This window comes from Humulus lupulus, chromosome 8 (assembly GCF_963169125.1).
Source record: "Humulus lupulus chromosome 8, drHumLupu1.1, whole genome shotgun sequence".
Lineage (NCBI taxonomy): Eukaryota > Viridiplantae > Streptophyta > Magnoliopsida > Rosales > Cannabaceae > Humulus > Humulus lupulus.
In genome coordinates, this window is record NC_084800.1 from 162540111 (window position 1) to 162612199 (window position 72089).

Sequence of the window (72089 nt, forward strand, 5' to 3'; positions counted from 1 at the left end):
AGAATTGAAGAAATTGGAGGTAGGCCGGGCTCAAAAAACTCATGCCGCGGCATTTTAAATGGAAATTTCACTTTCAGAATTTTTTCTTCCAGATAAGCCGCTACGCATAAAACTCAGGCTGCTGCCTGAGGGACAGATTTAGGCACAGTTTTTGTTCTAGGCCGCGGCTCGCATTTTTCAGGCCGCGACTTGCGACGTCGTTTTCAGATTTTTTATTACTTTTTAATTAGAATTTAATTGAGACTATAAAGGATGATTAGGGTTAATTTGAGAGGGATCTTTATTACGGTTTTAAGAGAGAAAAAGACTGAGAAAGGGCTGGAGAGAAGACTACAAGACTACATTACTTTTGGTCATCATTCTAGTTTCTTTTCTTCCCTTAATCTCTTTAATTTTAATTATAATTATGTTTGTGATTATGATTACTATTATGGAGTAGGTTCTTTTTAGGTTAAGGGTTAATTCAAAACCCAAGACATGAATTCTTGATTATTGATAATGAATATTGTTCTTTAATTTCTCTCAATATTAGATTGTTTCTATTTTTCCAATTGAATGTTATGAATCTTGTAATTTCATGTTAGGTGGCCAACTAATTAAGGTTTTAGATTGTTCAATTGTCATCTTAGAATTACTACTCATCTAATAGTTTAGGATTCTAAGTGTATGTGATAAATTACAATTGATAGTTATGTCAAAAGAATTGTTGATTGTGATGAAAAATAGAACCTAGGTTAAATGAATTATATGCTTCATTAATTTATTGCCTAGATTAACTTGTTTCCATAGGACTTAATGCTTTATCTAAGTTAAATAGATTGTATGCTTCATAGATTTATTGCTTAGATAAAAGAGTTAATTATTGAGCGCTTCGCCTTGATTACTTATAATAGGGAGACTGGGATAATTGACTGCTTCAGCGTTATCTGCGGGGTTAATAGTTTAATTGAGAAATTGAAATAATATTTATTATTAGTGATTAGGAATGATTGTCGAGGGTGGAGATTAACCTTTAACTGCTTCTTAATATCGTAATATCCATCTTTTATTGCTTTCTAGTTTGTGCTATTTAATTTTGAGTTAAAAAAAAAATCAAAATCCCCTTTTCAGTTTTAGTGTTAATTCTTGAATAATAAAGTGAACGATAGTCCTCGTGGGTTCGACCTGTGCTTGCTATTATACTAAAATAATTGGAAGTATTGAAAGAAAAATCATTGTTAAATTTGTGTGGTATACGACAGCCATCACCTACTATAACTTAAGTTCAATTATCTAAGCTTTAACCCCTCAAACTTCAGCAAAACAGAGGAAAATTATACAGAATTCAAGCTTAGATCCTTACCTCAAGAATGGTTTCGACCCTCAACTGGTTGTAATCTATTCCAAGCTTTGATTTCCCCAACTCTCAGCCTTAAACTCAAAGCTTTCTCCTCCAAAAATCCCAAAAACCTTCCAAGCCTCAAGAGAGTGAGAGAGAGAGAGAGAGAGAGTTACACGTGGGAGAGAAAGCGAGCTCCTTCTGATTATTCTAACCCCTCCTAGAAACACAGCTGCCTAAACATAAACCCATCCTTTAACCAAAATGTCCAAAACAGCCCTTTAGCTTGTCCCTAATCCTTTAGTAACCCAAGGGTATTTCAGTCATTTGCCATACCCCGCTAAGTCCTTGAGTAGTCTAATAAATCCTTATTAATCCCGACATATCCCAACCATTACTTAATTACTACCCACTATTAAATAATTCCCTAACACATTATAATATCCCCGAAATACCCCTAAGCTCCTCCCGAGCTGGGTATTTGACCTCGTTGTGACTTTCTAGCTAAATCACTCCCTAGGACTATCTCGGATTGTGCATCACAAATATATCACCAATATATCACATATATTGCATTTATGCCCTCAACGGGCTAAAATTACAAACATGCCCCTAATAACCAAACAAGGCCCACATGCATATTTAATTCACCTAAACATGCATTTCTAATCACATACTCATCAAATTCGCATATAATAATAAAAATCACTTATTGCCCTCCTGGCACGCTAATCAAGGCCCCAAGCCTTATTAGCAAATTTGGGATGCTACAACTATCCCCTCCTTACAGAAATTTCGTCCTCGAAATTACCTGAAGAACTCAGGATACCGCTCCCACATCTCTGATTCAAGTTCCCATGTCGCCTCCTCAACTTTGTTGTTCCTCCATAGCATTTTCACCAAGGCAATGGTCTTGCTCCGCAAGACTTTATCCTTCCAGTCAAGAATCTGAACCAGCTTCTCCTCATAAGACAAATCCTGATCCATCTCCAAATTCTCATAACTCAGTACATGCATTGAATCTGATACGTACTTCCGGAGCATGGATACATGGAAAACATTATGAACCTCTGATAAGGCTGGAGGCATCGCCAACCTGTAAGCTACCTCTCCAACCTGTTCCAGAATCTCGAAGGGGCCAACAAACCTAGGGCTGAGCTTGCCCCGAACACCAAACCGTTTCACTCCCCTCAAAGGTGAAACCCTAAGAAACACATGGTCACCGACCTGAAACTCTATGTTTCTGTGTCTTAAGTCTGAGTAACTCTTATGACGACCCTGGGAGGTGAGCATTCGAGCTCTAATCTTCTCAATCACCTCATTGGTCCTCTGAACCATCTCAGGACCCAAATAACTCCTCTCACCCGTCTCATCCCAATGGATAGGTGACCTGCACTTCCTCCCATAAAGCATCTCATACGGAGCCACTCCGATAGTCACCTGATAACTGTTGTTGTATGAGAACTCAATCAAAGGGATATACATACTCCAAGATCCCCCAAAATCTAACACACAGGCTCATAGTATGTCCTCCAATATCTGAATCATCCTCTCAAACTATCCATCTGTCTGAGGATGATAAGCAGTACTAAACCGTAACTGCGTGCCCATAACCCTCTACAGACTCTCCCAAAACTTGGAGGAGAAGGTGGGGTCTCTGTTGGATTCTATCAACCTCGGAGCCCCATGAAGTCGAACAATTTCCTTCACATATAATTCAGCATACTGCTCCATAGTATAAGTCATCCTAACAGGTAAGAAGTGAGCAGACTTGGTATACATATCCATAATCACCCACACCGAGTCATGTTGTCCCACGGTCTTCAGAAAACCAACCACGAAGTCCATGGTGATATCTTCCCACTTCCACTCTGGAATCCCTAGAGGCTGCAACAACCCTGCTGGCCTCTGATGTTCAGCCTTGACCTCCTGACAAGTTAAGCACTTGGCCACATAATCCACCACATCCCTCTTCATGCCCGACCACCAATACAAAGCTCTCAGATCCTGGTACATCTTCATCGTACCTGGATGTAAGGAATAGGGAGTGGTATGCGATTCATCCAAGATCTCTCGCCGGATATCAGAATCTATCGAAACACAGATCTGACCCTTGTACTTCAGTAACCCCATCTCTGAGATAGAGAAGTCTTTAGCCGCTCCGACTAAGACATTCTCCCTATAACCTCTCAACTGGGAATCCTTGACCTGCGCCTCCTTGATTCTCTCAAGAAGTGTAGACTGAAGAGTGATGTTGGCTAACCGACCAACCACCAACTCTATTCCCGCTCTGGTCATCACCTCCGCTAACTTATTGGACATCTGCCTCGAACTGAACAACTGTCATGGGCCCTTCCGAATCAATGCACCAGCCACTACATTAGCCTTCCCAGGATGGTATAGGATATCACAATCATAATCCTTAACCAACTCTAGCCACCGCCTATGGCGCATATTCAAATCCTTCTGAGTAAAGAAGTACTTCAAACTCTTATGGTCGGTGTATATCTCGCACTTCTCACCATATAGATAATGTTTCTAAATCTTAAGTGCGAATACCACCGCTGCTAACTCCAAATCATGCGTGGGATATCTCTGCTCATACTCCTTTAACTGTCTCGATGTGTAGGCTATCACCTTACCAGCTTGCATCAGCACACATTCTAAACCCTGTCTGGAAGCATCACAATAAACCACAAACTTCTCATTGTCTCTCGGCAGACTCAACACTGGCGTGGTGATCAATCTCCGCTTCAACTCCTTGAAACTGTTCTCACATCTATCTGTCCAAACATACTTCATCTTCGTCTTTGTCAATTCTGTCAACGGTGTAGCTATCCTGGAGAACCCCTCAACAAACCGCTCATAATATCCTGCCGATCCCAGAAAACTCCTCACTTCAGGAACATTTCTCGATCTAGGCCAATCTCTCACTGCCTCAATCTTACTTGGGTCAACCAAAATCCCCTCCTTACTAATGATATGGCCCAGAAATGTAACTTGCGGTAACCAGAACTCGCACTTGCTGAACTTAGCATATAACTTATGTTCCCTCAATCATTGCAATACCAATCGCAGATGCTGCTCATGCTCTGTCTCTGACTGAGAGTACACCAAAATGTCGTCGATGAACATAATCACAAACTTATCCAAATAGTCCTTGAAAACCCTATTCTTCATATCCATAAAAGTTGTTGGGTAATCCAAAGGACATAACCAGGAATTCGTAGTGTCCATACCTCATTCGAAAAGCAGTCTTTGGTATGTCCTCTTCTTTAATCCTTAACTGATGGTAACCTGATCAGAGATCAATCTTGGAAAACACTGTCCTTCCCTATAGTTGGTCGAATAAATCTTCGATCCTAGGCAGTGGATACTTGTTCTTAATGGTCAACTTGTTCGACTCCCTGTAATCAATACACATCCTAAAAGATCCATCCTTCTTCTTGACAAACAACACTGGAGCACCCCATAGCGAGAAACTCGGTCTGATGAACCCCAAATCCAGCAACTCCTGCAACTGAATCTTCAACTCCTTCAGCTCAGCTGGAGCCATTCTGTAAGGTGTCCTAGATACTGGCTCTGCCCCTGGAGCCAACTCTATAACAAAATCAATCTCCCACTGCGGCGGCAACCCCGGTAGATCCGCTGGAAATAAATCTGGAAACTCACACACCAATCTGGTTTCCCCCGATCCAACCGACACAACCTTAGAGGTATCCACAACATTCGCTAGGAATCCTATGCAACCTTCCTGCATCAATTCTCTAGCCTTCAGTGCTGAAATCATAGGTACTCGCGGTCCATTAACAATCCCCACAAATACAAAGGGTACCTCCCCTTCTGGTTCAAAAGTCACCATCCTGCGCTTGCAGCCAATCGTTGCCCCATACTTCGATAACCAATCCATCCCTAGGATCATATCGAAGTCATCCATCACTAGCTCAATCAGATCAATAGACAACTCCCTACCATCTAACTCAACTGGCAATGCTCCAATCCATCTCCTAGAGACTACCAGTTCCCCAGTCGGCAACAAAGTTTGAAAACCCCTAGCATACAAAACAGTAGGTCTACACAGCTGATCTATCACTCTAGTAGACAGAAATGAATGAGTAGCTCCCGAATCAATCAATGCAATATAAGAAAACCCAGCACTAGAAATTTGACCTGTCACAACCGAGGGGCTAGCCTCCGCCTCAGTCTGAGTCAAAGTGAACACCTTGGCAGGAGCGAGGTTGTCGCCCTGCTTCGGCTCCTCCTTCCTAGCTTGTGGGTAGTCCTTCTTCAGATGATTAGCACTCCCACAGATAAAGCAGGCCCTAATCCTGCACTCTCCCTGATGATGTCTTCAGCACCGAGGACACACTGGAAAACTCCTCCAGTTGTCACCTCCGCCCTGTCGGCCACGAAAAGCACCCCGCGCCCTCCTATCCGAGCTAGGAGGAACAGAAGAATCTGGGGACTTTCTCTTCTGCTCACTGGAGCCATTACCCCGACTAGATCCAATAAAAGGAGGCACCGTCCTCCTGGCATCGTGTCTAATAGCACTCTCTCTCCAAATCTGATCCTCGGCCCCCTCAGTTGTAAGGGCCTTGTCTACAACCTGAGCATAAGTAGTAGTCTCTGGATCTATGGTGATCTTTACATCACGGGCGATCATAACATTCAACCTCGTACAAATCTGTCTCTCCTTGCTGCATCAATCGGCACCAAATCCGGTACGAACTTTGCCAACCGGTCAAATTTCAAAGCATACTCAGTAATTGTCAACCGGTTCTAAGTCAGGTTGATGAACTCGTCAACCTTTGTAGCTCGGACTACTACACGGTAATACTTCTCGTTGAATATGTTTCTAAACTCTTCCCAAGACATAACTGCCACATTCCACCTATGAATCACTACATCCCACTAGATGCGGGCATCCTCTCTAAACATATAGCTGGCATAAGTTACCCTCTCATTCTCCTCAATCCTCATGAAATCCAGGATAGAGGAAACCATATTCATCCACTGCTCTGCCCGCAGTGGGTTTGGTCCACCCTCGAAGGTGGGAGGATATTGTTTGTTGAACCTCTCATACAAAGGTTCCCTCCTGTTCTCCATAACAGGCTGAATCGGCACTGGTGCCACAACTTGCTGAACTGGCAACCCAGTGACCTGTGGAGGGGCCTGTTGTCTCAACTGTCAAAGTTATTCCTCTGTTCGTTGCAGTCTTGCTTTCCTTTCGGCAAACATCTGTTTCCAATTCTGTGGGGCAGGTGGAGGGTCCTGACCCTGGTTGTCATCCTCAGCCCTACTGCCACGAAGTCTAGATGATTGTCGAGGCATCACAACAATATGCCTGCAATCAACGACGCCGCTCATCAGGCAAAATAACAACATCCAAAACCACCTCCCAATTCATATCAGTCAACCAAAAACAACAATTCACAGAACATACAAATAGCATGTAACACTCAACGAGCCATGCCCTAGCATCATGCATATGTTAACTCATTCATCATGCTCTATATAAAGTAAGCAGGCAAACAGGGCATTCAAGCACATATTCAAGCATAAAAGTCAATTATTACCAACCAAACCTGACTCAAGCTTGTCACTGACAGCGAGCGTACACGTTTGGTCATTCTCTAGAAACCATAAACCTTGGCTCACTCTGATACCAAGTTGTAATTCCCTAATTCCTTAGAGTTGTTACTTAAGTGAGTTTAAAACGTGCAATTAACTCATTAATTAAGGTTTTAAGGCAAAAGTGTAATTAAACCATAAACATAGTCTTATATTTTGAAAATAATTCCATTCATTGAAAAACATAAAGCATTTAACATTTGGGATCCCAAAATACTGTTTAGAAATATTTACAACTCAAAAATATAACTAAAGTCGACTAAACGTAAAATCTAGGTTTAGTACAACCATCTCCCAAAATACCCCTGGCCGTGGCAGCCAGGCAGGCCAAACATGTACGCGCCGCTTCACGCTCTCCGTACTCATGGTTGGTCAACTTTCCCCTTGCCCTTACCTGCACCATAGAGCACCCGTGAGGCGAAGCCCAACAAGAAAACCCTCACAAGCAGATAACATATACATATTTATCATTCAACATATATCCAAGCCACCAATAGGCCAAACACATACGGCCATGTCGTCCCAGGTGCTTTACCAAGCCCTGGGTTCGCGGCTACATTGTAAGGATATCCCAGATATCCTATAGGGTCTCTCCCTGGAAACTCCCACTCCACGTGCTAAACGTTGCCCCTGGCCCCTTGTCGTACTCAGCCTTGCCGTTCCCAGCTCATGTCATTCAATTACATATATGCAAATATAGCATAACTAAACAAATACTTAAATATGCATAAGCACAATCAATGGGGCTACGCCCTGTAACACAATCGAATAGGGTTGTGCCCCGCAGTGCAAACTATAGGGCCTTGCCCTGCTCTACGAGCACAACAGTTTTCTTACATGTGTCCCGAGCTATCCGTGCACCACGATCACGAGCACAGTCCTCTAACCCGAGCCTTGAAGAAATCCTAGTCACAACGCATGAACAATAATCAACCATCACGTTCTAATCCATTAAATAGTTTCGAGTCATAATTCTAACCTCCGAGACCTTGGTTTCCACCAAACTGGGTAGTAGAGACCTTCCCGAGCTTTAACGTTCTCGAGCTAAAAACCCTCATTTTTCCAAAAATCCACTTTTGGGCCGCAGTCCAACCTCCCTTAAGCACCATGGCGCGCCCCAAAATAGAGGCAAAATTTCCTCACATCTGCCAGCCTAGGGCCGTGGCGCCTGGAAAATTTCTCGAAGCCCCACTAGCCTATAAACTCAAGAGGGTCTCGGCGCTGATGAATAGGTTCGCGACTTAACCCCGAAACCCAGAAATTCCATGCAATTTTTACAAGCTAACTCCCCTGGAAATCATCCCAAATGCACCCCAACAATAGAATTGAGTCCCATAATCATCCTAATACACTTTAAGCAGCACATGAGCCCAGAGAAACCAACCAAAATCCTACTATAACTTAAGTTCAATTATCTAAGCTTTACCCCTCAAACTTCAGCAAAACAGAGGAAAATTAAACAGAATTCAAGCTTAGATCCTTACCTCAAGAATGGTTTCGACCCTCAACTGATTGTAGTCTATTCCAAGCTTTGATTTCACCAACTCTCAGCCTTAAATTCAAAGCTTTCTCCTCCAAAAATCCCAAAAACCTTCCAAGCCTTAAGAGAGTGAGAGAGAGAGAGACTTACACGTGGGAGAGAAAGAGAGCTCCTTCTAATTATTCTAACCCCTCCTAGAAACACAGCTGCCTAAACATAAACCCATCCTTTAACCAAAATGTCCAAAATAGCCCTTTTGCTTATCCCTAATCCTTTAGTAACCCAAGGGTATTTCAGTCATTTGCCATATCCCACTAAGTCCTCAAGTAGTCTAATAAATCCTTATTAATCCCGACATATCCCAACCATCACTTAATTACTACCCGCTATTAAATAATTCCCTAACACATTATAATATCCCCGAAATACCCCTAAGCTCCTCCTGAGCCGACTATTTAACCCCGTTGTGACTTTCTAGCTAAATCGCTCCCTAGGACTGTCTTGGATCGTGCATCACAAATATATCACCAATATATCACATATATTGCATATATGCCCTCAACGGGCTAAAATCACAAACATGCCCCTAATAACAAAACGAGGCCCCCATGCATATTTAATTCACCTAAACATGCATTTCTAATCACATACTCATCAAATTCGCATATAATAATAATAAATCACTTATTGCCCTCCAGGCACGCTAATCAAGGCCCCAAGCCTTATTATAAAATTTGGGACGCTACAATGACTGTCAACAGCTGAAGGAGGAGATTGAAACTCTCATTAGAACGGAACCTTTGGCCCAGTATGCCCAAAATTGGGTGGTCCCTAATCAGCCCGCTGGACCAAACCCTCCATCAGTTCCCGAAGCTCCAGTAAGTCAAATTGGAACTCAAACAAATTAGGTTGAACCTCCTCCGATAGTAGGGGGATATAACCACCATTTCGAGGGGACCTCATTTTGCATGCACGAGCAGCGGGGCCCAGAAGAGGTACATCAACGAACTGAAGTCCCATAACGGGGTTGAGTTCATCCCTGAACAACAGTTATTGAAATAGCAATGATTGGAAAAGCAACCAATCATTTTCACAGAAGAGGATGCTAGCCACGTCCAATTCCCACACAACGAGTCATTGGTCATAACCATTCAACTCGCCAACTGGAGGGTCCGGAGAACACTGGTAGATAATGGAAGTTCTGTGAATCCACTTTTCAGGTCAACCTTGGAAAAAATGGGGTTGTCTGTAACAGATTTGAAGGCGACCTCAATGACTCTGTATGGGTTTTTTGGTGAAGGGTCGGCAGCCATCGGGACGATTAGAATGGTAGTGACATTGGGGGAAGACTCGTGAACTGTTTCCAAGTTACTTGAGTTCGTGGTAATCGATTGTCCAGCTGCATACAATGCGATTTTGGGTCGACCTGCGCTGATGGCGTTTGAAGCCATAACCTCTATCTGCCACCTAGTAATAAAGTTCCCCTCAGCTGTAGGAATATGCACCGTCAGAGGTGATCAACTCACTACTAGAGAATGATATAGCATTTCTATGATGGGAAAATCACAACCTGGGTAGCAAGCTATGGTCATAAATGACGGGGGTGAGGAGTCCCAGGAAGTAGAAGTTACTTGTGGGACGGAAGAACCTCAACAAAACAAGGATAGTGACGTCGCCCAATGCGATGAAATTGACCCACGAATGGGTGAAGACAGGTCAAAAATCCAAGCCATATAGGAGCTCGAGGAAGTAAGCATTGTCCCTAAAGAAGCTTCAGAAGTCGTAAAGGTTGGGAAGAATCTTGATGATAAAAGGAAAAAGGAGCTGGTCAATTTCTTACAGGAGAATCTAGACGTTTTTGCTTGGTCGCATGAGGATATGGTGGGAATAAGTCTGAGTGTAATCATGCACACCTTAAATTTGGACAAGAACGTGTCTTCAAAATCCCAAAAACAGAGACGCTTGGGAACGGTCCGAGCGGAAGCTCTTGAGGAAGAAGTAGCTCGACTATTAAAGTGTGGGTTTATTCGCGAGGAAAAATACCCGATCTGGGCCGCCAAATGGGAAATGGAGGACCTGTATCGACTTCTCTGATTTGAATAAAGCTTGTCCCAAGGATTGATCAGTTGGTAGATGCCACGGCAAGTCACAAGCTCATGTCATTCATGGATGCGTATTCTGGATATAACCAGATCACGATGAATCTTGTGGACCAGGAACATACTAGCTTCATGACCCCAAATAACGTATATTGTTATAAAGTCATGCCCTTCGGGCTAAAGAATGTCGGAGCTACATATCAACGCTTGGTCAACAAGATGTTCGCTAATCAGAATGGAAAAAGTATGGAAATGTATGTCGATGACATACTTGTCAAATCAAAGACCGTCAATAACCATGTATCCAATCTAGAATAATGTTTTGGAATCTTAAGGATGTATGGCATGAAGTTGAATCCTCAGAAGTGCACTTTCGGAGTGGCATCTGGAAAATTTCTAGGTTTCATAGTCAACACGAGGGGGATAGAGGCAAATCCTGAGAAAATTAGATCGTTGTCATAAATTCCATCACCCAGGTCACATAAAGAAGTTCAAAGCCTGACTGGAAAGGTGGCGGCTTTGAATCATTTTATTTCAAAATCCACTGACAAGTGTCTACCATTCTACAACTTGCTCAGAGGAAACAAAAAATTTGAGTGGACTGAGGAGTGCGAACAGGCATTCCTCGACCTAAAAACGCACCTGGCCGAGCCCCCAGTGTTATCTAAGCCTATGTCTGGAGAACCTCTATTCCTTTATTTGGCCGTGATAGAGAATGCATTTAGTGTCGTTTTAGTTCGAGAAGAAGACCGTGCTCAAAATCCAGTATATTATATAAGCAAGAGACTTCTTAGAGCCGAGTCACAATACCCACTGATAGAAAAACTAGCATTCTGTCTAATATTGGCTTCTAGGAAGCTCCGACCATATTTCCAGTCTCATTCAATCAACGTCATGACAGACCAACCTTTAAAGCAGGTTTTGCAAAAACCTGAAACATTGGAGCATCTTTTAAAATGGGCTATCGAGCCATGGACCTCAATCAAAAGTCAGGCCCTTGCTGATTTTATGGCTGAATGCACCAGATTTCAAGAAAGAGCCGATGCAGGAGTTATGGAAAATCTTCGTGGATGGATCATCAAATGAGAACGAATTGGGAGCTAGGACCATCTTAATCTCACCAGAAGGGCATTGATTTCATCAACTCTGAGATTCGGATTCAAAGCATCCAACAACGAAGCCGAATATGAGGTCTTGCTAGCAGGGCTGAGAGTGGCAAGGGAGCTCAAGGAAAAATCCATCCAATGCTATAGTGATTCTCAGCTCGTGGTTAATCAGGTATTCGGATAATATCAAGCTCGGGGTACCAAGATGGCAGCTTACCTAGCTAAGGTGAAGGAAGAACTGTCTGAATTTGAGTACAGTTCTGTTGAACAGATACCCCGTGAGCAGAACTCTAAAGCTGACGCTTTGGCACGACTTGCCACCACAAAAGAAGCTGAGACATTGAATGTAGTGCCAGTGGAGTTCTTGGAAAGTCCGAGTGTGATAGAAGAAATGATGGAGGTCGAAATGATTGACACAAGACCGACCTGGATGACTCCCATAATGGAATACCTCACAACAGGAAAGCTACCTGATGACAGAAAAGATGCAAGAAAACTACTTTATCAAGCTCCGCGGTACGTAATAGTGGATGGAACCTTGTATCTACGTGGTCATTTGTTGCCTCTCCTACGATGCATTCTGCCCGAGGAAGCCAAAACCATTTTACGAGAAATACACAAAGGCTTTTGTGGAGATCATGTTGGGGGGGGGGGGGGGGGGGGGGGAACCTAGCACTAAAGATATTGAGGCAGGGCTATTTTTGGCCCACTTTAACGAAAGACTCAATCTCGTATGTTCAGAAGTGTGACAAATGCTAGCATTTCACTACGATTGCTTGATCTACTCCAGTCGAGCTAACGATGATTTCATCCCCGTGGCCATTTGCGGTATAGGGAATTGACCTAATAGGCTCCCTACCTATGGGAAAGGGGAGAGTTCGTTATGCGGTGGTGGCGATTGACTATTTCATGAAGTGGGAAGAAGTCGAGCCTCTGGCAATCATCACTTCAAAAAGAGTCCTAGACTTCATGGTGAAGAGTATTATATGTCGGTTTGGGCTCCTAAAAAGATAGTGTCAGACAACAGGACATAGTTCGACAACGATATCTTTACTGACTTCTGTGAAAAATATGGCATTACGAAGAATTTCTCCTCAGTAGCATATTCGCAGGCTAACGGGCAGGTCAAGGCTGTGAACAAAACCCTAAAGGCAAGCCTGAGGAAGAGGTTAGACGAAGCCAAAGGACTATGGCCCGAACAACTCCCGCAAGTACGTTGGGCCTACCAAACTTCTCACAGAACCTCCACGGGGCATACTCCTTTTTCCTTAACTTTCAGAAGCAAGGTCGTGCTTCCAGTCGAAGCCATGGTAGCCACTAACAAGCAAAGTACATTTAATCAAAAACATAATGATGGCCTACTTAACGCATCTCTCGATCTGATTAAGAAAAACGAGAGGAATCGCAGTTACATCTCGCCCATTATCAACAAAAAATCACTTGCTATTTCAATTATAAAGTTAAGAGACGCAGTTTTGGACTGGGTGTTCTAGTTCTCCGAAGGGTCTTTTTAGCAAATAAATATCCCAAGGACGGTGTATTAGGCCCGAACTGGGAAGGACCATATCAGGTCTTTGAAGTTTTACGTGAAGGAACTTTCTAGATAGCTCAGCCGAATGGGGAAGTAGTCCCGCGGACCTAGAATGCCCTACATTTGAAAAAGTATTATCAATAGTATCGTCATCCATGTAAGGCTTATTTATAAAAGTTTTTTTATTAAATAATAGATGGATTGTTAAATAATTATTTCTTATTGCTATTATTACAAGCTCGTGCTCTCATATTTAAAAAAGCAACCAAGAAAGTTTATACATTCTGGTTACTTGGGGGGCACATAACCTGAGGTTAGCAAAATTAAGCTTGCTCGATAAAAAAAAAAAACTTAGAAGCTTGGAAAAATTGATTATTCGACGGCTTTTTAGAAGCTCGATTTTTCAATAAACCTAGCGTGAACTAACTTTAAATCATTTAAAATCATGGACTTAACCAGGTCCGAAACTTAGAAGCATAGAAAAATTGATTATTCAACAGCTTTTTAGAAGCTCGATTTTTCAATAAACCTAAACCGAACTAAGTTTAAATCATTAAATAACCCTGGATATAACCAGGTTCGAGGCCTGATTCTTAACAGGTATGATGCAAATAATCAAACAAAAACTTGGATATAACCAAGCTCGATAAAATCTATCTCGATCTAAAAATCGATTCCTAAAATCTCGAATGTACAAGTCTAAGGATTCATGAGCATGAGAGATAATAAAGGAAAGATAAATTGATCAAAAGTTAGATATATATTAAAATAGGAAAAATCTCAAATTGAGCCCAAAGGCAATTGTTTAATATCCAAGAAATTGATAAACAATTACAAAGAAAAACAAATACAAAGGAGATATCATTGGGATCCATCAGCTCGCCCTGAAGATGTGACCTCCTCGCCATCTCCCCCCGCCATTCCGGATGCATCACCAGTCTCTGACGGTTCTTGAAAGAGCCAAGCCTTGAATTTTGCAAGGTACGGATCCCACAGCCCGGGTTCCATGAAAGAGAAGTTCCCATCCGAGTTGAAGGCCCAGCAATGGTACAGCATCTCCTTCATGGTTGATGATGACGCCGCCTTTTCTTCTTTGGCTGTGACTTCGGCCTCGAGCAGTTTTGCTTTGACCTCATCAATCTCGGCCTGAAGTTGTGCAGTTTGAGCTTGGGAAGTAGACAATGCAGTCTTTGCAGCCTGCTCGTTTTCTTGGGACGAGGCGAGAGCAGCTTTGGCATCATGCTCATTCTTCTGAGCAGTTGTCAAGGCAACTTTGGCGGCCTACTCACCTTCTTGAGCAACAGTCAGGGCAGTTTTGGCAACGTTTAGCTCAGCCTGGAGCTCTTCATTTCTGGCCCTAGCATGAGCTATGGTGCGGTACTGGGCCAGGGCAGACTACAAAATAACAAAACAAGTCAGAGATATACACCTAGTCACAGTAAAAAAAAAAATTCACCAAGTAAGGAAAGAGAACTCACAGTGAGGTTCATCCCCATGGCGGATTCCATAACATTCTCCGAGCTGCGTTCCTCGATGGTCCTTAGGTCCCTCACGCTGGCTTTGTAGGCGTGCCCCACCATATGGCTTGCAGTCTCATAGATGATACCCCGAAAGGCTTCAGAGATCTTCTCCAGATCTTGAGGATCTACTGGTATTCAGACGGTGGGGGCCTCGGTCTATATCACTTGAGGAGGCATGATTCGAGGTGGAGGAGGGCGAACCTGCCCAACAGTGACAGAAGTTGCCAGAGCTGGAAAGCAGTTTGTAGATCAGGAGCTCCAGGTTGTTCCATCTCTTTGCCTAAAAAGAACAAAAGGAGTTAGTTCACAAAAATAGTTTCATAAAGCATTTATAAAGAAAGAAAGAAAGAAAACAAAGATCCTACCTCCAGGCTGGGGGAGGATTCTATTATCACCAGCTCGGGTGTTTTGACTGGGATAGGCATGACCTCCGGCCTTGGAACTAATGGAGGAGAAGGGGAATCTACAGTTAATATTTCTTGGATCCTAAGGGGTTCAAGTTATTCCTCGGGTCTAGAGTCATCTACATATTGTCTGAACCTAGGGGCAAATGCACGTTGGAGCAGAGAAGACCAGGTCCTACGGTTGGTCCCATATTCCTCAAAAATGGCAGATCTAAAATTTATGGTGTTGTCAACTACGATTGTGCCCCAGGGATAACTATTGTCATGGCCTACCACTAGGTGGTCTACGCACTGGAGCAGAGTTACATTTAGATCCAGGTTGGAAGGATGACGGTGGACGAGATGATTTGGATTATACCGAACTAACCTAAAATTCGAAATTAATGTAGAAAAAAAATATTTATATGTTGGTGACTTGTTATATCAAGTTACTATATTGCCACATCATCATAATTGTTAGTATCTATCTATAGGTAGTAACCATTAAAAAGTCTTTCATATATATATATATATATGAGACAACTACAATATATCCACTAAAATGGTAACAAATGCATCTTTAATTTTTTTTTTTTAGCATTTGAATAGTTATAACCCCAATTTATTTTTATATTATGGTGTACATTGTAAATATTTAAAACATCCTATAAATTTTCGACAAATTCTGAATAATCTACTGTGCTGAAAAAATGGTTCAAATAGTATGTTTCATACTTGTATAAAAAAAAAAAAACAAGCACGCTTGCAATATGTTATTTGAACCCTATTTTCAGTATTAAATTATTCAAAATTTCTCGAAAATTTGTAGGATGTTCTCAATAACTACAATATATACTGTCATATAAAAAATTGTAATTATAACTTTCTATGTGTTGAAATCAGAAAAAAAGATACACTAATATTATCGCTTTAGTAGATGCAATGTAGTCGTTCTCTCTCTCTATATATATATATAAACATCAATATTGTTAGGTTAATTTCAACCATTAGAATTTTATTCAATGATTGTGATTAATTTGATAGTTGACCAAATAAATTTAATAGTTATTAATTAATTACCAATAACCTCATACTTATATTTATTTAAGATATTTATTTCTTTTTAAAGAATATTAATCAAGATTATATCTTATATAATTTTTTTTATTATTATTAATTAATTTGTAAAAATTAAATTTTTTAATCAAAATATTAAATAGACTAGAATTTGTTAGCAATTAAAATTCATGATTAAAATTAAAAAAAAAGAAAGAAACTCTGTCGTTTAATAGTGTCCTTTTGCACTTGTAGAATCCACAAAACCCTTTTAAAACAGCAGTTGTTAGTCCAGTAATAAAAATAAAACGTTATAAAAGCAATGAACATCAGTTCGGCCAGCCCTGCTATAACTTCTCTTATAGTCTGTTACACCACTTCACACAGCTATGTCAATTGTCATTTTTCATGGGATTGGCCAAAGATTTTATATTGCAAATTCTATATTGTCACAAAAATATATCTATCGCCTATTGTCATGTTCCCAAAAATTCTTTATAAGTATATTATTATTGTATTTAGTAATCATATCATTATTTACGTAGCCTTAATAAATGAATTAATCATCATCGCTTCATAGAACATAGAATAATTGATCCACAGCTCTTTAAAACTCCAACCTTAAAAATTTACTCTTATTGTGTCTTTTTCTAACTATTATTAAGTACATATGTTTCCTTTTAAAAAAAAAACACAAAATAAATTATCAATATGAACTAACATGATGCAATAATTAATTATGTTTAGAATTTAAATGCTATTTTTTTTAAATACGACTAAAGTATCGGGAAAGTATAAGGATTTTATTTGTGAAAAAAAAAACTAATGAAAATAACAATTAATATTATCTTAATTTTATGATTATAATCACATAATTACTATTTTAATGAATAGTTGATTACATTTTTATATTTGAAAATACAATATTAATTCTAAAATTAGAATCTACAAATGTAAACTTTTATATTCATGATTTGCTAAAACTTACTATAGGTCACCAAAAATATAAAAACCCCTCTCTCTCTCTCTCTCTCTATATATATATATATGCTTGTGAACGTTATTAAAAAAAATATATTAAATTTGAGACTAGTTCACAATATAAATAAATGTTGAAATTTTCTTTAACATGGACTATGTCAAGAAAAAAAAAACAAACAAAACAAAACAAAAAGAAGATGCGTGATTGGTCATTCCTCGGTCATCCAAACAAATTTATTAACCTACTAATTAATTTTGTATATCCGTCTAGTTTGAACCAATCCAAATGTTGAATAAGTTCCTTATATTATAATAGCGTAAAAAATATATGTAATGTGGTAACAAACATTAACTAAATTTAAAATTTTAATACGTGAAAACTTGAAAAAATCTAAAATTGGACCCAATCCTCTCGATATACATGACTATCAATACTATATCCATATAATATAAATATATCACTTCAATATAAAAAAATATATAGAAAACGGAAATTATTGATTTAATTAATTTAGTATTTTTTTTAACTTTAACGAAATATTAAAAATATTTAACGAAATATACTTTTAAAGTTATTAAAAATAGATATTTATTAATTATATTAATATAAATTAAAGTATCATTAATATAATGATATTTAATACAAAATTAGATAATTTATAATTATATTAATATAAATTCAAGTATAATAAAATATCATTATTATAAAATATATAATACATAATCTTAATTTTTATTGAAAATTTTATTATTTATATTTATAAAAAAAATATGTTTTTTTATTAGTTAATGTAACTCAACTAAATATATATTCATATTAAATAACAACAAATATTATAAATACATTATATATAAGTGTCGTGTATATGTATAAATAGTGTAACTGTATAACTACATAAGAAATTATAATAACATTTATCTTCTATCAAGAATAAACAAATTTCTTCTCTAATTGTAAATGTGTGATTTGAAAAATATCATGAATGTTTTATATTAAATAGTGTAGTTTATGATCTATAAATATTATCATATAATTTTTTTTTTAAAAACCATAAGTTTAATTTTTCTTTTAATATGTTTATCTCATTCATATATATAAATATATATAATATTATTTATTTCTTTAAAATTTATATGAGAATCATAACAATAAATCAAACTAAAACATGCATTTCATGCCTAGAGTATATATATATATATATATTCTATATAATAATTATGTAGATAACGGAAATTCTTAGTTTTAAATATTTTTTATTTTTAGTATTAACTTTAACGGAATATTCTTATATTTAACAAAATATTCTTATATTTAACGGTAGTTTATAAACACTTAAACTTAAATAAAATAAAATAAATAATTAAAAAAATTAAAATATGATATTTTTTTTGATATTTTACAGTGATAATTATTTAAAATAATTAAACAAATTAAAATAGCATATTTTTTAGATATTTTACAATGATAATTATTTAAAAATAATAAAATCATACATTTTATAACTTAAATAAAATTTAGTTAAACTTAAACTTAAACTTAAACTCACTTCTTAGAATAATATCATATTAAATATATAATATAATCTACTGTCAATTAGCAATAAATTGTTTTTAAAAAAAAAAACTTGCAAGAAACTTAAATGTAAAATTCATTTATAATATTTAATATGACATAAAAAATATAATATATAATCTCTTGTTGTCACACCCGAATTCAAAAACTAGAACAAACATAAACTTAAACAAAAATAAATAAATTATTTAATTAATAGGATATTTATTTGAAACTTATATGACATTATGTGGATGCTCAAATTCCACCAAGGGAAAATATGGGGGTCTGTCCTCATGTAGCCTCAAGCGATCCGAGCCACCCGATACCTTTCCCTCAGCCCGTGTCTCATAGGAAGACTTAGTAAAGACGCACCAAGAAATCTGAGGGGTCACGCGAGGCCGTGCCACCATCTCGGCATCTCGTGGGGGGCCCGTATGACCCGCTCGACCATGCCTAGGCGCAAGGCCTCGCATCTCTCGGACATGCCTAGGCGCAAGGCCCGCCTCGCTCGGACACGCCCGAGTACGCCTCGCCTCGCTCGGACACGCCAAGGCGCAAGGCCCCGCCTCGCTTGGACACGCCAAGGCGCGAGGCCCCGCCTCGCTCGGACACGCCCAAGCGCGAGGCCCCCCTCGCTCGAACACGCCCCGCCTCGCTCGGACACGCCCTAAGCGCAATGCCCCACCTCGCTCGGACACGCTCCATGTGCGAGGCCCCGCCTCGCTCGGACACGCCCAGGCACGCCTCACTCTCAGCACGTCCATGAGAGGCCATGCCTAGGCCGCACGCACCGTCTCGCGTGCAACATCTTGGCGCGCCCGGCAGCCTCGCGGGGGCATCTCGTGATGGCCTCGTCCGAAGGGTTACGCATATATGGCGACCTCGCCCCAATGGGTCTCGCCCAAAGGACCCGCGTGCGTGATGCCAATATTCGAGGTGGCCCACAAGAGATAAAAAGAATACGAACAAGGTACCTCTAAAGGGGTACGTACATGCCTGCTGTAATGCCCCAAATTTCCTAATAAGGTTTGGGACCTTGATTAGGAGGCCGAGAGGGCCATAATTGATTTACTATAGTATTTAATGATTATATGCATGTTTACATGAATTAAATTATTATATGATGGTGAATTCATACATATGGGCTCATATGTTAACTATGAGGGTAATTTGGTAATTTGGCCACTGTGGGCGTAATTGTATATTTTGGATGTGTGATTGTGATTAGTTAATATAGCCACATTATAAGGCGGATTGGTTCGAGCTAATCGACATGAGACGATCATGAGATGCAAGTGTTCGGTCTAGTCATAACGGGTTTAGTTCGGGGCTCGGGGTGAGTCTCGGGGTGGAATTGATGATTAGAGCATTACCGGGAATTAAAGGGTAATGGGATATGATTTATTGGTATTTGGGAATATTGAGAATAGCGGGAATTAGAGAGCGTTAATTATAATTAACGAGATTAACAGGAAAGGACGGTTTTACCCTCGGAAGCTCTTAGAGGGATTTATTTGGCTTAGGGGCATTATGGTCTTTTGACCCTAAGGATATATATGACTTAGGAGGGCTGTAGAAAGAACAAGGCAAAACAGAGTTCTCCTCCTCTTCAACCCATACACCATCCCTCACCATCTTCTCTTTGGTGTTCTTGAGGCCATCTTGGGGTTTTGAGCTAGGAAATCAAAGGTGGCAGCTAGGGGACTTATTAAAACCATTAAAGGGGACTCAAAACAGGTTCCAAGGTGAGTTCTAGTCATTTACTTCAGGTGGTGCTCTGTTTTCAAGTTTGGTTTTCAGCTTTTGATTCTTGTTAGAAGTTTGGATTCAAAGGGGTTTTGATGGATTATAAGATTGGGTTTTGATGAGGGGAGGTTATGGGTGTTGTCTAGGGGTTTAATTGTATGTTAGGAAGAGGTTTTATGAAGGTTTGAAGGACTGGTTTGAGAAGATATCGCACAGGGGAAAAACTGGTTCGTGCGTGGGCATGTTACTGATCTGGGCTGGGCGCCGCGGCGCAGCAGGGGTGCGCCGCGGCACTTGGCGTTTGGCAGAGGGGAGCCCTCTCTGTTTGAGGGTGCGCCGCGCGGCGCAACAGGGGAGGGCTGCGGCCCTTAAGGTCAATTTTGCCAAAAACATGTTTTTAAGCTTGGGGATTCAAGCCATAGGCCTCGAGGTTGTACCTAGTACCCGGTTAAGTGGGGATTGATGTCCCGGAGGCTAGAAATTGATTTGGGAACTTATGTTGATCATTTTTATTGATGATACCTTATATTTGGTTATGACTAGGTGACCGCTAACGAACTAAAAGTTGATCGTTCTCAAGGGTCGTTCTCTTAATCGTTCTAGCTCGACATTGAGGTAAGAAAACTGCACCCTGTGTATATGTGACATGCATGGCTATTATGATGCATGTTGGTTGATTACTGAGTATGACATGCGTGGTTATTATTGATGCATGTCGGTTGATTATTATGTATGACATGCATGGCTATTCTTGATGCATGTTGGTTGACTATTAAACGTGACATGCATGGCTGTTATTGGTGCATGTTGGCTTGTTGAATATATTGCATATGATGCCTAAGAAACATGTGATTAGGACATGCTTTGTATACTGGGTGTGATATCGTTCAGAGCTTGAGCCTCTGTGTTAATGCATAGTCCTAATTGTACTACTAATATCTGTTAAGTAAGTATGTTGAATACCTTGTTTATGAATATTGGACATGTGATATATGTTTGGTGGCATGGCTTACCTGTGTATGGCGCTAACTTATTAGTCAGAATCGACAATGCTGTCAGATCCGTCTGTGAAGCTGTGACTTATTAGTTAAGTTCACCACGGGCTGAGCACTGGTCGTGTTTTACCGACCTAAGGGTCAGAGGTGGCAGTACGTTGTGAACGCCGGGCCAAATAAAGATTAGATCTAATCAAGGTCGACATTGAATGACTCATATGGGGTATTAATGCTGGACTGACCAGATGGTCAATGAGAACTATAAGCGCTTGCCTGGTCTAAGATCAGATGATTTCAGCCAAGGTATATGACCCCGGTGACCGTTTGTCACATGGCTAAGGGACGTTGTCCATAGTTTCGACTCTAGAGTCGTGAGGAAGGTTATGTTGGTGACTAATCACCTTGCACCTGTCCTAATCAAACTTAAGAGAGAATCACTTATCGGTTAAGCCCTGGTGACCCTATCATCACATGGCTAGAGGGAGGGATGCTCATTATTGTGACTTTTGGCTATTGTCACCTATTTGCTTGGACTGATAGTCCCGAATGGTTATTATGATCACTGTTGATATTATATCATGCTCTATTGTGTTTTCTTGCTGGGCTTTGGCTCACGGGTGCTACGTGGTGCAAGTAAAGGCAAGAGGAAGCTGGACCATCCTCGAGTTGGAGAGCTTAGGTGATGGCGTGTACATATGCAGCTGCTCGTTCGCCACGGCCGAGGTTTAAAGTGGAACTAGGGTTGAACCCTATTTTGCCGCTTAGAACGACCTGTTGTAAATATTTTCTGTAATAAACTCTGAAATTATATTTTCGGGATCCCAATGTATATATTAAACGTTCTAGTGAAACGTTACGTCTTAACCAAAATGTTTAATCCCTAAACCGCTAATCATACTTAGTTCACGATTTTGGCCAAATGACTCGATTAGCGAGTTTAGCACTGTTTGCAAGGCACACCGTAACGGTCCCTGGAGTTGGGGCGTTACACCTGCAAGGATCATGGGACAGGCTTGACACCTGTACCCGACAAATAGTGGCGGTTGGGAATAGTACGAGGAGTGGCTACACCCCCACCACGTCTTTGACACCCGTACAAGGTAAGTAGTGGAGTCATGACTGGGTACAAAAGCTGAGGTGCTCCCACGAACTCTGACCATGTACCAGAGCCAACACCACTAACCCTGGAACCACTCTCCTCTTAATGTACTCGTGTACCATCTGGTCCCCTGGACCACCATGTACCCAGGGCCATTAGAGCCCACTATAAAATGGACTCTAACTCCACCTGAAGGGGGGTTGGAAAATTTACTGTAGCAAGTGCATCTTAGTGAATGAAAATTGATTTCACCATTGTTCTGTTACAATTGTTCTTAGAGTTGATACTTAGATTCTGAGAGTTTTTCTTTGCATAATCTTAGCTCTGTGATTTTTCCGACTTAACTTAGTTGACGAGTTCTCACCGTCAACAGTTTGGCGCCGTCTGTGGGAACGTAAGTTCCAAGCTACTGTTCTACCATTACTTCCAGCAAGAAGAAATGCCAAGACGTTCAAAGTGACTTAGGGAGCCACGAGAGGTGGAGGTCCACCTTAACAGAGTCCAGCTGAAGGCCTCCATTAAGGATCCCCCTCCACCTAGAGAGGTGGAGCCCCCAAGGGACCCTGAGGTTCACGAGGGTGATAGAGAGGCCTCGTCACCGGGCGTCCCGCCTGTAGAGAGTCCTCCAAGAGCACCACCGGGAAATGCTAATGAGTTCCCGCTCCCTAAACCACCACAAGTACCGAACTCTGGCCGACAGGACACGGGCCCCTCTATGCATAGGCACGATAAGCATCCCTGAGTCCATTCCGTGAGCTCGAGTTCAAAATCTCGATTCTATGAAGAAGAAATACGTGAGTTCCACCGTAAGAACCAAAGGTTGGAGACCACCCTGGAGAACATGCAAGAGGTGCTGAATGGCCTATTGCAGGGTAAGTCAAGCATGACCTTGCTCAAGAGGAAGGAGAAAGGCCGGGAGGGGGTAGAGACCACCGTACCAGTAGATGATGGGAGGACCCGACACTCTACCAGTAACACCCCCCGAGCGAAGCAACGCAAACATCCTGAACCACCGAAGCAGGCCCAGAAACCAGAGCCAAGGACCAACGCTGCCCCTCGCAACGAGGACGAGGTCACCTCTAAAAGAGCACCCTCGGATTTACGGGAGGAGCTCAATAAAAAGAGGGCGGGTAAAGGGACCACGCCCCCTATGGCGCCTCGAGAGGGCAAGGGAAAGGCGGATCTTAACCCGTTCGCTTTGAGGGACTCTCTAAGCAAGAGGAGGCAGGACCTGGACACAGAAATGAGGAGCCTGCGAAGCAAGATCGTCACTGCCTCTGGCGGTCAGGCTTTTGAGGAAGAGTTCGACCATGAGTCGTCCTTCATGAGGGAGATTCAGGCCATCCGGCTCCCTGCCAACTTTAAGGAACCCAATATGACCCCCTACGAAGGAAGCACGGATCCAAAGTACCACCTGGACGCATTTAACGACCTGATGAAACTGAGAGGAATTGGTAGTGGAGCCAGGTGCCACTGCTTCGCCGTCACATTGAAAGGACCCGCATACAAATGGTTCAAAAGATTAAGGTCGGGGTCCATCAGGTCCTGGCAGCAGTTTTCTGATGAATTCCTCCAACAGCACCACGCCGTACGGGACTACACGATGTCAGGCACCAGCCTGGCCAATGTGAAGCAAGGGGAGAATGAGAACTTGAAGAGCTACACTCACAGGTTCAATATGGAGGCCGCGAAAGTGGGGAGCCTAACCCGCCGAGAGTTAAAAATGGCCATTACAGCCGGAGTGTGCCCAAGAAGCAAGTTGTGGGACAACATGCTGAAGAGGGAAGTCACTGACTTAGATGACTTCTACGAGAGGGCGCAGAAATACATTCGTGTGGAGGATGGTCACGCAAACCTAAAGGCAGGAAAGGAGGAGTCCAACACGAAGCCCCCAGCTAACGACGGGTCGAATGTAACGAAGAAGAAAAGGGCGTATGATGGGTCGAGAGATGATCAACAGAGGAAGACCAAACGGGGGAATGATCATAGGCAAGCGGCTTACACTTACTATATGAACCTTACAGATACCAGGGAGCATATTTACATCACCAACGAAGATCAAGTTCCCTTCAAAAAGCCCCCACCAATGAGAAAGGACCGGTCCAAAAGGGATCCCAGTAGATACTGCCAGTACCACAAGGATATCGGTCACACCACGGCGGAGTGTATCCATTTGAAGGAAGAAATTGAGGAGCTCATCCGCAGGGGGCACCTAGGCCATTATGTCAGGAGAGAAAGGCCAAAGCCGGAAGACGAGCCTGCGATACCCCAGACACAAGGGTGAGCCCCAGAAATACAGGGAGAGGTCCGAACCATTTTCGGAGGTCCAGGATTTTGGGGGGGACTCTCGGAAGGGGCGAGATAGATATGCAAGAGAGGCCCGACAAAGTCCACCGCCTTGCGTCATGAGCTTGGAACAACGACCCCCGAAAAGCTTCAAGGGGGAAAATGACTCGATCACATTCACTGAGGAGGATGCGCGGGGGGTGCATTTTCCCCACAACAATCCACTGGTGTTGACAGTTCAGTTGGCAAATATGTGTGTGCATCGGGTCCTAGTGGACAATGGGAGCTCGGTGGACATCCTGTATCTCCCTGCCTTGGAAAAGATGGGACTGGGCATTCGTCATCTAAAGCCCTGCCAATCTTCCCTATACGAATTCACGGGGGACTCAGTGCAACCACTAGGGATGATCGAATTGGCACTCACCATGGGGGAGCAACCCCGGTAGACTACAGTCATGGAAAACTTTGTCGTAGTAGATTGCGCGTCGGCTTTCAATGCGGTATTGAGGAGACCATCCCTAAGAGAATTGAAAGCCATAACTTCTATATATCACCTGGTTGTCAAGTTCCCAACTCCAGGAGGGGTCGCTAGTATGAAAGGAGAACAGAGAGAGGCAAGGGAGTGCTACAACACCTCACTCCGGGCGCCTGTGAAACTGCGGGAACCAATGGACATGGTGATACATGAGGAATTACGTGTGCCCGTGGGGAACCCGCAGGAGTTAGACCCTCAATTTGTGTAAGAATCAAGAGCGGAACCAGTGGAGGAAGTAGAGGAGGTTACAGTGATGGATGAACCGTTGAGAAGACTGAAGATAGGGAGAAGCCTGCAAAATGACGTGAAGGAGGAGTTGATAAGGTTTTTGAAGGATAATCTAGACGTATTCGCATGGAGTCATGAGGATATGGTGGGTATAGATCCCAGTGTAATGTGCCACCATCTGAATATCTCCCCAGAAGCGAGGCCCGTTAGGCAGAAGAGGCGGGCGCTAGACCCAGAAAGGTACGCAGCCTTAAAGGAAGAGGTCGACAAGCTGAAGGCCAATGGGTTTATCCGTGAGTCTTTTTACCCTGTGTGGGTGTCGAATCCAGTACTAGTCCCGAAACCAAATGGGAAATGGAGGAGCTGCATCGACTTCTCAAACCTAAATAAAGCTTGTCCTAAGGACAGCTTCCCGCTCCCAAGGATAGATCAGTTAGTAGATGCGACGGCAGGACATGAATTACTGAGCTTCATGGACGCCTACTCGGGGTACAACCAGATTCCAATGAACCCAGCGGATGAAGAGCATACGTCATTCATTACGGATAAAGGACTCTACTGTTACAAGGTGATGCCATTCGGGTTGAAGAACGCGGGTGCCACCTATCAAAGGTTGCTCAATAAGATGTTTGCCAACCAGATAGGAAGGAACATGGAGGTGTATGTTGATGATATGTTGGTAAAAACCAAGAATGCTACAGAGCTCAACAAGGACCTTGGTGAGATGTTTGACACACTTAGGAAGTACCGAATGAAGTTGAATCCCGTCAAGTGCACCTTCGGTGTATCCTCGGGAAAATTCTTGGGCTTCATGGTCAACTCCAGAGGCATCGAGGCCAATCCTGATAAGATAAAGGCCCTGATAGAGATGAGCCCACCTAAGAACAAGAAGGAAGTGCAATGCTTAACGGGAAGGGTGGCGGCCCTTAATAGATTTATTTCAAGGTCAACCGATAAGTGCCTCCCCTTCTTTAACATCCTCAAAGGGAGCAAAAAGTTCGCTTGGGATGAGGAATGTGAAGAGGCATTTATCAAGCTGAAGGAGCACTTGGGGAAGCCACCCCTGTTGGCGAAACCTGAGAAAGGTGAGAAGCTATACCTATACTTGGTAGTGTCTGAACATGCCATAAGCGCAGCCTTGGTTAAAGGGGAGAAGAAGCAGCAACAACCTGTGTACTATATCAGCAAGCGTTTGTTGGACGCGGAGAACCGGTACCCAGAGATTGAAAAGTTGGCCTATGCATTAGTTGTGGCCTCGAGGAAGTTGAGACCCTACTTCCATGCGCATGCAATCGAAGTTCTCACGGATAGTCCTTTAAGGCAGGTCTTGCATAAACCTGAGACCTCAGGGAGGCTGATGAAATGGTCGATCGAGTTGAGTCAATTCGATATCGTGTATACCCCAAGAACTTCCATCAATGGACAGGTGCTGGCAGACTTTATAGTGGAGTTCACCCGTCAGCCGAATGGAGGAAGAAGTGAAGAAGGGGAGCAGTCTGTCATAGAGGAAGAACGAGGGGATCTTCAGGAATGGAGTCTGCATGTGGACGGGGCGTCCAATGAAGGAGGATCTGGAGCTGGTATCATGATGACGGGGCCCGAAGGACACAAGATGTATTGTGCGATCCGGTTTGGGTTTGAGGCATCCAACAACGAGGCGGAGTACGAAGCATTCTTGGTAGGCTTGCGGTTAGCCCTGGAGCTGAAGGTGACACGCCTACGTATTTTTAGTGACTCACAGCTGGTGGTGTACCAGGTGAAAGGTGAGTATGAGGCAAGAGGACCAAAGATGGTCGCGTACCTGGAGAGGGTGAAGGGCTATCTGGGACGATTGGCGAAATACAGCATAGAGCAAATCCCAAGAGAGAGGAACACCCATGCCGATGCTCTCGCAAAGCTGGCTTCCACCAAAGATGGGGATATTCTGGAGTCGATACCTGTGGAATACTTACCTAGGCCCAACATCATCAGCACGAACGTGCACATGGTCAGCGCCCCAAAGGAGTCATGGACTGAACCGATTAAGAGATACCTGGAGGAAGGAACCTTGCCCGCGGACAAAAAAGAGTCCCGGAGGTTGGTGTACAAGGCCACTAGGTACACCTTGGTAGAAGGGGTTCTATACAAGAGAGGGTTCTCGATGCCACTTCTGCGATGTGTGGAAGGGGAGGAGGCGTTGAAAGTATTGCATGAGATACATGAGGGAGAGTGTGGCAACCATGAGAGTGGACCCTCCACAGCTAGGAAGGCCATGAGACAAGGGTACTACTAGCCCTCCATGGAGAGAGACGCGCATGACTTTGCCAAGAAATGCGACAAATTCCAGAGGCATGCCAACTACCCTCGGAAGCCCCCAAATGAGCTAACTAGCATGACCAGCCCCTGGCCCTTCGCTATCTGGGGGATAGACTTGATCGACGCTCTTCCCGCAGGCAGGGGTGGAGCGAAGTACGCGGTGGTAGCAGTAGACTACTTCACTAAGTGGGTTGAAGCGGAACCTCTCGTGAAGATAACGGCCAAGCATATCACCTCTTTCGTCAACAAATCCATTGTCTATAGATATGGAGTACCCTACAAAATTGTTTCTGACAACGGTACCCAGTTTGAGGGGGGAGCTTTTGAGGAATATTGTAGGGGAAGAGGGATAAGGAGAAGCTTCTCTGCAGTTGTACACCCACAGGCCAATGGACAGGTGGAGGCCATTAATAGGGTTCTCAAAAAGAACTTGAAGGCAAAGCTAGAAAAGATGAAGGGAGCCTGGGTAGAGGAGCTACCAAATGTGCTATGGGCCTACAGAACCACCCCGCGCACGACCACTGGGGAGTCCCCATTCTCCTTGGCATACGGATGCGAGGCCATACTCCCGGTTGAGATGCAGGTTAAGTCCCTTAGGATACAGACATATGGGGACGAGGCCAATCGCGTAGCTCTAGTAGAGAGCTTGGACCTGCTAGAAGAAAAAAGGGAGAAGGCACAAATGAGAATAGCAATATACCAGCAGCGCGCAGCACGGTACTACAACTCGAGGGTGCGAGAGAGGAATTTCAGAGTTGGTGACCTGGTGCTGAGGAAGGTCCTCCCCAACACGCGAGACCCAAGGGCAGGGGTGCTGGGGGCGAACTGGGAGGGGCCCTACCAAGTCGCTCAGTGCATACCCCCAAACACTTATAAGCTGGCGCGCATGGACGACACTATCATACCTCGAGCATGGAATGCGGAGCACCTTAGGAAATACTACCAGTGATGCAAACACCCTAGATGATTCGCTACGGGGCATAAAAAAGAGGGGCATGCAAATGGGAAAACTCACTGCAAGCTCAGGCCAAGGTACCTCATCCCGAGTAATGCTAATTTGGACCCAATGAACGTGAGGGAAAAAGAGAATATACCTCAAGTAGGTGAAATGGAGCGCTGTCGAGGTCAAAAGGAGGTTGAAGGCCAAAAGTACCAAATGGTCGAAAATACGCGTCTGCAAAAATAGACAAAAAGGATGTGTTAGCCTCCAAATAGACATACCAAAAAATTACCTCATATGTAAAAAAAAAATGAGGGAAACTATGGCGAAAATGAGGATGTGGGGGATTGAACCCCTTACCTCTTGAAAGAGGAAGGATTCTCAAAACCACTAAACCAAGGGAGTAAGGTGAAATATTAAGCCTTGCATGAAGGCCTATTTATAAGTATCAAGGAGAATAGTCTACAAGAGCACCTAAAGGTCCTCTCCTAGACTGGGGGGCAAGTGTGGATGCTCAAATTCCACCAAGGGAAAATATGGGGGTCTGTCCTCATGTAGCCTCAAGCGATCCGAGCCACTCGATACCTTTCCCTCGGCCCGTGTCTCATAGGAAGACTTAGTAAAGACGCACCAAGAAATCCGAGGGGTCACGCGAGGCCCTACCTCGCTCTCAGCACGCCCCCGCGAGGCCGTGCCACCATCTCGGCATCTCGTGCGGGGGCCCGTATGACCCGCTCGACCATGCCTAGGCGCGAGGCCTCGCATCGCTCGAACATGCCTAGGCACAAGGCACGCCTCGCTCGGACACGCCCAGGTATGCCCCGCCTCCCTCGAACACACCAAGGCGCGAGGCCCCACCTCGCTCGGAAACGCCATGGCGCGAGGCCCCGCCTCACTCGGACACGCCCAGGCGCGAGGACCCCCTCGCTTGGTCACACCCCAAGCGCGAGGCCCCGCCTCGCTCGAACACGCCCAGGCACGCCTCGCTCTCAGCACGTCCACGCGAGGCCATGCCTAGGCCGCACGCACCGTCTCGCGTGCAACATCTTGGCGCGCCCGGCAGCCTCGCGGGGGGCATCTCGTGATGGCCTCGTCCGAAGGGTTATGCATATATGGCGACCTCGCCCCAATGGGTCTCGCCCAAAGGACCCGCGTGCGTGATGCCAATATTCGAGGTGGCCCACAAGAGACAAAAAGAATACGAACAAGGTACCTCTAAAGGGGTACGTACATGCCTGCAAGGATCATGGGACAGGCCTGACACCTGAACCCGATAAATAGTGGCGGTTGGGAATAGTACGAGGAGTGGCTACACCCCCACCACGTCTCTGACACCCGTACAAGGTAAGTAGTGGAGTCATGACCGGGTACAAAAGCTGAGGTGCTCCCACGAACTCTGACCATGTACCAGAGCCGACACCACTACCCCTGGAACCACTCTCCTCTTAGTGTACTCGTGTACCATCTGGTCCCCTGGACCACCATGTACCCAGGGCCATTAGAGCCCACTATAAAATGGACTCTAACTCCACCTGAAGGGGGGTTGGAAAATTTACTGTAACAAGTGCATCTTAGTGAATGAAAATTGATTTCACCATTGTTCTGTTACAATTGTTCTTAGAGTTGATACTTAGATTTTGAGAGTTTTTCTTTGCATAATCTTAGCTCTGTGATTTTTCCGACTTAACTTAGTTGACGAGTTCTCACCGTCAACACATTAATATAAATTTAATAAAAATAATTAATAAATTCTATAAATAAACGTGCTGCTTGTATCTAGTGCATATATATATATATCTTCTATATAATAAGTGTGTAGATAACATAAATTTTTTGTTTTAATGGTTTTTTATTTATTTTCCGTTAACTTTAACAGAATATTCTTATATTTAACGTTAGATTGTAAACCTGACTTTAATTTAAATAAAATTAATTAAACAAATTAAAATAAGATATTTTTGAGATATTTTACAATGATAATTATTTAAAAATAATAAAACCATATATTTTATAACTTAAATAAAATTTAATTGAACTTAAATTTAATATTATATTAAACATATAATATATAATCTTTTGTTATCACTGTCAAATTCAAAAATTAGAACAAACTTAAACTTAAACAAAAATAAATAAATTAATTAATTAAAATAGAATATTTTTAAGATATTTTATGATAATTTAAATAGCTAAATCATATTTATTTAAAAATAATAAAGGCATACATATCATTTTTTTATCTTATAAATTTGTGTGATATTTTGTTTTTTATCAAGTGATTGTAGCTCTTTTTCTTCATCAAAGGACATTGCAGGATACATTAGAAACTAAAATTAGTTGATGCATGTATACTAATGTCTACACTATGACTTTTTCTATTTTTATTTTATTTCTATTATTAATTTCTTTTTAAATATTATTGTAATTTTATATATATGTTATGTATTCATGTAAATATATATGTCAATGTTGTGTTTAGATATCATATATGTAGAGATTGTTGATATAAATATTTAGAGTAATGATATGTATACCAAAATATTACACATATTTACGTGGAAAAAAATTTAACCAATCATGTTTAGTTTAGATGGGTCTCACTAAATTAAAATGACTTGCTGCATAAGTGTGTGTAATATTTGAGTATAAAAAGTATGTGCACATATCATTACTCAAATATTTATATGAACTATAGAATTATAATTCATTTTACACTACAACAATTTTGAGTAAATATTACGTTAAGATATAGCACCGTTTTTTAAAGTGTTATTAATGATTTAGCTCTAAAATATTTGGGGAGAAATATTTAGCGCCAAGTGAATTAATGGCGCCTTTACTTTTCATTTTTTTTATTATTTTACACAACACTCTCATTCTGAATATGGGTTCTCTCTAAACGCCTAAATCCCTTCATTCTCACCATTCATTTCATCGATTCTCTCTAGCCTCCACGAGAGCGTGCTCAAACCACACGGCGTCGTTCTCCTCCACCGGCGGTCAGATTGGTCTACTCCAACATCACGAAGTCGCTCTCCACCCCATCAGCTCGACTTAGCAAACATCAAAGGTATTCTTTCTTGTCCTGACCTCACTCTGGTAATGGTTCCTACTCTTCAGTAAATGAGAGAGAGCCCTAAGCCGCTGCCCTCTCCTCCTCTCACTCCTATCCGTTATTCTTCTTTTTCTTGGAAGAATAGGTGACGGGGCCTGGCGGAGGCAGAGGCAAAGGCGAGGTCACGGGTTCGACGATGCGTGGGTCTTCTTCTCCTCAGCACACGACGGAGGCGAGATCTGGTATGTTTCCTCTCGACTTATTTTTGTTGTTGATGGTTGGTTCATGGTAGTCGAAGCCTTAGAATGGGGTATTTTAATTACTGTGTGTTTAATAATCTTATAGGTTTTCTTCATAGTATATGTTTTGTCTTTCATTTTAGTTATTATATGTGGATTTTTGAATATGAGTATGAGTTTAATGAAGTTTGAATCTGGGTGTTGTTCTTCTTTCCTAGTCACTCATTCCATTGTCATCTTTCTGGCCTCCCTCCCCCGTTCCAAAACCTCACCATTCATCTCTCAATATTGCTCCATCAATTTTGATTTCTGCAATTTTTTGTCTCATGTGTATATATAACTATAATATTGTGATTATTTGTGGGAATTTTGGTTTAAATTAGGGATTGAATATACTGTACTATGTTTGAAGCAAGAAAGAAAGTTTGTGATGATTTTTTGTTCTTAATCTGATTGTGGTAATAATTTTTGTTTTCAAGTTCTCTCCCTCTTAATGTAATCTGTCATGATTTTTAGGCTACACTTTCCTAATTGCAAATGCTGCAAGGGTGAGAGCCTTCTTTGGATGCCCAGTTGATGAACGCAAGGACTTTCTGCTGCAGATGATGTATAGTCCTCAGGACTGTTGAGGTACTTTGTAAAATTGCAGATAAGTGAGTCTAGGCTTCAAAAGTGATGTTAATTTAACATACCATAGTTGCAGCAAGAATAAAAAATAATAATAATTCAGTGTAACAAACATTTATAGTTTTTTCAGATGACTGTGTTCGGTTGTTTTGATTATCAAGTTAATAGATAGAATCATTTTCTAGTTGATGGCTGATGATACTTTAAACTCTTGTTCATTCTGAAACATGAATCTGGGCTGTTTTTTTTAATATTAATATAGATAAATGTGCCTTGACAAGGCTTTCTTTTAGAACATAAATACGCATGACTTGAGTCATATGGTAGATAATAGATATGCATATACATATTCACAAACAGTCCACAGCACAAACAAGCAAATTATATATGAGCCAGAGCCTCTGAATCTAGATTGGTTCCATTCTCCTGAAGCTTCTGAATCTGGTAACTGACAGATTGTTCCTTCCACATGTCTTTGTCCAGATAAGTCTCGTAAAAGGTAACTTCACCATTTGTTTTTGCAGTCAAAGCAGCACTGCTCCTAGTTCCATAACGACCCTGCAGATAAGACAAAATCCCATGTTATGAACACTGACTTTTTTTATGGAACACTAACTTTAATGCATGTAAATGCAACTTTTAAACATAGACTGAATGAGTGAGTCAATACTCACCAGTGGGGTGTCAACTTCAACTTTTAAACATATATGTTTACTCTATCTTTATTTGCCAAAAGTGATGCAGTGAGGTTTAAAGTTGTTTATTGTAATCTCATCTTGAAAATTAAATTGGCAGGTAGTTTATTAAGTGTTTGTATCGTTTGTTTCCATTTCATAAGATTCCATCCATAAATGTATATAAGTTATATTTTTGAGTATTGGACAGTCCATAATTTTTTCTATAACTTGCTTTGTTTCTGGGTGTTTCATTCATTTGCCTTGAAACTGTTTTATTAATTTACTACAAGAAATTTTTTGGGTGATATTTCTACTAAAGACCATAAGAATGCCCAATCGTAGTGTGAACAGAATTGAAATGTCCTTGAAGTAACCATAAGTATGGCATGATTTAGATTTTCAATTCTTTTTATCTTAATAGCTCAACCCTTTTGACACTTGCCTGCCTCCTTTATTGAGCGAATTTTCAATTACTTCAAGTGACTATTATGGTTCTAGACCAAGAACTTGATTTCTCTAATGTGTTTTCTGTTTGAATCTTGTAGTTGATCCCTATGGCTTCAATCTTATAGCCTTGTCTCTTCATTGAAGTTATTTCTATCTTTGCTTACTTTCAAAGAAGTAGAAATAAAGACACCAACTGTGCCAGTTTCTTCTTTCCTTTTCTTTCTTTTAATTTATTATTATTATTATTTTATTTATTAAAATAATTTTTATATGGATTTTCCATTATTTATGTGGATTAATAATATAGTTGGTGACCTCCTTACGTTTTAGCCAACCTGTGAAATCTTGAGTGATACCAAGTAATTAACTGGAATTTGATTACTCTTGAAGTAATATACGTGAAACCTTGAGTCAACCTGTTCAATGAAACTTACATTGTCAAAGAGCATTTGTGATATTGACCCTTCTTTTTAAGACATAAAAATTGATTCTTTCTATTTGTGCAACAAAGTTTTGATGCCTGATTAAAACTTACTGTACTGATCTTTGAAATAAGAACAGTATAAACTCTTTACTGTACTGATCTTTGATTTAGGATTAAAATATTTTTTTTTATTTGATTTCCATCTTTTCTTGATGCTTTTCTGAACATCAAAAGCTTCTTTTAATTTTGGTTTATGGGTGGATTTTTTATTTTTATTTTGTTTTGGTATTCAGAGAGATGAATGTGATCTTCACAAGGTTTGCGAAATTAAAGCCTTGAATAAGTCAGGGGTGGAAAAGGCTTGGAAGATTCTTGAAAATGTGGCCAAACAGATCCAACCCATTATGTGTAACCACAAATGGCGTGTCAAGCTTCTTTTTGAGGTCTGGTATATTGTTGTCTTTTTCTCTAGTAAGTTTTTTTGGAGCTTATTTTGGTAAAAAGTTGCATTTTTGTTATACCAATTTGCTTTTACTGTGTTTTATATACAAGTATGAACAACAGCCCAAAAAATCTGTCTCTTCTGGGTCTGAATGTAGGAGGTGTTCTCTGCTTTTTCTTTTCTACTTGACTATTATTAGTATTCATTGAAAGGCTTAGATGGGGATAAAATTGGTCTCAAGAGTCAAGACAGTCCATGGTGGTAAAGCAACTGTATATGAACCTATCATTTTTAATATCTATGTTAGTTCTCTGTTTCTCCCTTTTATGGAATTATTGTTTGTTTGGGATTGATCAAGCAAAGATTACAACTTGATGATGTAAAATATATTTTGTATTGGGTTTATGAAAGCTGATAGTTTCATAGCTTTTGATAATGTAGCTTTGGTTAGTTTCATAGCCTTTTATTTTGTATTTGATTACCCTCTTATAAAAGATAAGTTTATTTATTTAAATTACAGTTTTGGTTTCGTTTGGTGCTTGTAGTTAATTCTTAAAATAAATTAGCTATTAATGGTTCTGTTTTGAGTCTGAATTATGTGAGAGATAATAATATTGATGTTGTTTTCTCTGTTCTTTTGACATTTTTTTATTATCAATTTTATTATGTAAATTGGTGAACAAATATAATTGATTCTCTTCAACAATCAAAAATGTATTTATAATCTATTTGTGTGCATTTTTTTTTTGAATTTATTTTAAGTGGGAATGTTTCTCTGCTTTGTCCCAAGATCTTCTATTCATGTTTAGTTTTGGTATTTGGGAATTTCAGCTATGCTAATGAAATATAAACACGGATAAAGATATGGAGTTTTGCTTTGCATAAGTCATTCATTAGTCTTGTAAATCAAAATGCATTCCATGCCAATCAGATTCGTTTTGTTTATGAATGTCCTAAAATTGTGCCTAAAATATAGCTGTTTATTTGAATATTTGTGGAAAGGGATAATGCTGTTTATTTGATACAATGAAAGACCACATTCTGAATCTCCTTGTAAGATCTTAACAAGTTTTTCTTAAGCTATTTTTGCAGCTAATGTTACTGATTGAGGTTCACTAATTGATTATCATATCTAGCATCAAGAAAGACTACATGCTAACATTTTCTTGTGCTATAGTGACAACTTCTTTTATTCATACATTTTTCTTTTTTGGGAGTTTCCAACTTTCATGTTTCAGCTATATTAGGATTGATATTTAGTTAAATATAATACTAATATGTTTCAGTCACTACACATTGTATGTATGTATGTACGTGTGTATATGGTTTTTCTCTGTTTTCTTTTGATTAATTTTTAGTCATTTTATTCAGCTCTCATTTTGCTCATTTTTTGTGGAAAAGTTTGTAATTATTATGCAACTTATATGAGCATAGAAGAGGTCTCGTTGACTCACTGGATTAGAGAGTGATAGATGCCAAGCTTTTGAACTATTACCATACTGTTTATTTGACTAAATTTTGCAGTGTTTTAAAAAATTTCAGAGCAACATCATGAGGAGGTTTGCCTTGGAAACCTGAGGAGATTTCAATTTAGAGAGCTTCAGATGGCAACAAACAACTTCAGCAGCAAGTATACTTGGTTGGATGATGAATTGAAGGATGGAGCAAGTTTCATGCATGGTTTATTTTTGTGTATTTTGTAATGTTTCTGTTTTTCATTTTTAAAGTAAAAAATGTTCAAGATTATATTACTTTATTATGTTATGCTTTCAAATTTAAGTTAGAACTAAGATCTCATGAATTAGACATATTCATGGTTTGAATTAGTTATTGATTAATGTAATACTTGTGGTTTATCAATCTATTGAGAATTACATTTTATGATTAATTTTGATTTTTTTTTATCAAAATACAATAATGAAAATATTTTAATTAAAAAAAAACCTTATAAGTATACTTATCAAAATAAAATTTAAAATATATTATCCACACTAAAGTAACAAAATTTTATTACTAGACTTTTAATATGTTATGATTTAGAAACATATTATAAGCGTAAAAAATCGTTATGGTTTATATAATATAACAAATTAAAAATGTTATCAAAATAATCAAATGTAACAGTTGAAAAGTGTTATGAAAAAAATACGATTAAATTTCAAATTTATAACCAAAAACTCTATCTAAATGTTATTATTTCAATATTATAGCACCTAAAAATGTGTTATTGAATAGTTTAAGATAACATCGAACATAACATTCAAAAACTGTTATAGAAAAGACTGGACTTTTAATAACAGGGGCTATGTTAGCATTTTCAGAAGTGCTATCAATAGTCCCGGATAGCAGTTTTTAAGTGTTATGAATACTGTTTTTTCTTGAAGTGTTATTATATATATAATATTTTTAAAACAACAAACTAAATTTTATCAAAATAATAGACAATGTTTACTCAACCAAAACTTCTACTAGTATATATATAACTGTGAGGTAGTCATAAATCACTTTCTTTAGATATTTGTGGTAAACCATGACTAGGTTAGTGAGACTTAATACACACCTACCCACCAATATTAATACTCTTCTATTTTTCTTTTCTTTCTCTTATATATGTTTTTGTGGTTGTGGTGGCAAAGTTTTCTAATTAACTAAAGCTGACGTTGTGCTTTCGTGCCCCTAACTAAGCTCCCTCCTTTCTTCTCACCAACCCCCATCTCTCTCTCTGAAACCCATCGCTTTTGACACTCAACTAGTAGTATTATTTAGTAATAAAAAAATAAAATAATAATCCTACGCGTTTCTATCCGATCTTCATATTAGCAGAAAACTCCCACCCCAACTCACAAACTTCCCACGTGTCATAATCTCAGCCGTCTAAAACAAGACCAATCGAACGGCCATTCTCTTCTGCCAACTAACACATATGCCTACCCACCCAACTCTCAATGTGCTGATATGACTCTTCTATATAAAGAACCAGTTGTAGGTGAGCCAACTCAGGAAACATTTTCACTTTGTCTTAAAAGCTGAAAATTTTCCTTTCCACCATACCAAATTTACCTATTTTTTCTACATTACAAGACACCTCTCTTTTTTTTCCATTTGGTTCATTCACATAAACTCGTATATACACACACATACAATATTTATTCTCATCTGGGCAATATCGATCGAGTTTATTTAATATTAATCCTTTTTCTTTTTTGAAAAAATCCTTGTATCTATTTTGTGGGGCACATTTTTTCCCCCGGTGAAGAGTATGGAACTTTCTAAGGAAAATAACAACGGATCATCATCGTTGGAGTTTTGTAATAGCACCACCACCACTACTACAGTGGGTTATGATCCGTTGAATTGGACGGCGATGGCTGACTCACTCAAGGGTAGTCATTTGGATGAGGTCAAACGTATGGTGAACGAGTACCGCAAACCGGTGGTCCGACTCGGGGGAGAGACGCTGACCATATCTCAGGTTGCGGCTATAGCGAACCAGGAGTCGAACCAGGTTCATGTTGAGCTGGCCGAGTCAGCTCGGGCTGGGGTAAAGGCCAGCAGCGATTGGGTCATGGATAGCATGAACAAAGGTACGGACAGTTATGGTGTCACCACCGGATTTGGTGCGACCTCCCACAGGAGAACCAAGCAAGGAGGAGCCCTTCAGAGGGAGCTGATTAGGTACGTATAGTTATTTGTTAATAACTTGATTAACCTTTCTTTTTGGTTTAGCTTAATTTATGATAATTGAGGTTGTCATGCAATATGATTGACTTGTTATTCTAACGTATTATTATTATTATTATTATTATTTAGTGTGGTTTGGTATAAGTTCTTCATGCAATTAACATGAATTTGGTTGATTAAGATTTATAAGCCACGAGGATTATGTATAAAGGGTGTTCCATAAATATGGAGTTGGTGGATTCTTAGTGATCTACCATATACTTTTAGATCTCCGTGATTATTTATGTTTATTTATTATTATTTTAAAAGAAAAGAAGTGTTTTGTTAGGAAAGTAGTGGGGAGAAATACAAAATATAATAATGGGAAAATTATTTCCAATTATTTTGGTTTGTGGATCCGAGGTGGACATCTATATATTGATGCCATTAATGACACTATATGACTTCTGTATAGTACGTACGTAGCCTTGATTATTAGTTAAAACTGTTTGAGACATTAATTTATTGATAAAGTTGCCCTGATTATAAGCACATATGAAATCTATTTTAACTACCAAAAGAATAATTGCTTTCACTAATTGGTAACTCATAAAAATTCTAAGGTTGTTGATTAACAAGTGATTTTGACATTTTTTTTAATTAAAAAAGTTCTGGTACTTGAAAGAGAAAAGTACAGAGAAAACTATATTCTCTATGTGATATAAAAATAATAATATTTGCACCAAAATTAGGTTAGGTAAGGTTGATAGTTTTATTTAATTAATTAAATTTATTTAAGATAAGATTTATTATTTTAAAATACATTGAGTCAATTGGTGTAATGTTTTGATATGAAATTATAGTGGGATTGGTATTGAATTATTATTAACTGTGATGAGTTGTCCTTTTATAGTAATTGCTATTGTGAAAAATACGAGAAGATAATACATCCTATCCTGCCTATGAGTTCATTAAATATGTGCTCATTGAGTAGAAATTAATACAGTTGCATAGTAATATGATATATATACAATAACACGAAAAATATTTTGATTGTCATTGGCCTGATAAAACAAATAGCCTATGTATGATATTACACCTTTCCTCGTCGTACATAAAATGTCTCAAGTTTGAATCACCCTCAAAAAAACATTCATATTACATAAATACATAGAAATTATTAATATGAACAGACCGTGATTAACAACCCATATAATAATGAAATAATGTTTAATTTATGTATGAATGTGTGGTGCTTATATTTTAAATATATTCATTTATAATTAAATTGAGTGAAAATTAAGCATTGACCTGTTTCATTGACACGACTTCTTCCTTATTGAAAGTTAAACAAGTAAGGACGAAATTCTGTTAATTTTGATATTACCTATTTTGCTAGATTTTTCTTTTAAACCAAAGATTTGAAGTGAACGCATTGTTTTCAAACTAAGATGTGAAACACAATAGTCACCTGCTTCCGAAGAGAAAGACTTGTTTTCGTCTAATTTTGGTTAGAAATTAAAAAAAAACGACGAAATTGTGAAAAAGAGAGACAATAACATGCACTGATTAGAAATTTGTGGTACCTAAACATACCGAATAACAAAACAAAATTGTACGCCGCACACTCTAAAGTTAGTATTCAAAAAGTATTATTATAGGTGGAAAATTAATATATGTTTATATATAGTAAATATTATTATTTGGTACCTGCAAAGTATCATTTTGGTACCCTTTGTATTCAATAATACTCATATGGTACCATGTATTTTAAAATCGTACATATTTTGTACCTAAACTCAGATTTGATAGATAAAATTTTGTCAATTTAATCAAACTGCTGTCAATTATGTAAGTTGCAAATTTAAATTTAATTACATAATTACATATAATTAATAATAGTTTGATCATTTTGACAAAAAAATTTCTATCAAATCTGAATTTAGGATACGATTTTAAAATACAGTGTACCATATGAACATTATTGAAAACAGAGGGTACCAAAATAATACTTTACAAAAATATGGTACCAAAATGAGTATATTTCCTTATATATAAACATATACTGCGTTGAAATATGAACAAATAATTAAATAGTTAAAAACATATATTATTTAGTTTTTTTTAATAAAATATATTAATTAGTTGAAAGATGTACAGAACTCCACCTAATTCGATCTAGACAGGAATTCCTATCTACCAATACCGGGTTTATGATATTGGTTGTGTTTTATTCACTAGTTATTCATATAAAGAAATAATAAATATATATAATTTGTTTTTTTTAATTTAATTAATTAACGAAAACAAAATTTTTTGGTGTAACAGATTCTTGAACGCTGGAATATTCGGTGTCGGAACAGAATCATGCCACACACTGCCGCACTCTACGACGAGGGCGGCGATGCTGGTGAGGATCAACACCCTCTTGCAAGGCTATTCTGGTATTAGATTTGAGATTTTGGAAGCCATAACAAAGCTCCTTAACAACAACATTACCCCTTGTCTCCCACTCCGCGGAACCATTACGGCCTCTGGGGACTTGGTTCCCCTCTCCTACATTGCTGGGCTTCTCATAGGCAGGCCTAATTCCAAAGCTGTTGGGCCCAACGGGGAGATTCTCACCCCAGCCGAAGCCTTCCAAAAGGCCCAAATCGAAAGCGATTTCTTCGAGCTCCAGCCCAAAGAAGGTCTCGCCTTAGTGAATGGCACCGCCGTCGGTTCCGGCTTGGCCTCCGTTGTCCTCTTTGAGGCCAACATCTTGGCCGTACTTTCAGAGATCATGTCCGCCATTTTTGCTGAAGCCATGCTTGGAAAACCTGAATTCACAGACCATTTGACCCATAAACTGAAACACCACCCGGGGCAGATCGAAGCGGCAGCGATAATGGAGCACATTCTGGACGGAAGCTCAATACTCAAAGCAGCTGCGAAGGTTCAAGAAATGGATCCTCTTCAGAAGCCCAAGCAAGATCGATATGCTCTCAGAACGTCGCCCCAATGGTTGGGTCCACAGATTGAGGTAATTAGAACTGCGACGAAGATGATCGAGCGAGAGATTAACTCCGTCAACGACAATCCATTGATTGATGTTTCGAGGAACAAGGCTCTCCACGGCGGAAACTTCCAGGGTACGCCGATCGGTGTCTCCATGGACAACACTCGCTTGGCTTTAGCTTCGATCGGGAAACTCATCTTTGCTCAATTCTCAGAGCTCGTCAACGATTTCTACAACAACGGGTTACCTTCTAACCTCTCCGGTGGAAGAAACCCTAGCTTGGATTACGGATTCAAGGGTTCTGAGATCGCCATGGCTTCTTACTGCTCTGAGCTCCAATTTCTGGCAAATCCAGTCACCAACCACGTCCAGAGTGCCGAACAGCACAATCAGGATGTGAATTCGTTGGGTCTGATCTCATCGAGGAAGACGCAAGAGGCGGTGGAGATTCTGAAGCTGATGTCGTCCACATTCTTGATAGCGCTCTGCCAAGCCATCGATCTGAGGCACATGGAGGAGAATCTCAGGAACACAGTGAAGAACACAGTAAGTCAAGTGGCAAAGCGAGTCTTGACAACCGGTTCCAACGGCGAGCTTCATCCGTCGAGGTTCTGTGAGAAGGATCTGCTCAAGGTCGTCGACCGCGAATACGTCTTTGCCTACATTGACGATCCCTGCTTAGCCACATATCCACTGATGCAGAAGCTGAGGCAAGTCCTGGTAGAGCATGCTCTGGAGAACAACAATGGCGAGCAGGAGAAGAACGCAAGCACCTCCATCTTCCAAAAGATCGCGACGTTCGAGGCTGAACTGAAGAATCTCTTGCCTAAGGAGGTAGAAAACGCCAGAATCGAGATCGAAAATGGAAAATCGGCGATTCCGAACCGAGTCAACAACTGCAGATCTTACCCAATTTACCGATTCTTGAGGGAAGGGCTTGGTACCGGATTATTGACCGGCGAGAAGGTTCGGTCTCCTGGAGAAGAAGCCGATAAGGTTTTCACAGCCATGTGCCAAGGACAGTTGATCGATCCTATTCTTGCTTGTTTGAATGAGTGGAATGGTGCCCCTCTTCCAATAAACTCCGAATAATTTTATTTAATCTATTAATATATATGGTTTTGTAATTTTCACAGTTTTAAAATGATATTTTTTTTCAAATGGTACCGTGGATTTTATTTTACAGGATTTTATAGTAAAGACACTAATGAAAATCCTGTAAAGAATAATTTGTTATTGTAAGTGTATTTTTTTCTTTCTAAAATTGAAAACTTGGAATGTATTTGCTTAAAGACACTTATGAAAGTGTAGGTTTCACTGACATTTTTTTCTTTCATTCTATATTTCCAAATATCTAGATACAAGGTTATTTAAATAAAGAATAAATAAAAATTTTGCTATTACTGCCCAGAGCACTCACAATGATGTTTTACTCTATTTTTTAAAATACATCCTCAAAACACATATTTTTCATAAGTTTTACATTATATTATATACATGAGTTTCTCTATATATTTCTCAACAACATTTAAATATTATATCTTTAAACATATTTTATTAATTAAAGCAAAATAAAATAACTGAAAAAGAAAAAAGAAATAATAAATATATACTAAATGAGAGGGAAAACTTATAAAGAAAAATAATAATATTAAAATATTATATGAAGATATGTAAATATTATGTAAATGTAGATATGAATTAATTAGAGTTTATGCATAGCTATCATAAATATATATATAAAGGAGCTGAGGTAAGATTTTTTATGAGTTTTAACTAAATATTATAGAGAAAGTGTATTACAAAATACATCACCAAAACATATTTTTTTATAATTTACCTCAAATTTTTATATTATACCATACACCAATTTTTCTATTTTTTTTCTACATCATTTAAATATTATATTTTTTAAAAGGAGAATTCTGACGTCCCTCACAAGACCGAGTCTTTCATGTGGGGCCCAGATTTTTGTCAAGTGTCAATTTTAGATTGGTGTTAATTTGTTGACTTTTTAGTATTTTTACTTGGTATAACCGGTTGTATAATTGGCCGTATTTTTTTTAGCTGACACAGTTTAAATAAGTGGGGGTAGAAGCATAATTTTAGATCCAATAAATTGTACAATTGAGGGTTTTATAGTAAATTTATATAGGAGTTGGAACTTATTTACGATTGTGGATACGTAACTATTTGAATGCTGCTAAGTAACTATTATAATTGACTTACACAAATGTATAATAAAATAACGTAACAAAAACTGAAGTTGTTTTATTTTTTTATGCAGTATAAGAAATGAATATAATGTGGTGGAAAGTTTTTAATATTAATAATAATTTTTTTAAAATGTATGGATTATTGAACGACACACCGCATTACTATTTAGTAGTTAATTTTTACATGGACTTTTTATTTTGCATGAATATTGGGCATATTGGTATATGTATTAGCCACTTAAGAAGTTTCATTCTGGTAAGTAACTTTTGAGGGTTTGTTAAGTGAGAAAATTAAAGTACAACGCAACAAGAACATATATTTTAGTGTTAGTTTGTACATTTTTTTTCTATTAAGTTTCAATGCTTTGGTTTTTGTTTGAAGTCATTTTTCTTCAAGTATTGGATGACTTCATAATCTACGTCTAATTATGTGTGACAATATTTAAAGAAAATAATAATACTTGGCTTGTGTTTTTTTTTTTCTAGTTAATTTAGTGGAAACAAAGAAAGAGTAATAACATTTAGGAGATAATGGTTGTAAAAATAATCACTAATACACTCCTTTTGGTTCAGCTGAAAGGCATAGTGAGATATGTGAGTTAAAGTGCACACCACATTTGGTGGCTTAGGTGACGAGGAAATTATTATTTTGTTATTGATTGCGCTGAAGATGAGGTCAACCAACTGAGAAGTGTCGATTGTATGAGTATGTCGTATTGGATGCAGTAGGACGTCCCAAATCATGCTTTTGTACTATTTGCTAGAGTGATTGTAAACATAGACACCCTTCTGGTTTAGTGGTAATACTTTTTTACTATACGATCACACTTGCTTGATTCTTGTATCTAATTGCAAGTCTTTTGGGGATCCTAAGAGTATGTAAATTGTCATTTTGCTACCACCCCTTATGTCTATATTCACAACCTTCTCTCCATGCTCATCGTAAGTCATAAATGAACTTACAATGAGTACATAGACAGGTTAAAGAAAGTTAGATATTAAAATTGAATCAATAGAATCTTAATTTCTAAATTGAAGGACTTACTGATCCTGTAAGAAGGTTGTATACAACGCACTGTCCTTCGTCAAACACAATCATGGCAAGGTTTCCATTTGCATTTATAAATTTGGAGTTTGTTCATTGTGGAAATGGGAGAGATATTGGTTCTATATGGCAATTTGGAAGTGAAACATGGCATAGTAGGTGTGTTGGAATCTTGTCTCTCTGTGGGTGGTAAGCACAATTTTATTTTCCAATATTGCCTACTACACAAGCTTGTTTTGTTTCCAATTATTTGTGTTGTGGCTCCCCCATTTATTGCTTAAGTTTATGTGATTATAAGGATCCTTGAAAGTTTGTTATGAAAATATTATTGGTTATATTATTATTTTAAGCTAATAACAAAGCTTAATTAGTGCAGTGAGCAATTTTAGAATATTACTATTAGGATTATATGTTTTTTTGCCAACTTCGGAAACAACGAATCTTGTAGTTTCATTCAAAAACAATTATGACCCCCTTGAGGAAATGAAGTAGGCCACTTATATGTGGGCTATCAAAATAAGGCCCAAATTATTAAAAAAAAAACCAATTGAGTGAGATGATAAAATTTATTTGAATATAGATCAAGTTTCGGAGTACTAAATCACATTTCAAAGTCAAGTGAAATTCAAATGTGTTTAATGAATTACTTATAGTGGAATTCTATTAGTTGAATGACCATTTTTAGAGAAGTACCCTGTAACGCCCTGGATAGCCAAGACTGTTACACTGTGTGTTTATAAAGTGCCAGACTTGCTAATCAAGTCCTTCAGTTAAAAACGTGTCATCGAAACTATAAAGAAACTAGGGTTAAAAATGTTTTGGTCTCAAAAGCCACATTTTCATTAAGAAGCATTTCCTGTTTACACAGGATCCAAAAAATATCAAGTTTAAAGACCGTTTACAAAAGTCATAAGGTTTTGATACAATGACAAGCCATATTAAGGCAAAACAGATAGTTAGGCAATCCCTGTCCTGATCCACTCCTCGACCATGGCGATCGAACAGCTGTCTATGTACATTCAACCCCGCAACTCTCCACCTCAGGGTTGGTCCAGCTTGCCTTTGCCTTTACCTGCACCACGAAGCACCCGTGAGCCAAGACCCAGCAAGAAAACACAACAACAGAGCATAAGCAATCAACAGACGAATCAATATCTCAAATTGCATCACATATTCTCAACCATATAATCATTCAGTATAATCAAGTATTCAACATACTAAACATATCAACTCATATCATATATCAATTCACAAATGATAACTAGGGCTAGCGCCCTCAGGCCGCTCCCTCCGTTATCACACTGACTCCGGCCCGCTTAAACCGAGCTCAGTGAATATTAAGCTGTCCTCGGCTACCAGTGGCCAAGTCGCGCCCTGTGCGCAAATATTATGAACGGCACTCTTAGGCCGCCTTCACATGTCCCATGGTATAATACCATCATTGACACGATACAAATATCGGGAGCACTTAGTCCCATCACAAACATATAACCGGGTGCAGTTTTCTTACCTTTCAATTCACTAGCTTTGATCCCTCGACTCCTTGAGCACAATCCCCCTCGAGCCCTAGCGCTCACCTAAACACAACCATAGGCCAAAGTCATCATCAATCCTCAAGTCCAAAACCTAGCCTCGGGGCCAATCCCGAGCCCCCGGGAAGTCCTAGTTCCACCAAACAAGGTCAAAAACCCCAAACCCTTTGTCAAAAACCCTTGCAAACAACCCTAAAATCCCTTTATGAAAACAGGGCAGCGCTACAGCACTCTTAGGAGGGTGCTACAGCGCTACAAACAGAAGAAAAATCCCCTCAGCATGCATGGCCTAGCGCTATAGCGCCCAAAGGCTAGCGCTGTAGCGCTAGTCACAGACAGGCCAACTCCAAATTTCTCTTCTTGCGATTCCCTCGAACCAAACTCAACCAAAACTTCTCCAAACCTTTTCCAACCTCAAAAACAACCTTATAAACATACTCCACTCATCCCAAGCACCCCAAAAACTCAAAACCCAATCACATGCATCTCTAATCTCAAAATTCACCATAGCTGTCCCTAAGCTCAGAAACTTAGCAAAACCAGTCAAAACATCAGAGTTAAAGGCTTAGAATTTATACCTTTGGTGGAATTTCGACCTCAAGTTGTCTCTAGACCTCCTTGGCTTGCTTTTCCTCAACCCTTGGCTCCAACTTCCCTAGAATTCCCATCAACACAGCTTAGATATCTTTGCTAAACACCAAAACCAGAACTGAAGGAACTTACAGAATTTTACCTCAAGTGTTGGTGAGTTCTTGCTAAATCTCTGCCAATTCCTCAAACCTAGCTTAGGATCCTTGATGCTCAGCCTAACCCAGCTCTCCTTTGAACTTTGCTCCAAAAATCCTCAAGAAACTGATGAAGGAAGTGTAAACCGACCTTAGAAAACTCTCTCTGTTTTCTCCCTTTCTTTTTCTTTCTTTTCCTTCTTTTCTTTCTTTCCTCAGACTTCTATATTTTTCTACAACTTCCACTAACATAAAGCCTTAGTAATTTCCCCTCTTTAGAAAGCCAACTGACCTTAATGCCCCCCCTTTTATTTCTAACCCTTTAATCCACTTAAGGGCATTCTAGTCATTTTACCCAATTCCCGCTAACTCCTCGAGTGTCTCTAATATTTCCCGCTTAACTCCCGATACCTAATTAATCACCAATAATATTCCTCAATGTCAAGATAGACTCCAGTATACTCACTAAATTCCCATTTATACCCCTAAGCTCACCCCTAGCCGGGTATAAATCCCCGCCATGACTTTTTCGTTACTTTGCTCACTAGGATCGTCTCGAGTCACAGATCATGAATATATCCACATAATAATGTGGTCTCAACAATTATCACATATATCAATACAGTTATGCCCATACTGGCCAAAATTACGACTATGCCCTTCTAACCTAATCAGGGCCTACGTGCATACTAATACACATAGTCATGCATCTCAAATATTCAAATAGTCATATAACATGCTTTAAATCATAATCATGCATCTTAATCATTAAGGTCACACATAATTCCCATTATGCCCTCCAGGCACACTAATCAAGGCCCTTAAGACTTATTAGCGAATTTGGGTCGTTACATACCCGTACAATGAACCATTACATAATACCGTTTAAATTAGTTAGTTACCCTGGTAGAAAAAAAAAACTTCTATTGCTTCACTACGAGGTCCTTGGCTTTGGCGCTGCACTAGCTCAAATTTTTACCAGCTTTCACTCTAGTGGACGGGGTATTACTTTGAAATTTTTGAGACTGAAGTGGAGATCATCCACCACCACTACATCAGTTGGTATAAATGTGAATGACCTTCATCCTAACAACTAGAGGGACAACATGGGGCATTGAGATGATTTTATATTTGATATAGTACTGCACAATCGGTGAAGCCATATTAATGTACATGTATTGCTTCACTGTTTGTTATACTTCCTTGATGCGTTGTTTATTTTTCTTGTTTGGTGTACTGGAACATGCATATTAATTTTCTTTGAGTGAAAATGGGGTGAGTTCAGGACTTAGGCTGTGCAAACAGTAAGACCATTTGCTTTGGGCCTATGATACAACTCATATGGTTGGTTTGCTAAAGTTATGGTTGTTTTTAAATTGTTTTTGGATCCACTGGATGTGTAACTCTTCATCCTCCTTCGAGCAAGCCATCAGGTTATTTTCAGAAGATATGTCTTAATGAATGTATCTATTTCTATTAGTGGAAGAGCCAAAACGATTTCACTGAATGGTGCTTGCTCTGATTGTTTTCCAAATCATCTGACTCTTATAGCGGTAGAGAGTGTCCAGCACCCCTCCTTAGAAGAAAGATCGCCGGCCATGCATGAGAGGGGCACATGGAGACATGTATGTAGTTCTTACAGTATGATGGACTATTTGTCAGTTGGAGGCTAGTCAAACAAGTGATTCCAACCAATATGCATGGTGTTGTACCCTCTCTTCTTAAATGAATTTAGTATCAGTGCTAGGTGAACAAAAGATTGCACTAAATGATTTGAGGATCTTCGTTTAGAATATTCTCATGGTTACTTCTCATAACTACATTCCTTAATATCTTTGGCTTGGATTGTATTCATCTACCCCTTCTCTGACATAGTCAACACTAATGATGTAATTTAAGAGGTAAGTTACTCATGGGGTCCCACATGATTGGTACTGAACCACGTATGTGAGTGAGAAAATGAATCTCATTTCAATGTACATCAACTATGGAGTAGTGATAATAATAGATAGGTTATATGCCAAGCTTGGTTTAATGTAGTAGTTATAGGTGTTTTTTTAGGTTCAAGGCTAGTAATGAAAACAAACTGTACAATTATCCACGTAAATGAGATGATTAGACTAAGTAATTTTTCTTAATGATTGGAGAACAAAACGAAAGTTCCACGTAACATAAACTTATTTAATGGTTGTCTGTGTTTTCTAAAACATGATTATATTAAACTAAAACGATTAGGTTATATATCAATTATAATTTTCACTAAATGTGTTCCTAATTAAATTAGGTTTGAGATTGTATCATATTTTGGGTTGATTCACTAGAAGTCGTTACCTGTTGGAAATATTTACCTTTTATGACAACTTTGTTTGTTTCTTGTGGCGATTCTTATTAATATGAGATGATCAAAATCGGAGAGGAAGACCTCTAGTGGTAAACCTATCTCCAGTTAAGTTAGAAGTCGATGATAGTAAATTCATCACCAGTGTAATTAACAAATTATTTCTTGTACAACCTTGTGTTAAATAGTATTCCATTTTCCACATAGTCCACTTGGTTGTGTTTCAGTCAATCAAGGAGCATTTATAGTAAACTGAATATTATATTTCCATCTATATTAGGCATAGATTTGTATCATTTATAGGCATAAGAATCATATTGTTAGTAATTTTTCTTTTGCTTAATAAAATGCTCCATACTTGTGAAAAATAAGCTCTGTAACGAAAGTCATTATCACCATATAATACATATTAATTCATACATGGGTTTAGAAGAGGTGAAGGAGCCATTTCCCCTAAAATAAAACGTAACCCAACCACTGTGTACATGCAAAATTAAACAACAAGAACTACCTACCTCATTGATTGGTTGGTACTTTAAAATTGTAACATAATAAAGAGCTTAATTAAACACTAGAGTTCTTTTAATACAAAATCAAACCTTTAGTATTATTGGCTTACAAGTTAGGGTTGGAATGACGGGTGGACTGTTATTTTGGTCCCCGTGGCAACAATGGCAACACCCTCCGTCCTTTATTTTGTCAACGTCAGTTCGGATATTGAATAACATGCTCAAAGCCAAATTTTGGAATCTACTCCTCCTCATGTAAATACCAGGGTCTAAGATGTTGGAGTCCGTCCGAAGAGGTGAAGGGGACCGGTTGCAAATATGATTTGCTTTCCGCCAACGGTACCTCATTGACAATCCATCAGTGTCAGGCAAAGGATTTTTGGATGGTCATCCTTCGTTATGGTATAAACACAATATAAAAGTCAGTGCCTGAAAAGTTGTAACCATTCCTAACGTAATGTTAAAACCCTATTATATATAGCAATACAAACACATTAACATAAAGAAGAGGAACTATTGGTCCATAAACTTATCACCTCGCTTCTGGGGTGGCTATCTGGTGGAATGATGTTGTTTGATTACGGTACCTTGTGAAGATTGCGGATGTACGAACTCTTTCGCTGTCCTTTTATGGACTTCGTTGTTCCTCTTCCTCGGAGCGACAACCTTTTAGCGGGGTAGATGACTCCTCATAGGCGTGAGAGTTGTCGCCCGTTATTGAAGAGGGTCGGCTTCCCAAGGCAATGTATCTCCTCATCTTCCAACTAGGAAAATGTTTAAGAGATGAAAGTGCTCATTGAAAAAAGGGTTAGATTTAGAATTGATATATTGAAATTTAATGACCATGCTCATGGCACAAAGAAATTCAATAGTCCCTATAAGCCTTGCAACATAGGTTCATTATGAGTGCTATGCCAAACGTGGTAAGATAGTAAGAGACGCAAGGCTATGACAGAATATTTTGAATTCAATCTTGGCTAACACATTTTTGAAGAGTTAATTTTTTTTTATATTGTTAAGAAAATTGGGATATTCCAAATCCATTGCTTTTTTGTTTTGCAATGATCATTGTACATTAACAAAAGGTGGGGACCTCGGCCAATAGTGTTTGTGTAATGCAGCAGCGAAGATCGTTACACTGTGTGTTTTAAATAGTGTTACACTCTCTAAACGAGTCTATTAGCCATAAAGGTGTAACTAAACGTGATTAACGGTTAAATTTTTTGGTGAAAAGAGATAATTTTTTCATTAAAATGTTTACGTTCATACATGGGATCCAAAAATAACGTTTAAAATGTGAAAAGTTACAATCAGCCGACCTAAGGGACAAAATAGATTTGACACTAGTTCCTATGAGATACCCCGGCCGTGTTGGTCGACCAGCCGCATATGTCCAATAATTTTGTGTGTACCCTTTCTACTTCAATAACAGAGTAAGAGAAGTTGGCTATGGCACATATAATTTGTAGTTGCATGAAAAAAGTCTGAGGTCGTATGCAAGTTCTTTGACGGGAGGGTTGCTGAATTTTAATTTCCCATTTTTTATAAGAATGAACTAATTGTCCACATAACCATGTTAATGAGCCAACGTAACTTTTCTTAAATGTCGACTTAACAAAAACTGATTCCATGGTTTTGCTTGTACATCAACAGTCCAAATGAAAGACTTGTAAGTTGCCACATGTATTATGGTAATTAATTAACCTTCTAATTGAAAAAGTTAGTGCAACTATGGACGTTTGGGTAATATTTTCCATTTTAAATTATATTACAAAGCGGAGTGAACATATTATGGATGTAAAAATTTATACACGCGCAGATAATTTTTCTTTGTTGGTCGAGAATAAATGCACAAGGCCGACGCAACAAAAATTGATGTTATGGTTCTAGTTTATTTATAAAAATATTACGTTCAAACTTGCATGTGCAGGTTATATTTGAATAACAATAATTCTTGAATAAACTGCCAGTAAAATTAGATATGCCATTGTATCATTTTTCTAGTTAATGCGATACAAGTCCTCGAATTCACATGCTAATCATTTTTCTGAAAAATAATTTGTCTTATTCATCCATTCTTATTAAACTGTTCATTAGATCAAAACCCTTATCAATATCCTCGGCGACAGAGATGAAATTTTTTAAGGGAATCCATATAGAAACCCACGAGACAGTATGAATTTTTAAAAACTGTAAACTTAACAAAGAACACGTAAATATATATGGTAATTCTACTTGAAAGGAAAGGAACTAAAAAACGTTACAATATATGATAGTTCTACTTGACCAAACACGGGCGAAATGACCCATTGATGATCCTGGAAACATGATCAACCACTCTCATACTTCAAAATTAAACTTCAATAATAACTAACATCATCATTGATTGGTTTGTACTTGGAACTAATAACATAATAACTAAACCAAATGAGTTAAGGCTACATGAAAGTACAGTACTTTAAAAATTCAACATCCACTCACCTTACAACTCAGGGCTAGATCAACTTGATGGACTTGGAGACTTTTCCCTGAATAGTCAACACTCTTCATTTTGGCCCCTTGGAAACAATGGCAAAACCTTCTCTTCTTTATCTCGTCAATGTCCATTCAGAGATTGAATAACATGCTGAAAGCCACTTTCTAGAATGTACTCCTGCTCATGTAAATCTTAGGGTCCGAGATCTCTGAGTCTGAAGAGGAGGAAGACACCATTTTTGGATCTGACTTTTCCCCTCCAGGACAAACAGAACTCGCAGGGATGGGGTTTTTTTGGGGTCGTCCTTTGTTATAGCAAACAAAAAACAGAAATGTCAGTATGTGAAAAAAAAAAGTTTACCCAACGTGCATTGACTACCCTCTTCTCTTTGAAAAAAAAATATGTTCTTTAGCAAGAGGAAGGGTAGCTGCTACATAAAGTTTTTACCTCGCTTACACCGTGGTTGGGTGGTGGAAGGATGCCCTTGGAGTTCGCCACCTTCCACACTCTGTGGCTGTACGCCCTCTTCCACTGGGCTTGCATCACTTTTGATGGTCATTTTCTTGGGACGAACCACCCATCGAAGGGAACAAGGCCTGTGAGAGTCCTCGATTTTTTCGGCCGTCATTGTGGGGGAGCAGGTGGCCAAGGCTTTGTATTTCATCTTCTTTGGAGTGGGAACTCAATGTAAAGTCCAGGAGGAAAGAATTCATGAGTACATTTTCAAGTTTATTAAGTAATGTGAAGCTTTGTTCTTCAAATAGAGAAACTGAACAATCCCTATAGGTCTAGTACCATAGGCACATAATGTCCTCCCTTCTGCCAAACGTGGTGATATACTAAAAGACGCAATGCCCTGACAATGATTTGCTAAATTTTTCCTCACACTTTTTTCTGAATTTTAAAAAAAATATAGTGCAAATGCCTTGGTATATTCCCAATCAATTAGTTTTTTGTATTGGGTCGACTACAATGGGTTCAGGTCCCAAGTTTGAAAAACCATTTCAGGCTTCTAAATCCTGATAAAAAAAAATTCTCCAATTCATGTGAATTTAGATTTGAGTCTTTCAATTCAAATATACCACAAATAAGAAGATTTAAGGAAAATTATGCATAAGAAGGAAAAATTTTGCTCACTTTTACTACATTAATACTATTTTAATTCAAATTTATGATAAGAAAACTGATAAAGTATATATTAAAAGGGTGGTGACAATTGAATTTTTTTTTTATGGTAAATTACCCCACATCTTTAAATTTATAACATAAAATTGTGCTAATCGGTTAATTATCGTAAATATGAGTGTTTTTATATATTCATATAAAAATTTCCTATTTATTGCAACTAAAAAAAAGGTTTAGGCATCGAAACTTTTATTTTCCTATATATGCTTAAAAAAAATTAAAGTTTTACATTATTTTTCATTAATTTCAAAATCAGCCAATAATTTCGTAATATCTATACTGAAGATCATGAAATTGATGATTTTCATTTTCGAAAATAATCAATGGGAGAGAGTGAACCCCCTATAATTGCGATAACATACTGCGTAATATACTCAGACTAAATCGAGAGAATCAAAACACCATTATATTCCAGTTTCTGTCATCAATCGTGTGTGTTTATGATTTTCATATGTTCAGTAGTTCTTTCGTCCTCTGAAAATGTAAATACATGAGACTTCAACCATGTGTCTGACAACGTAGTAAATCCAGCACTGTTACATTTTGCACTATAACCCAATTTTTCCAGTTAAACGTTTAATATGGACTCTAATGCGTAATGACAATTGAATAGTGGGGAAGAAATAAAAAAAGTTTGTTCATTAATTTGTGCCAAACAAGTAATATATTCCATTAAAAAGGTTTCATTATGTAAAAGGATCAAACAAGAGTTTGTAACACAATACAAAAGTAAAAGGGTAGTAAATGGCCATCCTAAGCGACAAAATACACCATAACCCTAAATCCTTAAAAGAAATCTCAGTCGTGGCAGTTGAGCAGGATACATATGTACACACAACCCCTAGAGCTCTCCAACTCATGGTTGGCCCAACTTATCTTTGCCCTTACTTGCACCACATAGAACCCGTAAGCCACCTCCCAGCAAGAAAACCCAAAAAAGCAGAAATAGTTGGCCAACATAATATAAATCATATACAACATGCTTAACATTTATATGTTAATCCTGCTTAAAATCCTATTTCATAAACATAATACCATTATTAAAACATAAACTAATAGATCTAAAACTCAAAACATAACTATACCTCAACCTTGATCTTGAATAGAATTCCTAGATCCTTAAAATGTTGGTTGTATGGTTTCTACAATAAGAAAGATAGCCTTCGTCGTGTGGACTCTTTGGAGATTTGAAGAGGTGATGGTGATGAAGATTTTGGCCTTAGAGTTTGTGTTTTGATGGTGGTGCATGACAACAATAGTGAGAGAGAGAGAGAGAGAGTGTGTGTGTAACGCCCTGGTTACTCCAAGACCGTTACTATGAGCTTTAAACTGTGCTTAACTCGCTAAACCAGTCATTTGGTTATAAACGTGCATCTAGGTGTTATTAATAGGCTAACGTGAAAATTCTCAATCAAAAGGAAATGATATATTTTATTTAAAACATGAAACTATACATGGGCCCATAAAAGCATTTACTAAGTTATTTACAATTCGAAATGGTCATTACAGTGTAAAAATTACAACGCGCCAACCAAAGCGGAAAAATATAGGGTTATCCCCATGTGACATGTCCATCACCTTAGCCTTTTGGCTTTGACTCTAAGTAACTAGCCTTTAGATTAGACAAGCGCTTTTGTTATCATCGAACTTAAGGTCGGTCAAGCATTCCATGCTTATAATGATAATGCTTATGTCGATTAGATCTAATCTTTTCGGCTTGCGTTAAACACGATAATACCGTTCTTGACTCATAAGTCAATACCATATGACTAGTGCTCAGTACTACTGCCGAGTGTGACTAATGAGTCACAACTTCACAGTCAGTACTGACACTATTGCCGATTCCTGACTCATAGGTCAGTGCCATTCATAGATAAGTGAGATTGCTAAGCATTTAATATGCAATCAATGTTGACATACATAACACTCAACATGCCTCATTAATAACCATGCATGTCACATACTTGGTGCAGTTTTCTTACCTCTGGTCCGAGCATGAAACAAGTTAAAAGAGCGACCCTTGAGAACAATCGATCCTTTGATTCCTTAGCAGTCACCTAGTCATAACCAAATATAACTACCATCAATGAAAATGAACAACAAAAGGTTCTTGAACCCAAATACCCAACATACAAGTCCTAGGCACTCCCAGCCTTCTAATCCAACCATAAACCTCATTAGGGATTTTGGGGCATTATAGAGAGTGTGTGTGAGGGTCTTAAGAAGAGCAAGAGTGAATGAGAGACAAATCAGAAGGAATAAGCTCTATTTATATGCTCTCAAAAAGCATAATTTCATTCTAACTATAATCCAAATTTTAATTTAAATAAAATTGAATCCTCACTTCTATAGAAAATATCTATACATTATCTTATTAATATTTTTATTAAATAATTGAAAAAAAATAATCTAACATGAAACTAGGAAAAATATCCCAACCTCTAACTACCTAAATCTCATAACTGTGGACTCAGCTCTAGTAAAATAAACATAATTGGAGCTGTAGAAGTCGGATTTTGACAATCTTTATACCGTTAGAAAGCTAATTCAATTATCTACAACTTTTTTAAATAATATTTTTCAAAAATCATAACATAACTAGGTTAAAAACAGGTCCAAAGTTAAAATACCCTATAGTTACGAAAATTTTATTTAATTATCTAAATAAAAATTTAATCCACAAATATCCTAACTAACCATAAAATAACAAACTCTAATTCTCCAGAATGATTTTGAATTTACTAAGACCAAAATCTTATTGGGGTTTAGGACTTTATGTACACTCAACCTGAGCTGGGTATTAATCCCCTATGTGACTTTTTGCCAAATTGCTCACTAGGATCGCCTCCAGCCATACATCTCAAGTCATCGTATACATAATAATGTGATCTCACTCACAAATCACATAAAATTACATATATACCCTTAGGGCGGAAATATTACATAAATACCCTTTTCAACAGATACGACCCTTTAATCATTTTTAATACACTAAAACATGCTTAAGTAGTCGCATCATAGTATAACTCATTAAATTCACATATATAATCACAATTAAATTATAATAACACATCGACATCCAATTATGCCCCCTAAACTATGTAATGAAGGCACTAAGTGTTATTAGCAAAATTAGGACATTACATCCATAGAACAAAATAGGGAGATAATATATTTGGTCCTGGAACATAAACTAATTGTGTTGCCTAATAAATGGTCTTTTATATTTGTTTGAAGTGCTTCCATTAATGATGACATGACACTTTAAACATATAGATTATTTTTTTAAGTTTGTTTGACAAGTACACTTATACCTTAACCATCAATAATGTTGTTTTTTCTATTGTGGTTCATTGTGGTCCAGTTGTTTTTTAAAACCAATCCCCAATTGAAATAGAATTCTCAAGTTATTCACTTTCTCATACCACCTAGCATGATTTCATTCCCTAGACAAGGAATTGTCCCTTGTGCAAAAAATAAAGCATCTTTACGGTATGTCTCAGCATTCAATGTCAAATTGACCTTTGGCGTGTCACACTATCACAAAAATGTCATGTACACGCGGGGGCCCTACTCAAATATAGACACCATACAACAACTCCCCATTTTGAATGAGTAAAAAAAAGTTCTCCATCACACAAACCACTACCAACTACTTTGGCAGCCATCTCTTCCTTCATCTCTTCCACCCCATAATTTTCCCTTCCACCCATACCTCATGGATTCAGATTCCTCATTTAACTCATGCAATATTGAGGTATTTCCTGACAGGGGCCACCATCAGGTAGACCGAACGGAGTGGGAGGAGTTCACCAACAGCAACATAAAGACCTCCCCCCCCCCCCCCCCCCCTTCCCCGAACCTATAGACTATATAAACGATCTCAAGTTCAAATTAGAGAGGAAGGATGAAGAAATTTTCTTTAGAAATTTGGATTGTCGCATGCTAGAGAAAGATAACAAGTCCATGAAAGCCAGGATAATGCAGCTCGAAACTGAGCTTGAACAGAAGACAAATAAATTAGAGGAACTGGGGGATGTCGCATTCATGGCAGCCTATGAAAGGGTGTTGAAAGCACTAAAGGAACTTAAGGCAGAAGCAGTGAGTAGATACGATGACTACCTAAAGGAGAAAATTAACAATATAGTTGGTGATGTTGCCCCACTTAGACGTAGAAGAACATGAAGATCTGAAGTGTTGTAGTGCAATGGCGTGGTGATTCTTAATTGACCTTACAGATGAGTGGTGCAATTTGTTTGTCTTTTTTTTAGTTTATTAAGGGTTTAAACATGTTTATAACGAATCATGGATTAATGAAGACTTTATTTAAATAAAGATTAATTTTATGGTTCTATTATTTCTCCAATAGTAGCAATTAACTTTTACAAATTTTTAGATATATGTCGACAACTATTAATTGCAAGATGTAAGTAATCATATTTGTCCACTATTCTACATTGAGCAACTCAACTGGTTTGTCAAATCATAAATCTAATCAATTCTTATTTCTCCAATCCAATCATACCTTTTGCATAATGTGTACTAATCAATTCATATGTCTCCAATCCAATCATACCTTTTGCATAACTATAATATTGGACGTACTATACATCAATTGTCAATACAAGCAATGACTTGTTTCACTCAATCTCCACCTGCCCTCACCTTCCTAATGATGATATAGGCTAGGCAAGATCATGAACAACTTATTCCAATCCAATCATACATTTTGCATAATTGTAATATTGGACGTACTATACATCAATTGTCAATACAAGCAATGACTTGTTTCACTCAATCTCCACCTGCCCTCACCTTCCTAATGATGATATAGGCTAGGCAAGATCATGAACAACTTATTCCATACCGTGTAAGAATTCACTAACTTTTGACAAGTGAGGCCCAATAATATACCAAGGAATTTAGGCTCACATGATAGTAGTAACGTGGCCACACTAAACAAAATATACGAGGAACATCATATATATATATATGGATGCTACACAACCTCAATTTCAATTAATTATGCATCAATTTTGTTATTAATGAATTATTCTAGTATCATTTCGACAATTTTTCTTAAATTTATGTGTCAACAAAGCATCCCTTTAACGATCCATACATAAATGACTCTTCAAAACATAGTAAGAGCATACCACATGGTAGAACTGAGTAAACATGATTGACGTCCATAAGATTACATCTGATAAAAAATGAGACATACAAAGCATTACACATAATTCATGAATTTTTTTTTCAAACTAATTCTAAACCCTTAGCATAAAACTATTCACATGACTATGGGATGTAACAATCTATAGAGGGATTGAGAATATGTTTTGAAATAGTTGGTCATTGGTCACTATGCCATTGCTCGTTTATGCCATTATCTTCTCTTAATTCACTCCTTTGACTTTGACTGATGTGGTCCACGTTCGGAGTATAGTAGATTGGACAGTTGGAAGATCTTGGATTTTCTGTCTCCATGGATTGATTGTCCATTTCTGGAACAACTTTGCAAATTTCCTTATTATGGCCTAATTGGTTGCAGTTGCGACACCTATTTTTCCTTGGGGTCGCATTGTCCATGCCCTTGTATTTTGATTTTGTTTGGTTTGGTTCCCTCCCCTTCGTTCTCACAATTTTCGGATCCCCAATTACTCTGTGTTGTTGTTTCGATCGGTGGTCCCCATGTACAATGTGACTCAATTCAGACTCATCATTAGGCTGATCACACATTGTTTTAAAATTTTCCTCCAAATGGGACATTTTGTTTAATGCTTCTTCATATGTATCATCACGTTGTGTGGCATAGTACCCCATTGCATTTAACCGTGATGTCAACGATCCCTAATGGGTACATAATAACACATCACGGGGGACCCTATCATGGGGAGCGCTACTCAATTCACCTCTCACTTTGGCGTCCTTCCTCCACCATGCCTGTAACCGAGGTTTCGGGATGCAGGGTAGGTTCAAGTGCTTCATTACGGCAAACATATGTCGACATGGGATTCCCTCTGACTGGAACAACATGCAACTACATTCAAAGTGATCATGATCAATTAGGTAGCGAACTAAACTTCTTACCAGTCCTCTAAGGAAACGAGTTAGGGAAAATACCGTGCACCCAAATTCCACACTTGTCAAATCAATTGAGTATACAAGAGCATTGTTGATTTGTTGTGCGATCTTATCGTACATGTTTCTCATCAAAACTAAATCAACTTACTGGTAATACTATTGTAGAATGTTGGAAGGGAACTGGGGCAATGTGTTGTTGCTGATGAAGTCATCTTCACGTTCCGTGTGGCGTATGCTCTGTATGGCTTTATCTACTTGGCCAACAAGGTCTTTAAGTTTAAGTTTGCTTGTCAAGAAGTGTGACAAGTAAGAATTCATCGACTCCGACCTTTGGGTGGTTCTGAGGCCCGCAAAGAAATTACCCCGTAGGAAGCATTCTACCCAACTCCTTTTATTGTTGCATGTTATGGCTGCCCATTGGCTATCTTGTAGCTAAAATTCTGAAACCAAGCCACTCCAAGTCTCGTCAAACTCTTCCTATGTACAATATTGATATAGGAGCTCATTAAACCTTGTCTTGAAAATCGGGTGAGGGACATTAATGGTAACATTTTTTTGAAGGTACCACGCACACAAACGATGGACAGCATGAGGCATGAATTTCTCTATTGCTTTTGCCATAGCTTTATCTCCATCAGTGACAAAAACTTGAGGGAATTTTTTGTTCATACACTGAAAGAATTCTTCCAACAACCAAATGTATGTGTCCTCATTCTCATCGTACAGCAATGCAACTGCAAATACAACAGTTTTGAAGTGGTGATTCACGCCGACAAAAAGGAAAAGGGGTTTGTTGTACGCATTCTTCTTGTACGTTGTGTCAAATGTAAGATCTCCCCGAAACGTCCATAGTCATCTCTCGATATTCCATCAGCCCAGAACAAGTCAGTAAGCCTATACTCCGTGTCTATCGTGTGTGTTTCAAAAAAATTGGGGTCACGTAACCCAAGACATTCCAAGTATCCCAGGGCACCCTCAGCATCTATTTTGTTCTCCTCTTCTAACTTTCTTTGTCGCCCAATCCAATTTTATAGGTCCTCTTTTAGGAATAGAACATACTCATGTCCTCCTCTTTCTGCAGCAAGGTGATTCAATATGTGGCAAGTTCGTATGCCCGACCGTCTCATTGACATTACTTGGGCGCCCATACAATCTGGGACAGCACGGTTAGATCTCAAGAACTGCATATCTGTCTTCAAAGCAAGATCATGATTATTCGTTGGGCTAAAGTCTTTCACCACCCAACTGTTTTCGGACTTGTAAAACTTCACGCGCAGTAGTGCTAGGCACCCTGTGCGGGTAAGAACCCTAGGTTTTTTCTTGCGGTTCTTTAGGTTTGTCCACTTTTCTCGCCTGAACCCTTGATTAGAGCAAACCGATTTTCTTTGCCACTCTTTATTTTCATTGTCTCGATGGACATCTTCTTTTGTAACACTAAACCCCATCGTCTGAGAGTATTTGTAGTAAAAATCTTCCTAGTGGCCAACCGTGGGTAGGTGTTTGTTTATAATGTCTTCCTTTGTTAATTGTTGTGGAAGCTTGTTTGAAATATTTAGTTGTGTGAGTGATTCCGACATGTCATTCGCCATGTTGTTTGAGTAATTATTTTTTCGTTTCCTGAACACGAAAGAAACAGTTGTTAGAGATGAAAAGAAATACCAAATACAAAATAAGGCTTGATGGAAAAACTTAAGTCAATCTTATATTGAGTGGAAATGCAATTGAATGTCTATGTTTATCACCCTTGACACTTCAGTTTCATTAGTAAATGTACACATGTAATTAAAATTGGGCACATATTTATGTTAAATCACTAATTATTGTATGGTAAAAGAAACATTAGAAAACACAAATAATTAGCGATAACTAAAGTGAAAATTACGTACAAATAGTGAGGGTATCGATTATGTTAGCCCCAACTTACCAATTTGCAGAGCGGGAAGATATATCTAAGAAAATTGAAGTACCCACCTTGAAATGGGGTGTTTCTGCCTCCACAAAAATTTCAGTTTTGTATTGGTGGGATAATAAAGAAACAAAAATTTAAACTATACCATATATAATAACATTGCCTCCCTATGTATGTCATTTCAAGCTACAACCCAGAAAAAGATGATTTTTTTTCCATCACTTCATTTTTTTTGCCAATGGGTTTGGAATTTAGTTTTGGATTAGGTATGCAATGGTTAATAAGCTACTTCAAGTAAGGTTTGTATTTTTACCGTGTATGTCTCTACCTATAGTGTGAGTTTCATTTTGGTACGTACAGGGATGGATTGTGAACAACTCTTCATTCTTCTCAAGCATTAACAAATTATAAGGTAACTGCCCACACATCCACCATTTTCCAACTTAACATTTTCAAGCATATGACCACCCTTACTATAATTGCTTTTGATTTGGCAAGCATTTTAGTTAAACCTTTTATTAATATATATATATATCTGCTACTGAAGCTAGTTCTAATGGGTTTATCATGTTTTTGCAGGCATCCCATTTAATTTGACAAATTCACTGTAGGCACGTAAACAACCACAATCAACATAAACATGATTAATAAAGGATAAATATCACATTATTACATAATTTCTAGCTACACGATAGATGGTTGAGGAAGATATATCTCCTGCTACACACTATGATGACTTCCAAAGTACCAATAGTAGGTACATCCATTACCCTTAACTTATAGTTTAAGGTAACTTTAGTACCTACTGGTTCTTAGTGTTTAAAGTAATCAGCAGTACCACTAATTGTCTCTTATACACATGGGATCATCTAGTTTATACAAGAATTGAAATGAAAACCCATGTCATGAGAATCGTAAAGTAAAATCAGTCAAGAAATATGATTTCCTTGGTAGGTCCTTCCTCCGTAGCTTCAACACACAACTCACCACTAATTGTCTCTTGTCGTTTCACCATAGTCCCTACATGATCCATAATTTGGCGCTGGTAAAAAAGAAAAGACTTAATATCCATTGAATTCATCCTTAAAGTCGTTGCTTTCTTACCAACAACTTGCTTGAAAGCCATAAGCTTCTCAATCTTCACATCTTTCTTCATACAATTTTTGCACTTCCCGCGAAACCCAAGCTTAGTTCTTGGAATTTTTTTTTCCATTATCACTACGAGAGGCTGTTGCGAAACTATTTAGTGAGGAAGGAGTAGGGATGGTCGTCTTTTCGTTGTTGTTAGTTGGTGGTGATGGAGTTAGGGGAAAGTCCACCGAGAATGGTATAGGAAATTTTTTTGTTGGAGATTCCAACTCTTTTTTCTCTTCATATTCTTTAGGAAAGAGATTGATGCATAACTTGGATGATGACATGGTAAGGGTAAAAATGGTTTTGAGATGGTAAAGTTTTCTCTAAGGGGGTTAGAGAGTCGGGTACCAATGAGGGACCTTCACATACATATTTATATATATATATATGTATAGAAAGAGAAAGACAAGTACGGTGATAAATTTCCCGCAAAAAAAAAAGATGAAATCACACGTAATATAATGTCAAATATTGTGAAATAAATAGAGAATAAGCATATAAATGAAAGAATAACCACAGTAATGACAATCACCCCCAACAAACTATGATCGGTTTACTTAAGTTAACAATGAACGCCCAACTTAATCAATTTTGGATATGTTGGGCTGCTAGTACGTGGTAGAACCCTAGTAGTGTACACTTGGGTTTGTCTCACCTGTAGATGAAGCATATGCTCCTAGACACATAGGATCTATGAAACTTTCTCACCAACTCCAAATTTTCTCACCAATACCACACAAAGTCCAAGTGAAAAAGCATATTGAAAGTGGATATGCTAGAATAAGGTACCAAAAGCTTTGTGTTTCAGGTAAAATTGTGAAAAAATTACATGACTATTGATAAACAATTGGTACAAACAATAAGTAGTAATTTTTCAGATTTTCATGGAATGTATTAAATTACCTTGTTCCTTAACTTGTGAAACTCTTATTTTGGAATGAACCTTGATTAAATTCCAAGCCCTTCCTGGTAACTTATAATTGAAACCTGGGGAGTGAAGCTCCTTCTGTTGATTTCCCCGTTGCTTATGACGAAACCACGTTTAAGTAAGACTCATCATCTATATATATATGGATACAGAAAAACTAGCTTTTGCCTCATTTATTGTTAGGTTTAGGTTTGTTGTGGGAAGATTTGATAGCATTAATTATGTTATTTTTTTGTCCATCATGTCCTTCTTTAATGAGCATTCTCCATTAATAACATCACATAGTTTTACACTGGTTGATTTGCAGAAGGTTCGTTTTATCAATTGAATCAATAGTATTATTGTTTCCTATGGAGGAGCTGCCATTTTATGTAACTTAAAGTGATGTAAGAATTTTATTTGTCTTTCTACCATTAGGAAGTTACTTAGGTGTACTATATGCATGGTTGATTTTGGATTTAATTTTCCATATATTTTCAACAAGTTAATGAAGAGGAAGGGACATAACAACCATAATCAGATATTCTAAGGGTTCACATTGTGGTAAATTGAACAAGATTAAAAAATGGTTAGGTAACAACACAAATTAAGATAGAGGTGAATTATTACGCTAAATCTATAGGATTATATATATTCATACGAAGACAAATGTCAGATAATAAAACCTAGACATCCATGACACACCATACATAGTCTTACACACACACACACACATATATATATATGTATACGTAGAGAAAGAGGGAGAGAGAGAGACGATACACATAATATAACATGACAAAAGTGGCATGTAGTCTATAAAGAAGATATTAAACAGGTGGAGTGGCCACCCACAAAAGAACATAGCCATGATCGAGGTTTAGTTAAAAGCACACAACCTCTGAGTCATTACACACTTACTAATATACATAAGTTATTAGAAACACATCTTCTACAAGTACACAATAAACTACTGAGTTGGTGGCTTTGGAGCTTGAGAAAACAACGTGTACATGGTGATATAGCCGTTGCGGAGTTCCTCGATGGCACATGCCACAGCTTCGAGGTCCCTTCTAACTGATAATTCCAACACCGAAAACTTGGCCTTCATATCTTCCAACGTCCCTTTCACGGATTGCACGTCGAAGTTGAGTGTGGTGTTACGAAGGAGCTCGGCACATAACTGGTTCTGTATATCACTCCGCTCGATGGAAATCCTAAGGTTTTCTTAAGCAATGTGGTTCATGTACTGCATTTGATCTATGTTTAGCTCGTCAAAGTTTGGACAACGAAAAACTACAGGATTTTTGGAATTTGTAGGCTTCATTGTAGCTCCTCAATATGTTGACTTCAGTTTGTGATGTGATGAATTCCAAAACATGAATATAGGTATTTATAGAAGACAAGTAGGAGGAGATGATGGGGTACGTGGATGGGGGTTACTTCTAGACAAGCTAAATTTTTTAATCCAACGTCATTTAAAAATAATGACAATTATGCATCATTTAAATATTTTATTCAATTAGAAAGGCATGCATAAGTGTAATATCACAAAATCAGTAGTAATGTGGCGCAAGTCAAAAGTTACGTTTGGACACCTAATAGGAACGTGGTAAGGCTGAACTCATTACGTGTACCCTAATTCAAGAAAAGCATGTTTCGGGTAATGCCAAACTCATTGGGGAAACAGTTCACATTTGACTTTTGGTGAAAAATAATCTATTTTTAGACACTCCACACACATAAATAGGTCATAAATTTTAAGTTGGAGTAAGAGACATTTCACCAAATGATTTCATGAGATGAAGAATGACTGATTAAATGACAAAGTGGGACCCGTGATATATAAATATTAAACTGGGTTTGATTATTGGAGTATAATTTTTATTCCATTAAACCAACTATTAACTCTTGGCCTACAACCCTTATATTAGTCAAGTTTGACCTAAATTTTGTGTGTGGCTTTAAGGGACACTGTTTCTCTCATGTCTTTGGTGGGCCCACGTAATATTACTTCCATTTTTTTGAACAATATATTTTCATAGATTTCTTTTAGGTATAGGGGAGCTTGAATTTACATTATACTGTACCTATATCGGTGGTTATAAGTTTTCTTTTTCTCTTACATACTATTGATATCTATTTTTTTTCCTTGTGCCAAGGGTATGGATTCTGAATCTTCACTCAATTCATGCAATCTTGAGTTCCTCCACGACCTGCCCAAAACGAAATTAGATGACGTCGACTGGGATGAATTCACTCAGTTTAAAATTACAAGCCTCCCCCCACAACCTATCGACTACATTAACGATCTGAAGACGAGGTTGGAGGAGAAAGAGTATGAGATTTTCTCAGTTAATGTGGACAAGCGTCTTTTGGAGGAAATAAACAAGTCAATGAAGGAGAAGATTGTGTAGTTGGAGGCGAAGGTTGCACAAAAGACAAAGACATTACAAGGAATGAAAGATGATGCTTGGAACTCATTGGACGAGTCCAAGGCGGATTATGAAAGACTTTGGGAAGCAGTCAGACATTTGAAGACGGAGTCCACGAGTAGGTACCAAGAATATCTATGGGAGAAAGTTAATCATATTATGGGTGATTGCTGCATACCAGGTGGTAGAGGATGAGGGTCCTCCATGTTACCCCTACTCCAATAATATTATATTAATTGTTTGATAGATTATTGTTATATTACTGCTATTTTGGAGTGTTAAATTTGTGTTCGACATGTTATTCATAAGGAATAGAACTATATTTCTTTTTAATTTACTTTGTTTAAGTTATAACAATAAAATTTATTTAACTTTAAACTTGTTTCATTTTGTAAATCTAATATTTTTCTGCCTCAATTTGCTACTGAAGATAGGCAATAGTTGTAGTTGTCATGTCCTTCACCAATTTGGGAGGAAATACTAGTAAAACTTTAAATGATGGCCTGGAAAAAGCATGGTGAGGCCATCCAATTGTGACTGGAAAACTGTACCACTCACTAACCTTTCAAGGTGAGGGAAAGTCATGGAGTGGGTGGCTATAACATTATTGAGGTCATGGGGATTTACTTCTTGTCAGAAGAAACAATTAAAAACCTATGATACTACTATTGCCAAAATTTGTGGACAAAATATTTACTAGTACTGCCAATGAGTGTTACGTGTATGAGTTAGGGGTTAGGTGGGCAATTCATAATAATTTGAATAGGTTATGTGGGATTTAGTTACTGTACCTTAGGTGGTAGAAATATATTTGTCATATGTGAAGTACAAAAATGTAAGAAAGCATTTCTTTAACTTGACCACTTTAGGATTTACTCCATTTTTTTATGAACTGCATAACATCCTGAATTTAAACTAATGACAATTATAAAAGTCATTTTAACATGGTGAAATATGGGGATTTCAAAATTTATAAATAGTTTATTTCACTTCAATATAGGTTTTTTTTTATTTAAATGAATGGTACCATTAATTTTTGGTTTTGGCCCAGGTAATTAAATAAATGTGCACCGTATTTTAAGTTTTGTAAGATGTAATTTTTGGCTTTCCTATTTCAACAGTGAATCTATAAATCATCTTCTTACACATAGGATCTATTGTCATTAATCTTAATAAAATTTTTGAATAATGAATTAAATAGTGGCAAACTAATTAAGAAACCATGCCTTTAGTGGCAAAACAACAACCTAAATCCAAAATAATAACTACTTCAGCTATCCAACTTGAAACATAGTTAACTTCTGCTTATATATTACATATATTTTCTTAGTGAATAATCACTTATAAATGGTCATCTATTTCGTTTTTTTTTATTTAGTGTTATATCATTTTATACGCAATCAATGTCATATTAAATAATGTGAGAAAATGTGAATTGTCACACCTTATGACATTGAGAGTTACCAAAGCGGTTCATATGTCTGTCTCTTTCACGAATCATATTTTGGAGTTACAAAATCAGATACAAAGTTGTAATTCCCTAATATGACCTAATAATGTGTAGATTGAGAGGTACACATTCATGTTTCAATTGCATAGAGTCATTATGTAATATGGTTGTTAATGACATGTTTTGAACTCCTTGGGTCTATCGAGATTACTAAAGCATGTGGGAAAGGGTTTTAAACGTTTTTCAAAATCGAAAAATTTAGAGGTGGAAACGGCCTTGTGGCCGCGATGACACGCTTCCCAGGCCGCAGCCTTGGAGTCAGTATCCAGCGGCTGAGGCAACGCATGGGCCTGGAGTGGTGGAAGCGTAGGAGAATTTTTCAAATTTTTCCAATTTTTTTCCAATTAGAGTCGTCTTGGGCGCCCAAGTAAATAAGAAAAATTCATTTTAATACAAAAACCATGCAACTAAATTTTTTAATTCTTTAGTCCTTGTGTATATCCTAATTTCAGCATGAGTCTTTTACTCAGATTGTGTATAGCTGGCAAATGACTCCAGGGAAGGAATAGCTTATAAATCCAAGTATTCCTTACATTAATGGCATGGTTCTCGTGCTGATTGTGCGAGCTTGGGATACCTAAGTTGAAAAGCGCGAGCTTGTAATATTTATGAGGCATGACCTCCATGACACAAGCTCGATGGTGTATTCAGCTCGTGGTAGATTGAGGATATGGCGTGTCCGCGGATCCCTGAAGACTCGGATGATTTATACGATCGTCTATGGGCAGCCTATGATATTTAATGTCCCAGATATTAGGAATCTATTTATTTCATGATCCAATAGTATCCTAATATAAATGGGAATATCTTATAATAAATGTAATATATATGAAAATATGTGATTAACTCACGCGGTTACCCAAACCTGTCCAAGGAGTTTCTCTATAAATGTTGAGAATATTGGACAAGAAGAGGGACCATTATTCTGTAATACCGAGACTCTGTCAAAATTGAGAGAGAAAAACAGTAATAATATAGACTCGTGGACTAGGTGGATTTTAACCACTGAACCACGTAAAAAAGGCCAGTGTTCTTGAGAGTAATTTTCTTATTTCGGTTTTCCATTAAGTACTAATTTATACTTGTTATTTTCTGGATTCACTGTTGGCGAAAAACCGCGTCAACACCTTGCAATTAAAATTTTTCATTCTTTTGTCGATCTTGTTAATATTATTTATACTTTGTGATCTTCTTCTTATAAATAATTGTTATTTACTTTTTTTTTGTGCGATTCATTTGTAGCATTTATTTGAAGAAAACACAATGTCTATTGTATTCTTGCATGGAGTTGTAAGATTACATTTTCACTAAGGTGGTAACATAGATATGTATATATATATAGTAAGACTTGAATTTTAAGATTAAAAAGGTGGTGACGTCTACATATTTAAATGCTTAATGATAAGTCATTTACTTAACATAATAAAATACGGTTGCCACTGCATGATCATTTTAAAAATATAAGGTCCAACCAATTTGTCTTATACACACACAGATGTGTATATAGTATAAATAAAATGGCAATTTCCCTCTTCTAACAACCACAGAAGGTAATACCCATAGTTTTATTTTCCATGAAAAGAACTTATTAGTTGAACCACCTGCATGATTAATATTAGTAATAGCTTAATTAGATGACTGATGCATTAAGTTCATGGTCCACTATGTCCTCCAACTCTTGGAAACACAGAACCATAGTGTCAACTGCATCCTGCATTCCATTTATAGTGCACCATTTTATTCCAATCTTCTCAATTTCCTTACGTACGGATTGAGCCTGCTCCATTGCTTCGACGAACTTGCGTATTTACTCCGCAATGAAACATTGAACATCTACTGGTTCTGCTCTCCCATGTTTCGCTTCAATGGGGTTACGAACAGCTTCATAAGGAGCGATGGTTGTCAACTTGATCCCAGGTACCGGCTCGCTGACTTGAACATGTACTGAGTTCCCCAGAGACTGTACATACTTGTCGATGGTAGTATCCCAGCTTTCTGGGACAACTTTTGAACTGTTGGACTCAGCTTGGATGTGTAAGTTTTCATCCTCCTTCTTTGAATACTTCCTTGAGGAAGCCATGGGGTTCTTTTCAGAATACATGTCTTAGTGGATGTACGTATTTCAATTAGTGGAAGAGGTAAGAGCAATGGTTGAATGGTGCTTGCACTGATTGTTTTCCAAATCGTCATACTTTTATAGTGGTAGAAAGTATCTTGCACCCCTCACAAGAATCATTGTTTTGCATGCATGGGTGGGCCACTTGGAGACATGTATGTATTGCGTACAGTATAACAATTGTTTGCTAGTTGGAGGCTAACTCCCTAGGTGGTCATAGAAAAGTGATTTCAACAAATATACCTGTCTTCTACCCTTTTTTGGTAAATGGATTTGGTATCTGTGGTAGGTGAACAAAAGATTGCACTAAATGATTTGAGGATCTTCGTTTAAAATATTCTCATGGTTCTTTCGTTCGAGTACAGTCCCTAATATCTTTGGCGTGGATTATACACATGTACCCCTTATTTTACTGAGTCAACACTCATGATGGAATTAAAGAGGTATGGTACTTACGGGGGTCCCACATGATTTGTACGAAAACATAGCTCAGACTCCTACCAAACTGAAAAGGAATGATCATATATCAAGATGAAGGGTAGCATTAATGTCCACATACACGTATTTGAAATAGGAAATTCACATATTTTTTGTGTTGTAACAGGTAACTTATCTCCGAAGTGAAGTAAAATGTTGTCTTACGGAAAGTAAAAGTTTAAAAAGCATTTGGTATTCGGGGAGCGTCGGACTTATGTTTTCTCAAATTGAAATAGTTTATGGAAAACTAGGTGAATATTTAGTTCGTTGTCGAACCCAAAAAAAAAAAAACTAATCCACTCGCGTGGGAAAGGGGGAACAATGGAAAAATAATTTGTAATTGAGGCGAAGGGTGTGTGGATGTGAACTTGGAAGATGATTGATCATATAACAAGGGTATCATTAATGTCCAACTACATGTGTTTTTGGTTCTATGCCAGGCCATTTTTTGGAATAGAAACGTATTTTTTTGTTGTACCAGGTAAGTATTCTCCGGACGAAAGTAACATGTAGTCTTACGGGAAGTAAAACTTTAAATAGCAATTGGTACTTGGGAAGGCATTGAATTATGGTATGTCTAATTGAAATAGTTGATAGTAAACTAGTTGTATGCCTCTCTCGTTCCACCCCACCATAAAATACATTCATTTCACTTAATTACAAAAAATTTCCATAGTGAAATCGTCCTCTGTTTGGAATTCTAATTCCACATACGTGGCAATACAATGAGAACAAAAACATCCCCACTGAACATAAGTTGATTCCCAAAAAATATTTACAAAACTAACGAATAATTTATTGAGAGGGTGTAGAATATGTTTGGTATAAAAAATGAAGAAGTCCTACATGTTAGCTCTACAGCGCCTACTGACAGACACAACTGAGGAAGAGGTGGAAGTCATTCATGGCTTTCTCTTTCTCTTACGAAGATTAGACCAGGGTTGGCCTCTTCCCTTTTTCGCTGAATTCATGGAAATGGAAGGTGAATGACTTGGGGGGGGGGGGGGGGGGGGGACAAACACCTTCTTTGAAGCTTGGACTACCTTCACTTAAACATGTCTTGTAATAAGCCGCTGCATCTCGTGTGGCCTTCAAACACAGCCTGTTTGACTCGAATGTAAGAATATTGACTGCTAACCGAAATCTTTCACTATGGTCATCCTTCTGCAAAATATAAGAATCATGTCAACTACTAGCCAACAAACTGTTACATTACATTGATTAATATAATTGTTGGCTTTGTATTATCACAAATCCTTAATGCACTTACGTAGGTGGTGCGAGGAGATTCTCCAAATGCAATGCACTCCATATAGTGCATGACTAAAATACCACAATCATGGCTGTTATCCTGCTAGGGTAGTGGTGGAGCGGGGACTATACCAAAAACTTTGAACACCGATCGACCATCGTATACATCATCCATCGACGACAGTAGCAAGTCATCTAGCTTATTCAACTGTAACAAGAAGTACAAATGATGTATTCTTAGGAAGCTTTTAAGAAGAATCATATTAAGATGAAAACACACACCCACCATTCCGCTAAGCAAATGGATCCTGTGAATTTTTTAATGTCTCGTCTTCATAGAGTCCCAGTATGATGCAAACTATTTCTTCATGTCCAAAACACAAAGTATCCAATGATTGTTTTCCACATCCTTCAAAGCGACTAAGATCTATAGCAGGGAGAATATCACATAACTATCAAGTTTATTATCCAATTGTAAACAAGGTAAGAATAAGTCTTAAAAGTGAATACCTTATCCACTTTCTTTAGTAACTTCGTTACATCCAGTTCTCCACCGAGGAAGTCAAAGCTCCCAGTCTCCCAAAACTTCCCACCCTGACCACGTTGCTATGTCGAAAGTTCACATTTAAGCAAAATCAGGAGTTGCAACCAAGGAACGCTTCAATATTGAACAAAGGAAAAGGAATATGTATTAGACCTTACCATATGGGGGGCAAAGGTTGGAAAAATGAAAGTCTTGCTATCTTCAAGTTGGGCAACATCACTTTCATATCTTGCTCGTAATACAGACCCGAAAGCATCAATAATCTGGCAAGTGGCAAAAAGAGAGAGTTCAACCATCAATCCCAACCTCATTGAATTAATGAATTAGTACACAGTATAAATCA

General features: G+C 38.3%; 1 protein-coding gene and 1 long non-coding RNA gene across 2 annotated transcripts; both read left to right on the top strand.

Moving 5' to 3' along the window:
* Nucleotides 1-32009: 32009 nt before the first annotated feature.
* On the top strand, nucleotides 32010-32889 carry LOC133794577 (uncharacterized). The gene is made up of 2 exons (XR_009875264.1): nucleotides 32010-32081; nucleotides 32595-32889. It is a non-coding gene; the product is annotated as an uncharacterized LOC133794577 (long non-coding RNA).
* A 4801-nt stretch (nucleotides 32890-37690) lies between these two features.
* Nucleotides 37691-42689, top strand: LOC133798602 (phenylalanine ammonia-lyase 1-like). The gene is made up of 2 exons (XM_062236998.1): nucleotides 37691-38370; nucleotides 40684-42689. Exons 1-2 carry the CDS (start codon nucleotides 37955-37957, stop codon nucleotides 42443-42445), a joined length of 2178 nt encoding a protein of 725 aa, XP_062092982.1. The 5' UTR covers nucleotides 37691-37954; the 3' UTR covers nucleotides 42446-42689.
* Nucleotides 42690-72089: the final 29400 nt, after the last annotated feature.

What these genes read in the sequence shown, in the direction of transcription:
- LOC133798602 (XM_062236998.1), top strand. Translation starts at nt 37,955, where the DNA reads ATGGAACTTTCTAAGGAAAATAACAACGGATCATCATCGTTGGAGTTT. An exon ending in CTTCAGAGGGAGCTGATTAG is followed by an intron (nt 38,371 to 40,683) that starts GTACGTATAGTT and finishes TTGGTGTAACAG; the next exon opens with ATTCTTGAACGCTGGAATAT.